Source organism: Dermacentor andersoni, chromosome 4, assembly GCF_023375885.2.
Source record: "Dermacentor andersoni chromosome 4, qqDerAnde1_hic_scaffold, whole genome shotgun sequence".
Lineage (NCBI taxonomy): Eukaryota > Metazoa > Arthropoda > Arachnida > Ixodida > Ixodidae > Dermacentor > Dermacentor andersoni.
The window spans coordinates 131,722,063-131,794,151 of NC_092817.1; the positions used below are offsets into that span (position 1 = coordinate 131,722,063).

At 46.6% G+C, this 72,089-nt stretch overlaps 1 long non-coding RNA gene across 1 annotated transcript; it reads right to left on the minus strand.

Moving 5' to 3' along the window:
- Window positions 1-18,466: 18,466 nt before the first annotated feature.
- On the minus strand, window positions 18,467-27,546 carry LOC129386531 (uncharacterized). Its single transcript, XR_008613888.1, has 4 exons — window positions 27,475-27,546; window positions 21,462-21,584; window positions 19,251-19,349; window positions 18,467-18,655 (listed from the first exon to the last, which is right to left on the minus strand). It is a non-coding gene; the product is annotated as an uncharacterized lncRNA (long non-coding RNA).
- Between the last annotated feature and the right edge of the window lie 44,543 nt (window positions 27,547-72,089).

Sequence of the window (72,089 nt, forward strand, 5' to 3'; positions counted from 1 at the left end):
GCAGGTACAAGCAGCAGATACTCTTCGTCGCTGACACTCCAGCTTCGAAGGCATAAGGTAGAGAGACTGCGAGAATTGTGTTGTGGTATTGTAACATTATTGCCTCAAGGTGATCGATGACAGGGCGTATTTTGTTGTCCTCGTGCTGCCGTCAGTACAGGTCAGATGCGGTGAGGGCCCCAAAGAATAAGCCGTCTTCATCCATGTAATTATTGCAAGGTTATACGGGAGCACGCGACAACGTGTCCGCTTCTTTGTGTTTGGGTCCCGATTTTTAGACGATGGTAACATTCAACTCCTGCAGACACAGGCTCTATCATGCCAGTGGCAAGGACGGGTTTTGCAAATTGGCCCACCAACAAAAAGAATGGTGGTCTGTCCCCACCTGGAATGAGTTATCATAGAGATAAGGCCAAAATTTTATGATGGCCCACACAACTGCTAGACACTCTTTCTCGGAGGAGGAGTTGATGTCGGCGCATGAAAGAGTGCGACGGCGTAAGTGATCACTGGCTCAACTCCTTCCTTGTAATGTACAAGTACAGCGCCAAGACCGATGTTGCTTGTGCCGTTACGCACCTCGGTGTCCGCATCATCGTCAAATTAAGCAAGGATGGGTGGTTCCTGCAGACGCTGCCATAACTCGGTGAAAACTGCATCTTGTTCATCAGTCCAAACGAAGGCTGTGTCACTTTGCAGTAGGCGAATGAGTCGATTGGCAATACGGAAGAATTTAGCGATGAAACGGCGATAGTACGCACACAGAACGAGAACGCGATCTACTGCTTTCTTGTCATGAGGAATCAGCAAAGCAGCCACAGCAGATGTTTTGTCGGGGTCAGGTCGGACGCCTGCGGCGCTCACGACATGCCCGAGAATGTTTAGCTTTTCGCAACCGAAGTGACACTTTTCTGGTTTTAGCGTGAGATTACTGCAGCAGAGTGCCTCATGTCCCGCCTCTAAACGCTTCAGACATTCTTCAAAGGTCGCTGCAAACTCGGCGACGTCCTCTAGGTTTACTAATAAGCTGTGCCATTTCAGACCGGTTAGAACAGTGCCCCCCATCCTTCTCTGGAATGTGGCCGGTGCCGAACACAGGCGGAATAGGAGCACTTTATATTCGTGCAGTTCGTCTTGCGTAACACAGGCAGTTTTTTCGCGATCTCATTCGTCAAGTTAGGTTTGCTAATATCCACTCTTCAGATCTACGGATTAAAATTAAATACCTGGAGTCGATCTAATAATCGGCGATCCGCGGAAGCGGCTAAACGTTTTTTTTGTCAGGTTACTAACTTTATGTAGTCAACGGAGAAACGAATCATCCGTCTTTATTTTTCACGATGACCACAGGCGACGACCAAGGGCCTTGGGATGGTTGTATGCAGCGTTGTCATGCATTTCATTGATTTGTGCACTAAATATGTTGCGCTCTTTCGCCTAAACGCAGTAATGCAGTTATCATATACGACGGGAAACGTCATGCGCGATTATTCGCCGTCACGTGATGGGCGTTAGAAGAAGACGCGAAGCACCCCTTGCACCAAAGTGGTAATTCGTGCAGTGCTTTCTAGTTTTTCTCCGAAAGGCCGGAATTGATGTCGATATTGCTGAGTGTCGGGGCTGGGCTGTGAATTTTATTAGACGCAAAACACTCAGCAATGTCTGCTATGGGCTCAGCGACAACGATAGCAGTGCGAGGAAATAGATGCCGATGCTCCTGGCTGCGATTCACCAAGAGGGGCGCAGAACAACCACCTCGAAGTAGGACGAGACTGTTGGTTGCACATACACTATGAGTTACTATAAGAGAGATGTTGCCCTGTTGAACAGCTTCGCCGTCACGTAGGTCGTCGCACACAACCACTACCAGGACATTTGTGCGTGGTGGTAACGTTACACTGCCAGCGTAAACCCGAAGCGCCTTACGACGACAGTTGTCGAGGCAGTTCGCTGTTCTTTTCTTTCTCTCGTGAACGTGAATGTGTGCTACCTGAGGTCTACAATGGTGCCATAATGTCGCAGGAAGCCAAAGCGCAAGATGAGGTCCCGAGAGCAATCACCGAGTATAAGACAGCTGGCCGGAAACATAGACCGACGAATTTGTACTCTGACCGCGCACATGCTCAACGGTGTTGTGATATGCCCGTAAGCAGCGCAAATTTGTGTTGCGCAAATGCGTGATAAGTTTTCTAAGTTCCGTTGCCAGCTTCCCGCACAAGATTGAGTAGTCGGCACCCGTATCCAATAACGCACTAACACTATGTCTAAGGAGAGTCCGTCACTATGTTCAGCTGCTTTCGTCGCTGAATCGTGTTGTATAGATGGTATTCGCGCCGACGAGAGGTCTTTAAAAGGTGAATTTCAGCGGCCTCGACCTCCGAAGGTCGCAGTTGTTAGTTTTCCCAGCGGCGGCTTGACGACCGTCCCTGTGCTGCCATTGGGGGGTTTTGAGGTGCTCGGGAACATAGCCTAGTAGGCGGTAAGCGCGACTGCCACCATGGGAACATTTGCATGCTCTGCTGGCACAAGTGTTCCTCAGTCGCCCTAAGTCTTTCACCATATCTGGGCCTTGCTGAAATAGCGGGAAAACCTTTCAGTACGAGACGGCGGTATGGCAGTCGCGGTACATGTCACCTGCTTCGCCACAGTGATATCACAAAGGCTGTCTGTCAGGGGGTACACTTACGTCAAATTTCCTCTGGAGCGTGCGCCGATCATCTAATCGTTGAAGCGGTTACACTTATGGGAGCTGGACGTATGACGTGGCGTACGACGTCACGGGGGTGAAAGGCGTCGTAGCGGTGACACAAGCGTGCCACAAAACTTCGCACACTACGCACGCTGCAGCTGTCTTCATACAGGCGGCGTATTGCTGCTTGGCAGTTGGCCTAAGAAGGGTTCCTGAACTTCATTTCTCACGAGAGAAGAAATAGAACCAAGTGGTCGCTGAAGTGGCAGCACAGTGGTTGACGCTCACCAGGCACCACAGAACGGATAGGCTCCCGAAGAAATTCAATGTTTACAAAGGTAATCGGGTCCGTCGGTGATGGAGCGTTCGCTTGTACCTCATACGGAGCCGAGCGCTGGTCTGTCGCTGAAGTAGCGTTCACTTGCCTATCGTACAATGCTTAGCGCTGCTGTGGCATCTTTTCCATCGGTCGACAAATAGCTGTTCTTTAAAAACAAGTATCAAATGGCACCACTCTTTTCCTCTCACGTGGTTAGGTCCGCCCGACGAAAGACGCGCGTCGTATCGTTGACGTACGACGTCGCACTGTCATTCGGCAGATCGAAGTGGGAGTGGAGCGCTCATTCGCCTAGTTCGCGGCGATGAGCATTGGTCTCTGTTTTAAGCAAGGAATGGCGGAAATCGAGCTACGATTTGACGAGCCCTTCTTGATTTTCGTATCAAGTGCGAGCGACGTCTTCCAAGCTGAACAATACGCTTTTCAAGTTCCATGTGTCGCTATACTCGTTGATTTCTGCAACGCGCTGGAGCTGAGCCACCATGTCTTCTACATCTTTGAACTCAACAATGTCTGTGGCGAGCATCTTGTTTACTTCCTGCTCAATAACTTGCCGCTCTGCCGAGAACACGTGATATTGTCGGCGCTGAATGGGAACAGCAACACCAGTGTTTATCCGATGCTCAACAAGGGACGTCTGATGAAATGATGGATTGTCAGTGTCAAATATGTTGCGGTAGGAAAGCAAAAGGCGATATAGGGCGGCTGCTTGGTCAGGTGCGAGGTCCGGAGCGACCATGGGACGTAATTGGCCGTCGAGGTTCTCGGCATCCGGCGGGTAATCAGGATGATCTGGAGACGCTCCGGCTGCAAAAGCAGTGACGTAGTTGTCTGTCACTGACCGGAGCGTGTCCTGTGCTATGCCTTCACGTAACACTTGCTTCGTCAAGACAAAATTGATAACGGGGAGACACATCCGATCAGCGGCAAGGGTAACGACGGAGTAAGGCAAGGGTAACGACATCACGAAAAGGTGCGATGACATAGTGCCATCAGGCATGGTTACCGTTGAAGCCGATCCGACGAACCTTAGTGCCTCGGAGGTAAGCGAACAAACGCTGTAGTGCAGAGGTTGTTCGGTTGTTCGGAGCGAACGTCTGAAAGAACAGGAAGCTCGGGGCACAGCGTACCGGTGGAACAATCGATTAGGGCAGAATACGTCGTCAGAACGTCGAGCCCGAATATTAGGTCATAAGGGTAACTGGTTAGCACGGTGAACAAGACTGGAACTTTGCGGCCAGCAATTCCTATGCGAGCAGTGCACATACCCCTGACGGCAACAGTGGCACCATTGGCAACGCGTACGCCTCGAGAGATGGCAGGCGTAAGAACTTTTTTAAGGCGACGACATAGGTTAGCGCTAATTATTGACACTTGGGCTCCAGTACCAATTAATGCCATCAACGGAACACCATCTACGCCTACATCAATAAGGTTCGTGTTGGTGAGCAGTGTGAACGGAGGATTTGGACAGGACGAACGTGATACAGCACTACCTCCGAGAGCTACGCGGGCTAGTTTTTTGTCCGTCGTTTTGGCGAGGGAAAGCGGCGAGGTTGGGGTGACCGGGAGCGACGGCGTTAAGGCGACGGCTATCGCACGGATTGAGCGGCTGTTAGGGACATCAGAAGTGAGGTACAGACGCCGAGGTGAATAACGGCGAGCGTCGGCGCATGGGCGAGGAGCAGGGAATGAGCTCCAGTATGGCGGTGTCCAGGTGGTGCGGCAGTGGCGGGATACATGACCAACGCCGTGGCAGCGGATTAAGATCGGTTTGTCCTCTGGGGTTCGCAATTCAGCAGGATTGCGCGTCTGGGAGTGAAATACTGGTCATTACAGGTTGTGGACATGGGAATGGGTGCCGAAGCAGGTCGGGAGAAAGAGCATGGTGTAGGGATGCCAAGGTTTGCAATTTCATCCCGCACAACTGCTCGAATAACGGAAATAGTGGGGGCCGCTTGGTCAAAGGTACCGCCAGGGAGTCGTGGATGAAGGGGCGCCCGACTCGCCGCTTCAATCTCACGGCGAACGATACGTGTGACGTTCTTTGAAATGGTCGTGTGGCGGTAGGAGCGGAGCAAGAAGACGTGACCGGGGTGTTTGGCAGCCGGGAAAACTGTAGGAAGACGCCGCGGCTTTTGGCTACCTCGAAGCGGCGGCATTCTTTGACGATGGCGTCGACGGTATAAACGTCCTTATAGACGAGCAAATTGAAAGCGTCGTCCGCGATGCCTTTTGGGGATATGGTTAACCTTGTCAACCTCGGTCATGTGCTCGTCGTCTTTCCGGCAAAGCGTGAGTTCTTCCTGTATGTGGGAGTTATACGATTCGATCGACGACTGGACACGGGTGGCAAACTATTTGGGCAACCTGTTGGCGACCTGATGGGTTGTGAAATAGGTCGCGAAGCCACTCTTTGATAATGTCCCAGCTGGAGAGCCGGATCCCATGTGCGACACCAGGCAGGCGGTGTCCCGTCCAGATAAAAGGTCACATTGGGAAACATGATGGTAGGGTCCCAGTGTTGGCTTTAGCTAACACGCTCATACATACAGAGCCAGTCGTCGACGTCAACGTCGTTTTTGGAGGATAATGTCCCAGGATCACGGAGACTAGGAACCGTGACGTAAGTTGTGGTTTGCGCCGCAGGTGTAGGGGGCGACGGTGTGTTTCCAGACGATGGTGCGGCCGCTTCGGAACTCCGTGTCGAGGACGGGGAACGTTCCACCTCCACCGCAATGTTACGCGAAGGACGAGTCAATAACGCTAGCAGCTATTTACAGGTTATATTTACAACAGCGGTTGCAGCGCTGACCATTTAGATCCACAGCGCGAGCCCAGTTCGTTCTTCCTCCTCTTTTCTCGAGAGATGGCGCCCACGTGCCTCGTTCAAACAATCAAATACCACATGCGTGTAGCAATATCTTCACGGAACACTTCCGGCACTCTTAGACTCAGAACCAGATACTGAGTTGCCGTTGTAGCCGTACCTTGCATAACGGTTGGTGGAGACGTCGAAGTTGCTTCTGAAAGAAATTCTTCCATACCGGCGTGAGGGGCCGCCGGCGTAGTTTCGGAGAGATAATCATGCTTAGGACGCAATCCTCAAATTCGCATGCTGGCAGGGTGGACAGGCGCGTTTACTAGTATAAGGGTGGTACTCGTGCTACCAGGAGGACATTGTAGCAATAGATGAACCGATGCTGTACCCTATAGGTAAATATGTTTTTCCATTTCTCGTGCTAATAATCCATGCCACATCGAATAATACAGTTCAAGGACAACAATTATGTTATCTGCCTTCAACAATTTTTTTTTTCGAAATTCCGTAAAACCTACAAATTATCATCCGATATTTAGCGCCGCATAACACACTAGTTTCTCAACAAAATCGAAGCAGACGAGCCCTTGCCAATCACCAAAAGTGGACAGGGCTCAATTTCTGTGTGACCCTATGTTATGCATTGTTTATTTTGTTGTTTGTGTTTCTTCAATTTAATTACGAAAGCATAATTGTTGTATATTACAGTAATACTTCTTTGTCGTATTTGTCTAGCCCTATGTGACATTATGTGTCGTAGTGGATATTCTGACGTGTGTATCTTGAACGTTAAAGCACAAGATATCCCGAAGGATCACAGAAAATACAGATACTGATAAAAAATACCGAAAGTGTCTTAAGATAGCATATGGGGTACATGTATCTTCGATAGCGCCCAGCTTTGTTTAGAACAGTACTCACTACGCACCACAAAGCATACTTTTCAAGCGCGCAGGTTTACGCTAGGATAATGGAGACAAATATTTAGTACACTGGCTTAGTAACTTGACATCGTGACTAGACTCAGTTGTATGGAAGAGATTTCGCGGCGTCTCAAATTTCGTTCACTGCTGTCAGGGAGAACGTTGAAATGTTCCAAACACAGAAAGATCTGTGCGTTCTCCATATCACTCGAGACGTTTTTAAGATGCGTGGCGCTCTGAAATTCGAATCGAACGATTGATTGTGCCATTGAGATACCATGTGTATACGAATTATTTAGGTAATACGTGAGAGCTTATCATAAGCTTGTCTGTGTTTAACTTTCATCGGTGAATGACCGTTTCAGTGAATGAGTGGCCTAATTACATTATGCGGCAGTTATGGGATTCAAATTGCGGTACCGACTGAAACCAACTGCTATTTCTAATTTGTAAAGCTCAAACTCGAGCTGGTGCACGGCAATCTGTGGGGATTTTAACCATGAAAAGTAGCGCCATCAAAATTTCGAGGTGTCTTCTCACTCTATGTCTTACCTCAGACGGCCTTCTAGTAGGATAGGAGAGTGAGCACAAAAGCTTGCTGTAACTAAAGCATTTCACGTACTGTGTTTAGCAAAGGAAATGCGATATTCGGAGCCCGTGGCAGCCGGCGCTTATTGTGCCGCTGGTGAGCGTTCGTGACGGCGAGCTGGTGCATTGTGGTATACGCTGAGGGCGAGAGGGCTGGTGACGTATGAAGGCTGCACTCGACCGAAAGTCCTTCGGTCCGAGTTTCGCGGTGGCGCCGCCTGGGCGCTGTAAGCCGTGGCTTCTACACCAAGCTCGCCTGCAGCGCCACTCGAAGCGGACGTGCTGCAGTCGTACTTTGGTGGGGGGCGGGTTGTGCGCGCGTGGCAAAGGATTCTAATTCGCGCTTTCGTGACGTGCTAGCGTGGCGTTATATTTTGGAGCGGAGATAGCTAGCGCAATTGTTGGCTAATATTTTAACGAGAATTGAGTTGATCCTGCATTTCATTGAAAAGGGCGTATTTGCTTCTTTTTATACAGGTTGTCCCACATAACTTTAGCCAACGTTTTAAATATGAGAGGCACTCCGGCCGCGAGTTGAACCGAATGCATATTGTTGGCACTGGCCTGGAGTTACCGATACTATTTATTCTCCCCTTAACTAACGGATTAGTTCTGTTAATTAATCAACTTTTCAAGTGTTGCCTTCAGACCACAACTGTTATACGCAAAGTGGTAGAGCACCTTGAGAAACGTCTCAATAAATTCTTTCCAACAAGATATATCTCACGTGGTCATTTTTTCTGCGTTCCAAAGAAAGCCCGCGAAATATGAAAAAATACCACGTGACGGGGCGCTTGCGCACTGCTATTGTGCTGCACTCAAGCGTGCGATGGATGAACAAGGTACGTCATCTCGTAGACTTATGGATATGACTTTTGTAAAAAGAAGTCTGTAGCCATACATGTTGTGCGAGCGAAGTTCGTGTCCTTCGATATAGTTAGTAAGCTTGATGTGAAGAAGTTTTTAGAAAAGTTTGCCTAAGCAGGAGGATTGAGATACTGGCCTGAGATTCTGCAATGTACTTGCTTTTGCAGGTTTAGGTATGAGATGATAGTCGCTTCTATCCATTGCCTAGGAAGTTCTCCAGTTTCCCAGATTTTCTCATTGAAGTATCGGGTTAGTCGGTCTAGTTGCTGATCACTTATATTTCTTAACATTGCATTCGTGATGCCGTCCTCGCCTGGGTCTGAGCTACGGTTTAATGCTAGAGCGGCGGCATGTACTTCTTGTCCCGTTATGGGTGCATGAAGTTCGGGATTGTCCGCACCTTTCTGCTATCTCCTCCTCTTCCGATGTATCTGTCTGCCAGGGTTGGGATCAATGATGCGTCATCCCCCTTAAATTCTCCTACCAATGTGCGTAATGCTCTAGTAGTTACGGTTTTTGTATTGTATGGGTCAAGCACGCTCTCCAAAATTGCCCATGTCTTTGTTGCTGAGCGCGCCTTTCGTAACGAGTCAGAAAATTGTATCCAATTGTTCCGTTGTAGTTCACTAGCAAATTCATTTGCTTGTTCTGTTCGTCGTTCTCCTCCAGCTCTGACCTTTCTGTTTATGCGCTGTCTCTACAATAAGTTAGTTAGATTTCTCCTGCCATCCCACAGATGGACGAGGTGGGGATTCACCACCTGTGTTTTCTCGCTTAGCGCGACGTGCGTTGTTATTTTGGTATGCCTGCATCATTTTGTCTCCTCATGTATTGGAAGCTGAGAGGGCGGGTAATGTCTACATGCTGTCCAGTCTGTAAGTTTCGCGTTTCCGAAAGGCTCTTTTTTTTTTAAATATGGGAGTCCCAGATTTTCATCGAGGTTCTTTCACTGTACCTATTTTATATTAATTGTAAAGGTGAGGTCCCCGCATACGCGTTTTCCGAGTCTCGTGGGGGCGAGAGGTAATGTCCCTAGTTGCACGTTATATTTCTCTACTGCTTCTACTACGTTTCTATATTTGTTTGTATTTGTCCTATAACCACAATTGTCGTTGGAGCATTAAAACCACGACTAAAATAAACCTATCTTTTGTATCTTCAGGTGTCCGAGTGCCCATTCAAGCATCTCGGCAAACGCAGTCTGCCGTTCTTTCAGTGGGCTGTACACGTTGCCAACAAACGTTTTTGTATTGTATGATTCGATCAGTTCGTTCTCCATTGAGCATTGGGGATAGTAGTTGTCGGTGGCCGCGATGTTCTTGTGCTCTAGCGTCGTCATTATAGGATACAAGGAATATTGAAAGGTGTAGTAGTCGATAAGCTTAAGTACCCCCTTCCCAACTTCCTGTAGGGAAATGACGTCTGGTTGAGTAATGGCGGCGTCTAAATATGCTTGTAGCGCTGCCACTTTTTTCTGAAAAGAGCAGCAGTTGCATTGCCATATCTCGGCGTTGTCCGTGGTTCGGGTTCCTTTAGTGGCCATGGTTAGCTTCCATTTCGCTATCCATCGAAATGGGAACAGCCCCGTTTTCGACCTGCGTTACCGTCGGTGTACCCGGGTTATTTCTGGCTCTTTTACGTGACGTTTGCTGCAGCTTAGACATTTCTTCATCGACATAATCTTTGTGGTTCTGCACATCGGCAAATAATTGCTGTTGAAAAGTTTACAAACCCTGAATTTGTGCTACTACTTGATTCGTCATTATTTCTGTGTTGCTATAGCTGTTTGTTGGGTGGCAGGTTCAACCCCTTGTGCTGCTCTAGCTTAAACAGTTTTGATATTCTGAAACTAGGCCTTCAGCGTTGCCATCTTCATTTTAAGAGGAAGCTTTAGCTCGAGTGTTTCTATCTAAACACATGTAACAGGAGAATTCGTTTTTCTCAGCAACCACTATTTGAATAGGCCGCGTCGGAGTTCGGCCCGAGCTTTAGCTCGGGCCCCACTCCGATGCGGCCTATTCAAACACATGTAAAAACGCAAAAACGTTTTTCTGAGATAACCCCTGGACCGATTTTAATGAAAATTGTTGCATTTGAGAGAGAAAGTTGAATTCTAGTGACTGTTGGGAGCGGAATTTTGATTTAGGGCTTGAATTTTGTTAAAAAGATTTTCATAAATTCAGAAGTTTGAAAAAAATAGAAGCACGAAGTTTACGAACTAATAGCTCTGTATCAAAAACAGATATTGCAATTCTGTAAACGTCATCCATTAGACCACTCAAGGCGGACAAATTTGATATGTCATTTTACATCTTACGTGAATTTGTTACGTTATTTACGAGGGTATTGCAAAAGTTGTAATAACACATTGACACATTTTTTGAGGTTCATGTGTAACATATCAATTTTGTCCGCTTTAGATGTACTATCAGATACAATTCACAGAATTGCTCTATCATTTTTTCTTGCTGGGTTACGCAGTTGTGAACTTGATAGTTTCGTTTCCTGAAAATTTGCGATTTTTGCCAATTGTTTATACAAAAATGACAACCTAAATCGAAAATTCGAAACCAACAGTCACTAGATTTTAAGTTTTTCTTTTAAATGCAGAAAACCCCGTCAAATTTGGTGCATTGGTTGCCGCGAAAGACGAATTCTCCTTTTACATGTATTTAGATAGGAGCACCCGAGCTAAAGCTTCCTCTTAAGTTCTTCTACTGTTTGTTGAAGTGGGCGAATTTCAAAATGGATTCTTTAGTACTAAGGGTTGGCGGTTATTGGAGCCCCTTTTAGTGCCATCGCCGCCCAGTTCCCCTTGTGTTGGGTCGTGTCTCCTGCTACCACTGAAGTCTTGGGTGGGGTAAGGGATTGGGAGGACTTTCGGTGGTATCTGTAGGAGGAGTGGTCAGATATTCCTCGCTCTCGATTCTTCTTTCTTTCTTTTGATCTTGATTTTCTAATTTGGGTTGCTGACGTATAAATGCCCTCTCGAGTCCGCAGTGGAGGCCAGTCGTCATCTTCCGTATCGTCCGTGTCAGACCACCTCGATTTTGGTGGCAAATAACTTGATCGCCTTTCCCGACGCTTTGCCTGCCATCCGGTTCAGTGATTATGGCTGCTTTCGCTGCGGTGGCAGTTTGAAATGGCGTTTACATTCCTTGGATCTCCTAAGATGCTTTTCTCCGCAGTTAGCACAAACTGGGTTCCCGTGGTCTGGTTGGGGTTCCCTAGTTGTGACATACTGGCAGGTGGGGTTCGGGCAGACGTCAGTTTTGCAATCCGTTTGCTTACAAGTCTTAAAAAATTGTATATTATTCTTGTATGGGAAGCAGGGAAGCTCCCCTCCTATGAAATAGACGTATCTGGGTATGATGGGGCCACAGAAGGTAATTAGCACTGTTTTCGTTTAACCCAACATCCTAGCTTTTAGAATATCGTCGCTTTGCGTGCAAATACTTAGGTTGGTTAGCAGAGTTTCACGGCCTTTGTGAGGAGTGAGGCCATGTATCACTCATTTCTTTGTGTCGTCGCCTACTGCCTCGTACGCACTCACTGCGTGCAGGCGACCCTTTAAGGTGAGGCCTGTGATTCTACTTGCAATATCCGGCACCGCTTTGGTAGAGGTTCAGGTAATAAAAATATTTGATCCTAGTTTCAATCTCAGTGGGAAATGGTTTCCATTCACCTTTCATTTGCAGGCGTTTATCACTGCTTCGGCGGTCTGGGGCGCCGTGATTTCCCTGATTGGGATACCTTGCTGAGGGCGCACGATCACATTAAAGTCGTCCTTAGGCAGTAGTAGAAGCCGCATTGTCCTCGGATTTCTTTTTCTTCCCTGGTTGTACCGGGGGTGTGGATGATGGTCCCGAGGGTTTGTAGCCATAATCACTGAAAATAGCCTTTTTGCCCACTCGTGAGAGCGCCTTCTTTGGTTGAACGGTCAAAACCGTTTGCCAATCTGCGTCGTCGTTTTGGCATGCATGGGTTCCGCACTTTCTTCAGTACTCTGGAGGGTAATGCAAACCCCATCATCGGTTTCTTGGTATTTCATCTCATCTCGGTCCAAGTCCGAGGAGGGGGGTTGTGCGTTGGGTGTTTTCTCGGGGCCTGCTGCCTTGTTAATCGTCGTAGTCCGTGTCCTCGGCGCTTCCGTAGCTAGAGTCAGCGTAAGCATCACCAGCTGTCGTGGCCGCGTCGCCGACGCATTCCACGTACCAGCTGCCGCTGCCTCACCGCCGTCGTTAGCGTTCACACTTCACACACGTTTGAACGCGTACAAAGGTTTGGCGAGGTGCTCACCAGCGAGTTTGGTATCCACAGGGTCCCTGCAAGTTGGCGAACCTCGTGATGTCCTCGAAATTCAGCTGACAGCAGAATATCACTTTCTAATGTGGAAGTAAGATGGAAGCCAATCCTGAGCAGATTGCTCTCCTCAACGCCACCTAGCGGCTTAGACCATGTGAACTAGGGCCGGCCGGCACGCGGTAGGCATGGCTTTCGTTGCAGAATGGAAATGGATACCTTCATTTCATAGTCGCGTCCTGTTTTCATAATACATTCTCGGTCAACTTCTGCCAGAACGATGGTTGCCAAGCATGAAAATCTTATAACACGTTCGAATATAAGTTTAATGTGCGTGTACGAAGAAGTTGTTAACTTCTTCCATTCGCAGTAGCTGACCGACTCGAATACGCGTATTTCTTTAATATCACGATTTGATCACGGGTACAGAGTTCTGAGCTTGTCGTCGTGCTTTCATCGGGAACAAAACCTTCCGAACAGACCCGCGATGGCATCAAGTCATTTGTGTTTATGATGGCAACAAAAAGAGCACACTTGTCGGCTATCGCAGCGGTGGTGTTCACGAAGTTGCCGCGGCTGAAGATGCACTTCACGCTTGCTTCCGAAAATGATTTTTGCTGCGGAATACAGCAGAGTGGTGGCCCGTCGACTTTGAGTCATCTGACATCGCAGAAATCCCAGACACAACACGTTAGAATCGCACTAATTGGCAACTAAACTGCTCCCTTTCCAAACGGCGGCAGGAAGAAAACGGAATCCACACATTCCAGTGCGAGGAGTGGAGCGGCGCGGCGCCCTTGTTCGAGGCTGCATTCCTCGCCGATGGAACGGTCTTATAAGACGACAACATTCGTGGCTTTGAAGGTAAAGCTACGGAGGCAAAGCGTGGACAAGTGCTTGTGAATAGAGTCCCGTGTTTAAATCTATGCTAGTTCAGGCTGGGAAAGACAAAGCACAAACGCCTTGTTAGCAACAGTTAAATAAGACGGAACACACCACTGAGTGTAAAGGTTTACGTATTTAGCGGCGCTGCTCTTCCGCTACTGCAGCTTCCGCTACACGTGGAAGCTGCATGCATTCCGAGTCTGTTCTAAGCAACCAAAAGCATTCTCAAACGCTGCCGAAATACTTGGCACGGTAACACATGTGCAGCAGCAACGCGCTCGTAGATTTTCCTTCATAGCCACGGAAAGCTGTCGGCAAGTACAGGAGGGTGGAAGCGCAAACAGCTTCGTGTGCGCTGTGTCATCGGCGCTTTGTTTGCGTTGAAGTGAGAGGCAGCTCGACATAGGTCGGCGCTCCCACTCATGAGTGCACTCACTCACACTCACTCGCACTCATTTCAAAGGCGTGAGTGCGAGTGCGATTGGGTGCCAGTGATTATAAGCGGTGCTGAGTGCCAGTGAGTGTGAATGGAGGTGAGTGTGGGTTCGAGTCAGTGCCACTGAGTGGGAGTGCAGGTGAGTGTGAGTGAGTGCCAGTGAGTGTGAGTGCAGGTGAGTGCTAGTGTGAGTGAGTGCCAGTGAGTGTGAGCGGAGGTGAGTGCGAGTGCGAGTGAGTGCAGGTGAGTGCTAGTGTGAGTGAGTGCCAGTGAGTGTGAGCGGAGGTGAGTGCGAGTGCGAGTGAGTGCCAGTGAGTGGGAATGGACGTGAATGCGAGTGCAGGTGAGTGCCAGCGGGTGTGAGTGGAGGTGAGAGTGAACGTTAGTGGGGGCTTGTGAGTATGAGTGGAGGTGAGCGTGAACGTGAGTGAGTGCGAGACCTGGAAAAATTAAGGTGAGTGAGTGTGAGTGAGTATTATCCCACACTGCCGACGTATGGCTAACATATGTAATCATAAACGATTACAGCTACCAGTCCAGTGTAACACAAATAAAACTTATGCTTTCATTGCAGTCCTTGAGCACTCGCCGAGACATTGCCTTTTTATCACTGTTCCACAAATTCCTTTATTCCACTCGAACACCCGCATGCTTGAAACTACCCTACTCCACGCCACATAGGCTCCATAATCATTTCAGCTATGCCCGCTTTAACGGTTTTACAAATGCATTCTATTACTCTGCTCTTCCTCGTGCTATCAGATTATTGAATTCGCTCCCGGACAGCACTGCATGCCGGTCCAACTACGATTCATTCCGTGACGCCTTCACTGTCTACATGACTAAGGTAATGTGAAGTTTTACGGTCGTCGTACAAGGCTTTCTTGTATTTGCACTATCTTTTACACCTTATTGTCGTGTTTTTACCGTTATGTCACTATGTTTACCCTTGCGTTGGAATGTCGCGTTGGTAACCTTTCTACCTTTGTTTTTAAATCTTTAATATTGTTTAGCACTCTGGTCTTGTTAATTACACGACTTCATTGAAAACAATCTGTGTGATTTATTCGTTGTCATTATAGTGTCTTTTCTTTCTTTTTTCCTAGTGAATCGTGAACTAAATAATTCTTTTTCATCTCGGTTGCACTTACGGTTGTAGTTTGTAAACTGACGCGGTTTTATAGAAGCCACGCATTTATTTTCTATGTACTGCCCCCTTTACTCAATGCCTCACTTTGAGGCCTGTAAGGTACTTTTAAATAAATAAATAGACCAACACACTACGGTGCTCTGTTGCTCGATGTTATATCGCCCGTAGCGACGTATTAAACCAGTTTGTTTTACATCGTCTCGTCTACGTGCCGTTCGCCCATCGATGATCAACGAGGGGCAAGCTCCGAGCGAACGCTGTTGAAGTTAGCGGCCGATCGATGTCATGAAGTTATTTAAATATAAAGCGTTAGTAATGGAACGACTAAGTTCATTCCGTTCCCAAATTGTTTTAAACAAATATGAATATTTAAAGGAATTTGAGTTAAAGGTGTATTCATTAGGTGTTCTAGAGTGCTTGTGGCCTGTTGACCTAGAACGATTCAAAGAATTTCGTACGGATGTGTCAATCGTTTTGTCGCCATGAATAAATTGAAACAAAAACTTTACTAGGGCTAGTTTTGCCCTACTTTGCACTATTAATAAACCGGCTCTTTTTAATAATTCAGTCGATTAATTCGTTAGCTTATATTTATGATAAATGAACCTTGTGACCTTCCTCTGCACCCCCTGTTATGAGTTCTTTCGTGCACGTAAATCAAACAATACATGCGCACTCCAGCACTGGTCGAACAAGCATTTTGTAGGCCAGCATATTTGTATCTGCTCGCGCAAAATGAAGGCGTTTTCACAGAAAGATGAGTCGCTTTGGTGCTCAGCATATACATTGATTTCAACTTGAGGTTATGTTGTCAACATGGATTTAGCATCGGGGAGCGCATGTTAAAGTGACACCTAAATATTTACCCTGACATACACACGTGAGAGGTGTGTCATTGATAATGTAGGTAAAATCAGATATCTGTTTCTTTCTACTTACTGTTAGCATTACTTAGGGCATTTAGAGCCATCTGCCTCTCCTGACACCAAGAAAAGGTAGCATTTTGTACATGGTGATCATCATTGCAATTAGTTTCGCGGTACGAAAAGCAATCGTCAGTGAATAGACGGATGTTACCATGTAATCGGGAAGACAAATCGTTTATCTATAATAAAAATAAAAGTGGGTCCGCAACGCTGCCTTCTCGCACTACAGATGTTATAAGTGCTAAACTGGAAGCTTCGGTCTGAATATACACGAATTGTGAGTGGCAGAGGTTAGCACACTCACTCATGAGTGCACTTGCTCAAATTCACTCGCACTCATTTAAAAGGCGTGAGTGCGAGTGTGTGCCAGTGATTGTGAGTGGACGTGAAGGCGAGTGAGTGCCATTGAGTGTGAGCGGAGGTTAGTGTGAGCGCGAGTGAGGGCCAGTGAGTGCGAGTGGAGGTAAGTGCGAGGGCGAGTGAGTTCCAGTGAGTGTGAGCGGAGGTGAGTGCAAGTGCCACTGAGTGCCAGGGAGTGTGAGTGGAGGTGAGTGCGAGTGAGTGCCAGTAATTTTGAGTGCAAGTGAGTGCAAGTGCGAGTGAGGGCCAGTGAGTGTGAATGGGCGTGAGTAGGAGTGCGAGTGAGTGCCAGTGAGAGTGAGTGGAGGTGAGTGCGAGCGTGAGTGAGCGCTTTTGAGTGTGAGTGGAGGTGAGCGTGAACGTGAGTGAGTTCGGGGCCTGGAAAAACTATGGTGAGTGAGTGTGAGTGAGTATTGTCCCACACGGCCGATTTATGCAACATGAAGGCCAGTTCAGTCGCTGCTGCTGCCGCTGTTCCTATGAGCGACTATCCGCGGAGTGAGATGTGTTCATGTTTTCCTGTGCACGTGTTTTCCTGTGCTTGTGTCTTCAATTGCCGGGCTTCCAAAGACAGTTCCGAACTGGAATAAGATGCTCCTAACTTCGGCGAAGCCGCTTGGCAATAGTATGGCACACGCGAAGGGTAGCCGGTAGCCGCTGGCCCACAAGTATTGTGTCTTCCATGGTAGCAGACGGCAAGTTGGCGAAGCGATATTCGGAAAATTCATTCGGTTTCGAATGTACAGTTTTCGAACGCCTGTGGTTTCTGGCGCACTTGCGCAGTGCGCCGGTGTGTGCATGCGTGCAATTCAGTGCCTCAGGGCAACGTTTCAGTTTCGAGCTATGACCGATTCGTATGAAACAGGGATCAACCAATTTTTACTGCGAAGCTGTCAAGGGCTACTTCCCCAGGATCGTGTCCGTGTGTTAAGAGAAAACTATCTTCATTACAATGGCCCCATCATCTTCGTCTTCGACGGTTGCCTCGTTGGCGCCCCTCAGCGTTACTGCGCGAACGGTCTATTGCCAGCGCACTTGCAATCATCATCATTAATTAATTATTTAAGACACACAAAGACGTAACCACTTCTATATAAAAGCTATTAAGGGCTAGTTCCCCCGGGTCGTGTCCATGCGTAAACGCAAAACGGGCCATGCGTGTTCCCCTCCCGAAGATAGTTCAATACCGGGCCGACCCTCGGCAGAGGTGAAGCAGGCGTTAAGGCCTTGCCATAGCTGCGCCGATCCCGAGGATAGTGCTATGACGGGGATACACAGCTCCGCTGGCCATCCTTCTTCACAGAGTGTAAGGGCACTTGGTGTTTTTTTTTCCTTCGTTTTTTTCACAGTGAGCAACTCGAGCGCTACGGGTGATCTCGCTAACGCTTTCTGTATTTCACCCTAGGGGCGAAAGTGCGATTTTTTTCTTAACACTTTTCAACGTGTAATTCACCCCCCAGGCACTGCATTCGCGTTAGCAATATTGTCCCTATAATATGCTTATGTTTGCCTAAATGAAGTGCTGCGATAGTAAAGAGATGATAACCGCGTTTGTTCTGTTCGGAATTATAACGTAATTATTTTATGTTTTCCAGTTTCGGTGAGAAAAATTACAGAATGTTAGAAAGAAAAAAAAAATCTTAGAATATGCAAAACAGCAAAATCTAAGCCTTCGGTAATGCTACGTTGTTGTTTGCTTATTGTTTTAGTGTGTTGGGTTGCTGAGCACGACGTCGCGGGATCGAATCCCGGCCACGGCGGCCGCATTTCGATGGGGGCGAAATGCGAAAACACCCGTGTACTTAGATTTAGGTGCACAGTTAAGAACCCCAGGTGGTCGAAATTCCTCCACGATGGCGTGCCTCAAAATCAGAAAGTGGTTTTGACACGTAAAACCCCATCATTTTTATCGTTTTAGTGAATATGAAGAGGCATTAACCGAATGTCGTGCACCGTATCTGAAACTATCAGCATTATTGGTTCAACCTCCAGTAATTTCATTTCAGCTGGCGTTCACATTCACTTAGCTTAACACTTCACAAAATGAATTAAGTTATAATAGCTGTTTAATGTCTAGGTTTGTTTTCTTCTTTCTAACATTCTGTAATTTTTCTCACCGAATTGTGCCATGTACTCGTGTATGTACTTGCATACAGGAATTGTCATTGTTTCGCGGTACTCAGGTCCGACGAATTTTATTTTCTGAACGTTTTCCCATTGTTGGTAAGAAAGATGGCTTGCTTTCCAATATCCAGCGATTGAGTGAAAGCAGTTGTTAGCAGGTGAGTGCAGGTGTCACTGGCTTGCAAATGAGTTTGCCTGTTTCATTCACACATGTGCCACTCGTATAATTTCCGGGTCCAACTGCATGCTGAAACACAGAAAATTCACATTGCGTCAAAGTGCAAGATTTTTATATCCCGAGGCCTTCGCCATATTACTGTCGCTACGAACGCGAAGCTGCGCTTTCTTCGATGTGGAGTAAGACATTGCTCATCTTTTGCAAATTACCGCTCGTAGCCAATGAAGACTCTATGACAACTTATGAGGCACAAAAAAAAGGAAACAAAGGAAAGCTTCAGCAACGATTACGATAGTCACTAATGCGAAATCTGGGTGCAACCGTATACGCGTTTTCATTTCGCAATATATTGGCTGGCACGGACGATGTCCCGTGTGGCACTTTGCAAACGGAGCGAAGTGTGACGCGGCTGCCTCGCTAATCGCCTCGACTGCATCGACGGCGTGGTCGCACCGTTCTATCGCACCACCGCTATATTCGACCCTGTTTTTTTACGCTAATCCTTATATAGGCTACTTTACTGCCAAAATACCAGCTAACGAACAGATGGGCAAGCAAAATGGTGAATTGTGTAAGCCTTCTTTGCAAGGAAGTCTTGCCTTCTAAATGCGCTTCTGTCGACTTGTAGCCTAATACTTGTACGAACATACAAATGGCATCTTACCAGACACGGCACACCCTCGCCGTAGTAACCATACTCTTGAACATTTGTTCCATTCTTTTGGCATGTGAAGGCACAGCCTGTTTGATTGCCGTAGGCCATCTGCAAGATGGATATGTATATGTCTGATACAAGCTAAATATGATCATCTTTGTAGTGTTACAGTACTGGTGGTTCAGCACACATTTTCCTGGAATTTCTTTAAAATATATTTACTTCTTTCTCGTGTACAAAGCTAAAGTGTTTAAGTCACACAATGCCATGCCAAATATTTATACCTCACCTAATAAAGAATACGATATTATTGGATACCCTGAAAGCAGAAATAAAGCTTTTGTTAAAACATTTATTATAAAAAACAGAAGAACAGTTCCTACAACATTCGCTACAGAGAGAATAATCTAATGCAGACTACTTAAAGAAGTGTCGCTAAGTTTTCTCATTTCCGAAGCTCCCATGAAAACTATGCACCAATGGTCACACTCTTTATTCTTATATGGCTGGTCTGAATGAATAGTAATGTTTCTATCTGATATCTGCATAGTTTCCTTAAGCCTATCTTTTGAAATTTTTTCGAAGCTTAGCATGTTTGCGGATTAAACAGGATAAATTCAGACGATACATTCTCTAGTTTAACTAGGGCTTTGGAATTACATACAAAGTTTAGTATACGCCAGTCAATTACCACAATATCTCGATAATGTGGAAGTTGTGTTGGCACGCCCTACAGGGGCGTCTGCGTAAGCAGGCATTTGGTGAGTTGCAACAACACCTTCCAGAGCACATGAGAGTCGGACCCTCCCAATGTAGCCCTGCATGGCTTAGTCGTGTCTGGGGAAAGGGGGATCCTGAGGATTGAGCCGATGCCGGCTATTCGGACCTTCAAGGCCTCCCGGCAGAGGCGCCACACCTCTTTGGCCTCTGCTTCATATAGACGGCGCCTTCAGGTCTTTAAGATTTCCTGTAGGAAATCGGTAGTCGTCTTTTTCTGTCCTGCTCTTCAATCTTCGTACTTCTCTCTCGCCTTTTCATCTCTCCTGCCTTTTATTGCCTTCTCACTCGAGATCTTTCAGGCAGCAAGGATTACCCTTGCCGCCTGGCTACCCTTGTGTTGGCTGCCCTTTCGTGGGTAGTCAACCTTAGGTATACTATACTTGGTCACAGTAGTGGTGTGCAGCTGGCGTTTGCAGGGCATGTCCTTTCCAGGTACTGCAGCGGCCTCTCGTTGAGCTACGTGGTGGATGGCTGATGTCTCAGCCAAACATTTACCTCTGGAAAAGCCATTCCCACCCCCGCCTCCGTGAACGCCTTCAGAAACGAGGCGCACAGAAGGAGTTTTTGGGTCCTATTGGAAAACAAAGTCACAATTTTCCGAGATTTCTTGTGGCACATTTTGAGGAAACAGGAACCTCAGCGAGGATGATTTCCTCTTTTCTGATTGCAAAAACTGAAATCGTGGGTGCCGGCTCTGTCCAGTACAGAGATGTTTAGCGAACCCTACCCCCTCATGGAACATTGATAAGGCTATTCCACTGTACAGGATCAGTATACTCTATTTCTGTAGCATCGGCAGAGGGGCTGAGGCCTACAGTCTCGACTGGCGACTATGCTAGTCATACATTCGAAACCTTTAGACAAATAAGAACTGTCTGGGCAGTTTTCTCGGCAAGGTTGTTGGGGTTCTAGGAACGGCACTGGCGGACACTGGCGGACGACCAGAGAATCGAGCCCATACCCGCTATCGTGGTAATATCTCATGGATTACTGAGTCTAATACTTAAGTAAACCAATATAAACTGACGCAAGTGTCTCTACAACACTAATGTAAGCCGTTATCCAGTAAGCAAGAGCCATCACGAGATATTTAGTAAAGTACCCATTACAAAAAACCAATCGTCTATTAGTTACTTAGTTGTAGAGTTGCATTTTCCATGCCATATTGAAAGACGAGATGGTGAACTGAAGCTGTAAAACTATTTTGCAATATTTAATGTCAAAATTAGCTGCTTACTTCCGTTAGCAACTATAGTCACCTTATTACTTAGGGCAAAATATGGGAGAAATAGCTCATAAATTTATGTAAAATATTTGTTGGCATCAAATAACCCAATATGCTGCGTGGGAAGAGCTTATACACTCGCGAACGACCGCGATTGTCGTTATTCCGCCACGTAATGACAATAAATAGGGTGTTCTGTTTTCGCACACCATTACCTTGCGTCTTTTCTCCTCTTCGACGTGTTCACAGCCCTTTACAATGACGGTATATACACACTTTCCATCCTTGCATGTCCCTCGCTTATAATCCTCTTCATCATTATATCCGCTGGTTAGTACCTTCAAAGAATAAATATTAGAAAAAAAAGTGTCACTGTAGCCCGAAAAGCGAAGTATAGATAGCGATAGCAAATTAGTAGGCAGCCATGCGAAGTAATCCTAGTAGTTTATCGGCTGTATATACTTGTAAACATTCCATTAGTAAATACATTAAAATACATGGTGCCACGCGCACAGGAACAAACATGAATACATCACGGTCGTTGACCTCGGAAACTCGCTGGTAAGACGCTGGAGCGAGCAAGCACGGCATCAACAGCGAGCAAATTGAGCTTCGTGCGGCATCTCTCTTCATCGCGAACTAAGCGGCGAAAAGACAGCCCACATGAAGCTATCAGCAGTCGGCGTACTCTGTCCCCAACGCAGATCGCTTTCAGGATAGGGCCGCCACGGCGGTGCCATACGCAGCAGCTGCCCGAGTAGAACCCTTTCCCTCCCCCAGGTAACTTTTGCACGAAGGAGGACGGCACGCTTCCTCCCCGCTTTCCTCCCTTGCGCTAGCGGGATTGAGCCACCATCGTCGGCTCACCCTCGCACGCCTTCTCTCGCACATAGAGCACGCGGCGCGCGGCGACGATTTTATCGGCCTTGGACTTTATGCAGAACATCACGGCGACGCCTATGTCGAGAACGACAGATATGCGTCTGGTGTGCCCATATAATTGCTATGGCAATTGTGTAATTCTGGTTCAAATAGAAGATAAAGGGAAGGCAAAAATTGTGCATGTGATGCCTTCCTAAATCAATCTTTATAACTACTACCACAAGTTACCCAGAGGAAGCCATTGCCTGTGCAACAAAATGCGCAGTTCCGCCCGAAAGGCGAAGCACCGAATGCTATAGCAAATTAGTAGATAGCTGTAGAAGGAAGTATAGTAGTTTTATCGGCCGTATAGATGTATAAACATTCGATTACTAAGTAAATTAGCTATGATAGAATGTGTAAGCGTGACTCAACGAGGACGTAGAATGAAGCAGACACAGGGAGAGCGCTGTCTTTCTGTGAGTGCTTCTTTCTTTTTAGAGTGTGTGGTGCAGCCTGAAGCAGGGACAAGTGACGCAATAAAAACGATGACAAGCACTTTTCCTGCGTCCTTTGTCCCTGCTTCGCGCTGTACCACACAATCTAAAATGGAAAACGAACTAGCCCAAACCATCACCCTTCTATGCTTCTTTCTACGTGCTTGTTTAGTCGCACTTCCGCATTCTATCATGAATTCAAACCAACTAGAGCGTCAACGTGTTTGAACTAAAATCAGCATGGCGTCACGCGCGCACAGGTAAACATGCACGCATCTCGCCCGACGAGCGCCGCCAAAACTCGCTGTGAAAACTATTGAGTCAGCAATCACGCCATCTGCAACCGAATTGACTTTCAAGTATGTCTCGCTTCAGCGCGAACGAAACATCGAATGCACAGCGCATATGACGCTACCCGCACTACTCGCACTCTGCAAACATCACAGATGGCTTTGAAGATGAAGCCCGAGCCGCGGGCGCGCACATTAGCCACGTCGCAGATCGCTTTCAAGAAACATGAGTGTTGGCCACGCGTTCCCACGGCGTCCGCCGAAGTGTTACTTCGGCGTCCGCGATTCGTCTGGCCAGCGCCGTAGTTTCCACTGTGTACGGAGCGGCGGTCGAGGAGGACGTCGAGGCATCGTAATAGCCGCCGGAGAAGAACTCCCCTCCTCCTTCCCCTCACCCCCCTGCCTCGCGTGCCACAGGAGACGACACGCACCCAGGCCGCGTTCCTCGCTCATGCGCGCAAGATTGAAGTGCGCGTTCGCCGGATCACCCTCACACCCTTTCACTCATACGGAACCTAACGGCGACAGCAGATATGCGCCTGGAGTGTCTATATAATTGCTGTCGCAATAAAACAACTACGACTTGCAGCTCCCCAATGAAATAGGGGTTATTCAATATATAATGTGCCATTATACTGTCAAGTCTCTTTTCTCCCCGTAACAATTTTTTGCAAGATATTCATTTATGCCTCCTGTACCCCTAGATTACGCAATAAGTTCATTAGGGCTTAGATCTTTACTCAAATACATACCTTTTATTAATCTCTGAAAGCCATACAGATAGGTTGATTCTACTCCGTAGATTGTTCACATGAACGGGATCAATTGTATTATAAATTTTCGTGAAGGCACCATGTTGTTTGATTGAAATTGCGTTGTCCTGATTCTATAGGGAAATTACGTTGCTAAATATTTTCTTACAATACTGAAAGCAAGCAAATGGGCCTCTATTTCTCCACAACTTCAACATCTCCTTTCTTAATGATTAGCATGTTGCTTTCATTTCATTTGTTTTACCTGAAAACCCCGAAGGCATTAGATTACATTCTTCCCGCTCTTTGGTACAGTTGAAGTCGTGAGGCATTGCGTATAAAGGGTCGCAACATTTTCAAACGTGATATCTCCTCCATCTTTGATTAAATCGACTGTTATTTCATCTTCTTCTCCCCCTTTTTCCACGAACATGCCTGGCAAGGCCTTTATAACTTCATCGCTGGCTATAGAGGGCGCTTCTGTACGCTGTTAATCGCTACTTCCCGTTACGTTTAACGGGTTACTCTACGTACTGTACAGGTGAGCACAGTATTATTATACTTCATTAGCTATATCATCATAATTGCTGATGAAGTTAGCCTGCTTATCTTTCACTCTTTTGTCATGTCCTATGCCAAGCTTTCTTCTCACTGATTTCATGATGCAACCATATTTTACTCCTTCCGCAATTGAAGAAGTATTGACAAAGATCCTCACAATAGTTGAAATCAATTATGGAAATAGCACGCCTCATAAGCATCAAGCGTTTTTTGAGCCATCGTTAAAACAACCTACACATCGGATCATAAAATTAAATGGCCCGACGGAAGCTTCTGTGTTCACTGCATCTGCCATTTAAAAATTTGGTTGCTGAATCGACCAAAGCGCACATCTCACGTCACTTTATAGAGGAAATGCTAGCTCAGCACACTGGAGGGTAGTTTTGACCATGGCGTCATTCCAAGCATTATTTTTCAAGATTCCCCGATCATCCAAAAAATTGTCAATTTGGCCAGAAGATAAACTTCCATCGACATTGCATACAGCGCATGACATTCGTAGGATAATAATTCTAACGGAAGGGTTTAAGAACGTGTAGAAAGACTCTCGGTCAAGACTTATTTTCATAGGCCTGGTAACGAAAGCAATAGAGATAGCGGCTTGTGTCACTGACTGTCGAGGCACTTGCACAGGTAATCTTAGCCAGTAATATTTCCGCTTGACTGGAACCATTGTTTGCCTGAAGCCGAGGTGATTCATCGTGGCATGCTTGTTGGACCTCGGGCCCTATAACGTAAAACTTTTCCAATATGTTTTTATTTCGAACTCCTGACCTCAAGTTTCCGAAGCGCCGATCGGGCAGTGACCCACAGCGTTGCCTGAACAGCGCAATCAAATGCTCTGCTCATTTATAGGAGGTCACTTTCGTTTGCATTCAAAACGAATAACTTCGCCTACATTGAGCGGCTTTTCTTAGCTAACTGACAAGAAGCGAGGAGCATATCCAAGTGGTGAGGGGTTTGATGCGGCCGAGCCAACGTAGTAAAAATAGGTAACCTGATGAAAAAAGATGTGTCGGCATCAGCGATTGGTCCCCTTTCCCTTGTTTAGCTTGCAGCTTGTCTAAAATCCGGGCGGCGTGCAACAGACAGTAAAAAATGCCGCTAATACGGGTTCTCAGCAACGGCTAGTCGGCAGGGTGATGTTTACGGGCTGAAAGGGCAATATAACGTTATGCAACCAGGCAGAAAGTTTTTTATAGACAAATAAATCCATACGCTCCGACAGATGCGGGTAGGCAGTGCCTATGCGATCGGCGGGCAGCCATCTTCTATTCCTTTCAGAACGGGGCAGTCTCCGGATATTAGAAAAAAAAAAATCCAGTCTTGTTCGGCATATTAGTGCGTTTCTAACGTGTACACGTCACTTTGACGCAATGAGTTTTCGCGGTTTTGTGACATCGAGTGACAGACAGGTGAAGTGGGTGCGGCCTGAAATTTTTTCAATACAAGAGGGTTAATAGCGAAAAGGCGGTGAATCAGCTATTACTCTTTTTCTTTTATTCCGTCAAATCATGCATATTCAGTGTGCATACATTATTTCCCATTGGGAGTTATCGCGGTTTTCTTGATGTCGCATGACAGAAAGACGAAGTGTGGGTGGGGGAGGGGTCCAAATATGACCAATCGCGGAGTGCTGATTGCAGGATTGAAATAGAGAAGTTTGGAATAGGTTTACGTTATAGCGCCCCTCATGCCGAATATGCGTCGGGAACACAAGATGGCGGCTGATTAAAGTTCTTGATGAAAATTTCTTCATGGAAAGAACATGGTTGCACAAGCAAGATGACAAGATTCATGCTAATGTTCTGGGCACGCTTGCATATCGATCCTTTAACGATAAATGAGTGGAATCAGCTCACTGTCTTTCTGTAGCTGACAGGCAATATTAATCATGTCCACAACTCCTATAAAAGCCAAGTCTTCCTCAGGTTCTGTGACTTGTACATGCTCAATCAGTGACCTTCGCAGGAAATCAGCGTGGCAGTTTCGTCTTTGGCAGTTATCGCCACCATCTTATCAAATTCTAGAGGTCTCGGCACCACAATGCAAGCCCACTGGACGGATCATTCAAGTTTCTCAGACAGGAAAGTTAATAATGTCGCTAACCATAATGAAGGAACGGCGATAAACATATGGGCGAGTCTTCATAACTGCCTGAACCTAAAATTTAAAAAGAAATGTGTTTTTTAGTATTTTTACGACATTTGTCCATTGCTATTGTCAGGCAAAAACGTATATCACAATGGCTGTATGCCCGGTCTCTCCTGGCGAGTGCCTTCAATGAAATTTGATTGCCCTGTAACACAAACCCGAGGAAGGATGTAATTCACAAAATTTAGGATACTCAACTAAATAGTTGACTAGCGTAATTGCGTTGAAATACTAACAAAAGCACCTTATATAAAGGCATGTAATCTGGGAACTTTTATTGCACTGAGGTTACGATATTATTAATTGCCGTAGTTCTGTATCTATTGAGCTGAAAAGAATACACCAATTGTTGACAAGTGCAGGGAAACGAATATCACGAATAAATGTCGGTGATCATATAATTATCATCAAGCAATAAAACGATGCATGGTATGGCCAAAGCCGAAGCCTGCATTCAGACCGGTTCCCCTCTCACGCTTCCCACTGCACACGCTGCGCCATCTAGTGGCGTTCCCATACAGTCCACACGTAGCACAGGTTGCACTCACTGAGCCTCATAAAAAAAATTAAAGGTTCATTTTTGTCACTGTAGGATGGAATATATCCAGTCTTACAAGCCCGGTTACCCATGTTAACCTCAAAGAGGTTTGTTGAAGAGTGGCACACACCTACTGGTGCGCGCCGAGTGACCAATATCGGTATGAAATAGCTTTATTCAAGGGAAACACACACCGAGTGGCACAAACCTAATGTTCCAAACAATAAACAAAGATGTTCACTAAAGAGCGGTAGATACCAACTGCCGCACGCTCCATTGCCGTACCCTACTAGCCGATCTCGGCATCATAAACGCTCGCTGAAGAGCGGCACATAAGTACACAGTGCCACATATCCAGCAACCCAAGGTTGTCCGACGGTCCATTCCCTCAAAAAAGCAGCCCAATGCGCTACCGTTAGGACCATGGAGGACCCAACGACTCTTGTTGGGAGCAAGGCTGTAGGAGGCATAGATAGGTAGCCAGATAGGCAGCTAGACTTACCGTCCGCTCCAGGACAGTGCGCGAAATGCGCTAAGAATTATAATCGCTTTAATAAATGATAAAGACTACTTACCCAACAAGGTTCTCCATTATTGTTTGACTTTTTCACACCTGATATTTCACATGTGCAATTATCACGGGGGTTCTGCAAAGACATACCGAATATGATATGTCTATATATGGCCAATATATATAGTGCAATACTGAAGCGCTAAACTAATCAAAAATTTTATAATATGGCGTCCAAATCAATCCTCTGATACCTTTCTAAAAACGCAGACTATTACGATACACAGTCACATATGAAAGCAATAAATATACCTATATATCTTTCGGGAAGTTTGCCAGGGCAATTAAATAGAGATGTGAACACCTCTTTACAGACCTTTAAGCAGCGGAAGGCCGCGCGTCGCTATCAAGCTCACTTCTCATAGTGCATCATGACGTTGAAACGTGCTGAATGTAAAATAAGCCCTGAAACACAAATATTATCGCAGCTCTTGCTGAAGCATATAACATTGTTTCACAGTAATAGCAGCTAACGTTATAGCAAACCGTTATTCTGATTTGATTTCGCGCTATATAGCTAACGGAAGGCTAACGGAACCCTAATGGAAGAGAAAATAGCCTAGAGGAATTTTAAATCCCACAAGTAACGCCGGAAGAAGTAAAGAAAGCCTTGGGAGCTATGCAAACGGGGAATTCAGCTGGGGAGGATCAGGTAACAACAGATTTGTTGAAGGATGGCGGGCAGATTCTTCTAGAAAAACTGGCCACCCTGTATACGCAATGCCTCATGACCTCGAGCGTACCGGAATCTTGGAAGAATGCTTAAATAATCCTAATCCGTAAGAAAAGGGACGCCAGACTTGAAAAAAAAGAGACCGATCAGCTTACTCTCCATTGCCTACAAAGTATTTAGTAAGGTAATTGCAAATAGAATCAGGAGCATCTTAGACTTCCGTCAACCAAAGGACCAGTCAGGATTCCGTAAAGACTACTCAACAATAGACCATATTCACACTTTCAATCAGGTTATATAGAAATGTGCGGAATATAACCAACCCTTATATATAGCTTTCTTTGATTACGAGAAAGCGTTTGATCCTGTCGAAGCCTCAGCAGTCACGGAGGCATTACGGAATCAGGGTGTAGATGAGCCGTATGTAAAAAATACTGAAAGATATCTATAGCGGCTCCACAGCCACCATAGTCCTGCATAAGGAAAGCCACAAAATCCCAATAAAGAAAGGCGTCAGGCAGGGAGCTACAATCACTCCAATGCTATTCACAGCGTGCTTACAGGAGGTATTCAGAGACCTGGATTGGGAAGAATTGGGGATAAATGTTAATGGAGAATACCTTAGCAACTTGCAATTCGCTGATGATATTGCCTTGCTTAGTAACTCAGGGGACAAATTGCAATGCATGCTCACTGACCTGGAGAGGCAAAGCAGAAGAGTGGATCTAAAAATTATTCTGCAGAAAACTAAAGTAACGTTTAACAGTCTCGGAAGAGAAAAGCAGTTTACGATAGGTAGCGAGGCACTGGAAGTGGTAAGAGAATATATCTACTTAGGACAGGTAGTGACTGCGGATCCGGATCATGAGAATGAAATAATCAGAATAATAAGAATGGGCTGGGGTGCGTTTGGCAGGCATTCTCAGATAATGAACAGCAGGTTGCCATTATCCCTCAAGAGAAAAGTATATAACAGCTGTGTCTTACCAGTATTGACGTACGGGGCAGAAACCTGGAGGCTTACGAAAAGGGTTCTACTTAAATTGAGGACGACGCAACGAGCTATGGAAAGAAGAATGATAGGTGTAACGTTAAGGGATAAGGAAAGAGTAGATTGAGTGAGGGAACAAGCGCGAGTTAATAACATCTAAGTTGAAATCAAGAAAAAGAAAGGGGCATGGGCAGGACATGTAATGACGAGGGAAGATAACCGATTGTCATTAAGGGTTACGGCCTGGATTCCAAGAGAAGGGAAGCGTAGCAGGGGGCGGCAGAAAGTTAGGTGGGCGGATGCGATTAAGAAGTTTGCAGGGACCACATGGCCACAATTAGTACATGGCCGGGGTAGTTGGAGAAGTATGGGAGAGGCCTTTGCGCTGCAGTTGGCGTAACCAGGCTGATGATGATGATGATAATGATGATGAGCTAACGGATTGCTTTTTTCTCGGTAAAACATTTAAGTGGCTAAACAACATGTATTATTTCAATGGAAGACTTTCATTCCCAGTGGAAAAATGGGTGCTTTGGAAGCATATTGTACGTTTCAGGAAAATTACACTCCGGTGCGCGGAAATAGATTTAGTTTTTTTTTTTCTTTACATCTTACCGCTCAAAGAGGAAAGCAAATGTTGTAGGAAATGCTGCTCTCTCATAACAATATCGTTTTCTATCATCAAATATGGCAATGTATTTCTTTTCACCCTCCCAAATTACCTATGATCGAGCCAGATTTTTAGGACTAAAAGCTTCTTTTCGCCGTAGTGAATATTCTTGTGAAACTGCTCAAATCCTGATATATGAGCAAATGATTACCGTTCTGGTAACATCCTTTAGGACACTGCAGTCAGCCATGACTTGTCATTTTGGTACTGATGCACGCCATTCGCTCTTTCTTAGCGCTAGGTGAGGAAAACAGCCAGCTTAACACAAAGAATGACGTGCGGTCAAAGCCTTTCTCGCCTCAATATGCCGTCAACAAGATAACTGGCTAAGCATTTTTCATAGACACAGGTGCTCCAGCCAGTATTTGAGCAGCTACATGAGCATGGGAACCGCGACTCTGTACACAAGTACCCACGTCCCTGTGTGCTATCTGTCACGCTAAAGTTGGGTTTCTTATTTTTTACAGTGGAGCTGTTATAACCACGCTGGGTTTCTCTTGACGTCCGCAGCTTCGCCGAGCAGGGGGAGAGAGAACTGAGAGAGAGCGAAAGCAGAGTATAAAAATAGCGTCGCGTAGCATAGCGACGCAGCAAGGGTGGGTGGAGCCTAGCGGGAGAGAAGGAGCGGCGCGCACGCAAGCGAAGAAGGCAGACCGGATGCGTGCCGTCTCCTGTAGCGCGCGAGGCTGTGGAGGGGGGGGGGGGGGGGTCAGACGATGGAGTAGGGGCGTTCTTCTCCCGCGGCTGCTAGGCTGTCTCGATGTCCTCCTTGCCCGCCGCTCCGTACAGAGTAGAGAGAAGCATGGCGTCTACTACGGCGTTGGCGCGCGAAGCGCGGACGCCATAGGGACGTGTTGCCGGCGCTCGCATGTCTTGTGTGTGGTTTGGTACTACTTTACTAGCCTTCCCCCAGCTCCGCCGGTCTCTGGTGTTTGCGATAGCAGAGCCACATAAAATATTTGTTCTATTTTCTCAGGAAACGCAAGAGAATCTTAGTTAAAGAGGGGGAATCTCAAGCATAAGCGACGTTAAAGATCTTGGATCAAGAACACAAGATGTTCCGGCTTTCACCTAGCTTGCTCTTATTTATTGCAATTTGCTAGTGTCTCCTGTCTTGTGTTTCGTTCAATCGCATAATCTTCCCCGTTCGTCCTGATCTGCAGAAGTGCTAATTGGAGACAAGGACCAGTTGGCTGCACTCAAATTCCATGCTCGATATGCTTTACAGACGCATATCTAATGCGTACGAGCACCTCTACATTACATCGCCTTTAGGTAACGGGACGCAGCATACGCCAGTCTTATTATTGTAACAATGTTGCCGTGTAAGTCTCTAAAACACATGTCCTAGTTTTCATCGGGTTCTTCACAACCTATCATATAGCACATTTAGCGCTTCGTTTGGGCTGTGTCCTAAATTTTTTACAGGTCATTTGTTTGCGTTTTTGACTAAGACTAAAAAATCTTGAGTGTTCTGCAGTGAATGCTTAGTGCTTTTGGATTAAATGGGGTATCATATGGGCCTGTCGCTCAATGTTTATAATTAATTATTGACATTATGGGGTTTTACGTACCAAAACCACTATTTGGTTATGAGGTACACTGTATTCGGGGACTCCGGAAATTTGGACCACCTGGGGTTCCTTAACGTGCCCCTAGATCTAAGTACCACGGGTGTTTTCGCATTTCGCCGCCATCGAACTGCGGCCGCCGTGGTCGGAATGCAATTCCCCGACCTCGTGCTTAGCAGTCCAACACGATAGCCACTAAGCAAACGCGGCGGGTTGTTTATGTATATAAAAATATTACGTGTATCTATCTACTATCTGCTATGTACGAGCACATGGTCAGTATCTATGTGCGCCTCTAGGAGTACGCTAACGCCCAAGACGCACTGTGGTCCTAAAGGGGAAGTTTTACTCATATCAATTGCGAGTATATACTAAGGATACACAATTCTCATAGGTTCAAAGAAGTGCTGCTGTATGCAATTTTGACTAGCAAATTAAATCCTAACAAAACAAAAATGCTGCGGACTTGGGCGACCTTGCAGAAACAGCGGCGAAGCTGTTTCTTTAGAGCACTTGCGACAAAAATAGTAGGCAGTAATTAAATTATATACTTTAATATGCTGCCTCTAAATACTTTATAGCTGGTCCGTTTGACATCTTCGTCGCATATGCCGCTATCTAACACTTTGTAAGAATTTTTACGAAGGAACAAATTCGTACATTTGGTCAGAACATTGAGTGCATGGTTCCCTCTCGCCTCTCCCATTTTCGCTAAATTTTAGGTCGGTTGCATTGATAGTTCTCGCTGGACAGCGGAATATATTCTGTGCCATTCTTAAAACAAACCTACAACGCTCCGGATCGCTTACACTCGGAATCTACTTTCCAGGCCGCATTTGTTAACGCACTTCGAACTTCGCCAGCGCATCACCCTAACCTCTTCTTACTATTAGTTTAACCAAAACAAGTTGCCTTGTTCAGTTGATCGAGGACACTGTAGAAACCTACTACGAACCTCGTATAATGCATAAGAAGCAGTGAAAACGAAGGTTCCTAATTACTTGCGACAGTTCTAATTAGTCCAAAAATGTTAATGTTTCGCTGTTAACAGAATTCCCATTTTTACAATATATAAACTTGGTATAACATTACAAGAGTTAACTGCTGGGCTAGTTGGTGATCTTGCGTACTGAAAAGATTTTGTGCCAAAAAACAACACACACAAGGAAGACGACGACACCACGGGCGCTTTATTAGACCTCGGTCGGTGTAACATATCTCGGTAAATCAGCAAACGTAGCTTGAGACGGCCGCATGGCACTTTTTGAGCGCCTGACTAAGAATCATTTGAATGCTGCAGTTTGATCCACACGCATTTAACATCACCCACATATCTGCCGTAGCTTTCCCCTCGTTTTCGCAAAGTTTGATCTAGGTGGCATTTGTAGTTTTACTAGGAAGACAGGCTAAATTCTGCACCGCTTGTAAGGCACGCTCATCACGCACTGCAAGTGCCGCAATTAAGTTACACGTACAGAAATTCGCGTGCACATCACCCATTATGTGGTCCTCACAGTGACAGAGCATAAACATTCCTCCTCGTGTAGGTCGCAGAGTAAAGTGGTAGGACGGTTATTACCACGTGTAAGAAAGCGAGGAGTAATTAAAGATTTCTAAGGCTGCAAATAAATCAGACAAGTTGAACGCCCGCGACACATTGCATCTAAAGTGGCCCCCATTGCTACTCCATATAAGCTTTGTGTAACGCAGAGTATCTCGCAGACACCGGGAAACGTAGCTCAAAACTGCTGCCTCATGCATTGTGACACTTGCTTTGGGATTTTTTTAAGAAGAAGAAACTTCGCACAGGGATTCGGCATGGTATTCGGCAAAACTGTGCTAAATTTAACTTTGGTGGCTTTTTTAGTTATTTCGGGGCTGCGTACTGGATTTCGTACGGCTCGTAAAATACGCTCACAATGCTCGAGTGCTCTTGCGTGCGTAACCCTTTATGATGCGTGAAATTAGGGGAGAAACACGGGTTCGATAATTATTTGCAGCACTTCTCTTAGGGCCAGGAAAGATAAAAATTTACCATTGAATAAACTTAACACTTCTTTTATGAATAATGAATGCGGAGCTTGTATCTGGTACAGTTGTTATAGGATTCTAAGGAATATTGCGAATAACAGCAGTATGACACATTCACGCACTTGTTTAGGAATTTTTTTTCAAAGGCAGTATTTGATTCACACGCGCTTTACTTGAGAATGACATTTACCATCATTCTTCTCCGATTTTTTCAAAGTTTTGTCTTGGTTACATTTGTAGTTTGCCAAAGCAACGTGCTACATTTTGTCTTGCTCGTGGAGCTCCATTATAGTGGTTTAGGAGCGCTTAAATTCCTCATTTACTCCACAGGTCGTCATTGCAATAAAACTTTGAATTTTGCCTAATCACAAGTCACAACATATCGCTGATGTTTGCGAAATATGAATTTTGTGTAACACATAGTTCTTACAGGACACAATATAAATCTGAAATGTCAATGTAACGCTTGCGAGCACTTTTAATATACATGTTTACAAAGGCTGTAGCTTGCCCAGATGCCGTTAATTGTACATTAGTTCCATCTACCATATCCTCTCGTGTTCGATCAATGCTACCTCTGTGGCATCTGTAGTTAGGCCAGAGCAGCGGGCTAAATTTTGCACCGCTCGTAAAACGCGTTCATAAGGCTTCGTAGCACCTGCATAAGTTGTATACTATTAAAGTCGCCATTAGCCCACACACTTCGAACTTTGCGCACAAATGTCGCTTAAAGTGACCGCTATTTCCGCCAAATAGAAACAAAGTGCCTTGTGTAGTTAGGACACCCTTATGACGCATGGAAACGGGAAAAAAAATGCAAGGTACTGTAATTATTTACAACACTTCTATTTAGGTGGCGAACATGCCAGGCTCACCGTATACATTAAATTACCACAACCCCTATTTTCACCGAAGTCGATGTTGACGTTTTGTACAGTTGTTTAGGACTACGGGAAATATTGCGGTATGGCACTCTATAACGCTAACATTAGTAAATTCCTACAAAGGCTGTAATTACCCGGCTTAGAGTAATCATTTATCTTTTGTCACAATATACTTCAGTGAAATATAGACAGCATGCCTCACAAAGTTCTCTGAGAATACCGGGGAAAAGAACTGCATGTTTCCTCTTTGGCATATAATTTTCCAGACGACTACTCAGTACTAGTCATAAAGCCACATTAGCAACCTGTCCACTTCAAACATTTAGTCAGCATCGATCTCAAAGTACGGCTGCCTCAGTGCCCTTTAAATATGACACTTCTGCCGTTTATGGGCGTCCAAGGAAAGAGGCCTAACGTTTAAGCGCTTAATATATTAGTCTTTTAAGCGGGCCAAGAAGAAGGGTTTGCCAATTTTCATTTAAGCTCAAACTGACACACAGGCTTAAACTATACCTGCATATCTCCCCTGTATTTCCCCACTTTCCCTTACAATATAAGCTTTGTGAGTAATATAGCTTTGTCTGGAAACTGTCAAAACTGGCATATATAGTTTTTGAGCGCTTCTAGTCGCAATAACCACTATGCTCTAAAACAACATTGTTACATGGAAAAGATCACCTGTTTCTAAAATCATAGGATTGGTGCGCACAAGTAAAGCGTGACCGGTAAATGGAGGTTTCCGTGACGAATTTTAAAGAATCTTATGGGCCAGCACCTTAGAAACGTGTCGACAGCGGCAACCTCTATTTCATACTCATACAGTCCCACTTATTGTATGCAAGGCAAGGAAGTCGCTTGTTTGAGGCTGGCGTTGCCAAATTACATACGCGAATAACTAAAATGACAAATTATGCAATAGGTCGGTATTATTGCGTATCTGTCGAAATTTTTGAGCCCCGAGTTTGCGCTCAGTCACGAGAGCTATAACCTAAAACTATTGCATTCTGATTTTTTGTTGCAATACCCTTACGTCACACTTACGTAACTTCCCGTGCAAGGATTGGTTAGTTACCCGCAGCGTTGTTCGAAGCACCCAATCCAATGATCTCCTCATTTATAGGAAGTTACTTTTGTTTTTATAGGACATTTGCTTGCTTTCAGAGAGAATAGCATCGTCCAGCATGATAGGTATTTCTTATCTAACTGACTGAAGAGAGGTGAGCAGCACGAAGAAGTGCACAGAGTTTGGGTGGAACTGAGCTAGCGCAGTTAGAGTATATAACCGTATGAGCAGTGTGGTGCTGGCATATACAATTGGTCAGCTTGCGCTTGCTTAGCTTGCGCCGGTTCGGCGAAAATTGCAGCAGCGTCCAACGAAGGGATAAAACACCGCTAAAAGGAATCTTTCTCGAAGTAGAGGTCGCATACGTGCCGAAATGGCTCGAAGAAAGTTTTATTGCCACCCACCTATTTTTATCATGCGCAAATACATGCATTCTCCTTGACAGCTCTGACTGGCAGTGCCAGATAAATTAGTAGGTAGACATACTAAATACCTTTCGGAAAGGGATGGTCTGCGGTCGGTTATTCCAAAATAAGTTCACTTCTGTGTGGGGCAATAATGCATCTTTACTGCCTATACGTCGCTTTGACGTGGTGAGTTTTCGTAGTTTTCGAACGTCGCATTACAGGCAGAGGATGCTGACCCAGCCCAAGTAGATCTTGACCACTCGCGGTAAAGTAATGGTGAGAAAAGCGCAGAACCTGAAAGATTTTTTTTTCTTTTGTTGCGTCTAATCATGCCTAATGAGTGTGTACAGGTCATATCATATGGAGAGTTCTCGCACTTTTCGCAACGTCGCGTGGCGAACAGGAGAAGTGTGGGTGGTCCGAAAAATGTTTGACGAATCGTTCAGGACTGATTGCATAAATTAAACAAAAACAGTTTGGGAAAGATTTACGTCATAGCGCCCCAGGCGCCAAACACCATTAGTTGCTACGCACTCGTACCGTGCACAACGAGTCGCTTCACTTCGCCCACAGTTGGGGCACTGATCATTTGGCACTATGTGTCGTTTCACTAGGCGCTGGTGCGTCGGTAGCATGCCCCACCTTCTTAATGAGTCAAATGCGCGACCTGGGTTCGGGACTAAATTTTTACGTGCAAGCATAACTGGCCAACTCTTCGAATAGGTTGTGTTTGAGGCTGCCAAGAAAGCGAGCGAGGAACGGGCCGTGAGGTGAAGAAACTCGCGCGTCAAGGATAGTACGGAAAATCGTGCTGAGCGCGCGGGAAAGTTACGCCACCCAGAGGAATGTGTATGTAACGCTGAGCGAAATGGAGATAAGAGAAATCAGGCGAAGCGTAGCGGAGGAGCAAGGCAGATGGAGGATGCATGCTAGGTTGAGCTTCTCTGGCACTTGCTACTGGTGTTCTTTGGGTTGGATACGTGGTGAGTTTGTATTGTGGTGACGTCGCCGTCGCGTGCCGCACGCTGTTTGTGCGAGTGAAAGCGTGTGACGGTGAGCCGAAGATGGCGGCTGAATCTAACGTGCGCAAGGGGAGGAAGTGCGTCGTATTTCGTCCTGCGCATTGCGCCGAGGCACCGGGGGAGGGGATCGAGCGGGTGCGTTGTACTTCGGACGCGCGCTGTCGGACGCGCTTTATGCTGGAAGCGTTCTGGTTTGAGAGCGAAGTCTGGATGGGACGCGGCTCGTAGCTTTGCGTGCACTGTGTTCCCACCACTCAGTTGTCACTGAGGTGATGGGCAGCAGACACGTCACTTCGCTCGCTGCTTCTACAGCGATTCCTCACGCCAGTGTTTTGACAGTGACGGTCCGCCGTCATGCATAGCGAACACTTGCTGTTTGCCTGAGCGAGCTGACGCCATGCTAGGTAATATAAATATTAAGTGAATGTTTACAACGGTACGTTCTACTCCGGCGGCTGCTGCGTATGGCATGGCAGCGCGAACCCTGTCTTGAATCCGATCTGTGATGTGGACAGCGTAGGCGTCAAGGCGCACCGAGAGCCCAAGGCCTCTCCCATATTTCTCCAACTACCCCGGTCATGTACTAATTGTGGCCATGTCGTCCCTGCAAACTTCTTAATCTCATCCGACAACCTAACCTTCTGCCGCCCCCTGCTACGCTTCCCGTACCTTGGAATCCAGGCCGTAACCCTTAATGACCATCGGTTATCTTCCCTCCTCATTACATGTCCTGCCCATGCCCATTTCTTTTTCTTGATTTCAACTAAGATGTCATTAACTGGAGTTTGTTGCCTCACCCAATCTGCTCTTTTCTTATCTCTTAACGTTACACCTATCATTCTTCTTTCCATAGCTCTTTGTGTCGTCCTCAACTTAAGCAGAACTCTTTTCGTAAGCCTCCGGGTTTCTACCCCGTACATGAGTACTGGTAAGACACAGCTGTTAAACACTTGCTCTTCAGGGATAATGGCAACCTGCTGTTCATGATCTCAGAATACTTGCCAAACGCACCCCAGCCCATTCTTATTCTTCTGAATATTTCAGTCTCATGATCAGGATCCGCGGTCACTACCTGCCCTAAGTAGATGTATTCCCTTACCACTTCCAGTGCCTCGGTACCTATCGTAAAGTGCTGTTCTCTTCCGAGACTGTTAAACATTACTTTAGTTTACTGCAGATTAATTCTGTTCTGTTTTAATCTGCAGAACCGTAAGTAACCGTACGCAACTGTTGATCTCTCAGTAGCGCCATGTTACGCCTAGGCAGCCAGGCGCACTTTCGCTTGAAATTCGCGAATTGATGGGCGTCTCCCTCGGCGAGCGTTCTCTCGGTTGCGCTCGTCATTAGAGCGGTAGCAAGAATGCCAATGCGCACCTTGTTCCCACCTGCTCCGGCGTGCGATAAGACATGTTATATTTACGCGCCAGCGACACTAGTGTGTGGAGCGTCCGATTTGCTCCGATGTAACATAACTACGCCACACGTAAATCTCGTCTGCGTCAAGCTGGACTACCTTGGTCACCACAATGCGCTCTTCGAGCGGAGGCAGAACGCATCGAGGCCATGCTGTTGAATGTAGACGACCAGATAGAGAAAACCGGCTTGACTAGGAGAATACTTCGTATTCTTTGTGGCTAGCAGACGTGCGGGACTTGTTCGCTGATACACCGGAACGGAATACAAGCAATGAAAGAAGACAGCATGGGTGCTGGTTCCCCACATTCTTCGCTGTACGTCACTTCCGCCGGGCGATAATGACGGCGTGTTTTTTTTTTTTAGTTGCGGTATAAAAAAAATTTATTTTTGCGCGCTCTTTGTGCCGCACTGACTTGTATTTCAATTGTAAATCTTTGCACTGAGGCTATTGCATGTCTAAATTATCTGAAACTGAGCTTTTCACGCAGTCGAAAATTTTGTTGTAGTGAGCCTTCAAGTGAGCTACACCAATATTGCACAACATAAGTTTTTCTACTGTGGACACCGTTATCGCTCTAATGAATGATGACATTTCGGGAAGGCCCAGTGCGGCCTTCATGTTGGTCAGTTGCAGACATTAGGTTTTCCAATTTGCTTCTTTGCCTATCTATACGATATTCTCTATAATCGTTGTCATTATTCTGGCGATTCGGCGTGGCACTGAATTAACCTGAGTGACATAAAAAATGTAGGTTCACGCGTATCTTTTCAGACTTGATGCTCTTGTAGCGATGGACATTATAAATTAAGAAGCTCTGCTTACTACCCCCGTGTTTGTTGCAAGCGTTCGGCGTCTAGTCCTTGCCAGAAAATTCCAGCTTCTAAAAAAAACCTCTAATGTTTTAAAATCATTTTAACGTACACCAATTGGACATTCTTGTTTTTCTTGTCGATACACATGTCTTTCACATGTGTACGGGCGCGCGCGCACGATTCCGCGTCAGCCCTAACGACAAATTTTAGCCACACAAGCGCTCTCAGTCGCGTCCCATAAGCCTATACCGCCCGTTGGCTTTCGGGCTGCTGTTTACGCTGCGTAGGAGCACAATCTTCACGTGCGAGCAGTCGATGCAATTGTTTCACACTGCGAGCGAATCTGTAACTATAAGGCTGTGCACATTCAAGGAATCGTGTTTTCGGATATGCAATAAACTTTCCACACTACACAGAATACACATTATACACTCGTGTTATGACCAATCCCTCTAAATAGGCGTCAGCAATGTTGCCTTACTATATTTGCATGGGAACGAGTGCCATTCCCTCAAATAAAACCTTAGTTGGGAGTTCAGCACCTTTCCTGGTGCACTTCGTTTCATTTTGCTTCTTTCGGACTGCTTCCTTCAAAACTTCAAGATGAACAGACAAAAACTCGTCGCAATAACCAGTCTGAGCATAGGGAGCAAAGAATATGCAGCCTGTGCCTATCGTGCAGCACCGGAGAACACCTCGAAAGCAGTCACCCGAAGTATCTCTGCCGATGAAAGCCCTGGAGACGTCGTTAGGAAGTTGGTCAGTCCACGCGACCTTAGCGTCCTCTACGCCCAGCGTGTAGGTAATACAAACAACGTAATCGTCATTTTTGATGGATATTACGTCCCTAGCTATGTGAACTACGGAGCTGCGCTTGTTCTATGCGCTCTTTGCAGGAAAGAATTTAATATCTTTTACGAAACGGAAGACTTAGACACCGAGCGGGCGTATGCCACAATCCTACTAACCTAATTTGCCGGTGTTGCGGCACCAAGAATCCAAAGCAAGACCACGAATGCAAAGAAGAATACCAACTATGTGGAAAACACCACCCGACCGGGGATAAACGATGCCAAGCAAGGTACCGAATCCCATAGCCCGCCAAAAATACGAAGATGGGAACGTGCCCGGAGAGACGAACATGTAGAATACGACAACTACATCGACAAATCCCAAGTACAGCCAGCAGTAACAGAAGAGCCAGAAGCAGACCACGCGTTGCCAACCGATCAAGGTCAAGTTCCAGACCTCGCAGTGGCAATCCCACCAAGCTATCGCAGGCCATTGGCAATAGCAAGGGCACTACCGGCAACCACACCACCGGACCCCCGTCACAGGTAAGCTTAACTGACGTGGCTTCCCGGGCGCGCGGAGGCTGAGGCTGTACGTTATACTAGAAATAGTGTTAGAAAAAGAACTGGAAGAAATGAAACAAATGATGCTAGAACATCATAAGTGGATTGTCGCTCTTGAAGAAGAAAACAGTAGGCTGCAGAAAGTAAACATTACTCTTTACAAGACGGGCGAGCTATCACACTAGATATTACTGAGGAAAAAGAGGCAGATATGCAGGAAGAGGCTAACACTCCAGCCAAACGCAAATCCCCAGACAATAACCAGACGACACAGTTAAACCATCCATTAAACCTTTTGAGAAAAGGCAGGATGAACTCGAAAGCAAAAGTGACATTCTAGAAAACAAATTGGACATCATGGATACACACTTTAAAGACGGACAGAAAAATTGCAGAGCAAGTTACGCGGACTATTATGACGCAAATGCAACAACAATTGAACATGATCGCTACGAAATTTACCGACATTGAATCTCCTATGAAGACGGTGGAGGCGGCCCCATCGAAGCACTCAGTAAATCATATACCAAACCCTTGAAACCTACGGTGGAGGGAACCGGAAAACCATAACTGTCCTCATGGATCGACACGGCCATTGTACTATCTAGCAATTGAATTGTCGCAGATACAGTGGAAAAAGGTCCAACTTACATCAACACCTAATTAGTAAGGAACTTCCTGATGTCATAATGCTACATGGTCCACACTGTAAAGGAAAATTATCTGGGTACAGATCATTCTGTAGTGCAAACGGGGAGACCAGAGCTGTCACCACTCTAGTCAAACGTAGCTACACGGTCGTTCAGTATGAAAAAGGATAGACAGTTGGGCGAGTTGGTACGGTAACATGATTTTGGCTTCTAGCGCGAAGTGAAACACGGACACAGAAAGGATCAGACAGGACGAGCGCTAACTCTCAACTAAATTTTTATTAAAACGAAGAACATATATATAGGTGATTGCAAAAACCGTAGGAAAAGAACATGACAAGGTAAAAAGCATCAGTTTAACATATCAGGGGGTATCGAAGTCAAAGAACAAAAATTACTTCAGATTAGTACACGTATTGCGAAGGTACTGAAATTCGCAATCTAACAGAGACAACGAAGCATGACTGACGCAAGTGTCTCCTAATCTTTTTATGTGGAATGCCTCGATAATTTCCCGCGTGGTTTGGCATCTGTGTCTAGAAAGAATTTTCGTGTCTTCAAAGAAAGGTTTGCAACCACAATCGAAACAATGTGCCGCTAAATGTGATGCATTGGGGTTGTTTAGTGAATGTTTGTGTTCTTTTAGTCTAATGTTAATGCACCTGCCACTCTGTCCAATGTAAGCTTTCCCACACTCGAGTGGAATCTGATAAACTATACCCGTGTTGCAAGGCACTAAAGGGGACACATGTTTAACTCCGCAATCATCTTTTCTTTTTTTGCCTTCCAGTTCAAGTCTCCTATTTATCAAAGGGCACATATTAGACAACTTGCGTGGGGCCGAGAAAACAGTACTGACGTCATACCTATTGGCCACATTCCTTAAACCATGGGATAATCTATGCATGTAGGGGACTACAGCAAACTTTGTTTCATTTTTCTGTTTTTCTTGTTTCTTACCGGGGCTTTTCACCCATTTTACAAGTTTTTCGCAGGTTAGTGATAATAGATGCACTGGATAGCTAGCTTTTCCAAGCCTTTCTATCTGTTGTGAAAACCTTTGTTGCATGTTGTGCGGACATGACTTAGTAATGGCAGACCTAAGAGTTGAATAAGCTATCCCTGCCATTACTAAGTCATGTCCGCACAACATGCAACAAAGTTTTTCACAACAGATAGAAAGGCTTGGAAAAGCTAGCTATCCAGTGCATCTATTATCACTAACCTGCGAAAAACTTGTAAAATGGGTGAAAAGCCCCGGTAAGAAACAAGAAAAACAGAAAAAAGAAACAAAGTTTGCTGTAGTCCCCTACATGCATAGATTATCCCATGGTTTAAGGAATGTGGCCAATAGGTATGACGTCAGTACTGTTTTCTCGGCCCCACGCAAGTTGTCTAATATGTGCCCTTTGATAAATAGGAGACTTGAACTGGAAGGCAAAAAAAGAAAAGATGATTGCGGAGTTAAACATGTGTCCCCTTTAGTGCCTTGCAACACGGGTATAGTTTATCAGATTCCACTCGAGTGTGGGAAAGCTTACATTGGACAGAGTGGCAGGTGCATTAACATTAGACTAAAAGAACACAAACATTCACTAAACAACCCCAATGCATCACATTTAGCGGCACATTGTTTCGATTGTGGTTGCAAACCTTTCTTTGAAGACACGAAAATTCTTTCTAGACACAGATGCCAAACCACGCGGGAAATTATCGAGGCATTCCACATAAAATGATTAGGAGACACTTGCGTCAGTCATGCTTCGTTGTCTCTGTTAGATTGCGAATTTCAGTACCTTCGCAATGCGTGTACTAATCTGAAGTAATTTTTGTTCTTTGACTTCGATACCCCCTGATATGTTAAACTGATGCTTTTTACCTTGTCATGTTCTTTTGCTACGGTTTTTGCAATCACCTATATATATGTTCTTCGTTTTAATAAAAATTTAGTTGAGAGTTAGCGCTCGTCCTGTCTGATCCTTTCTGTGTCCGTGTTTCACTTCGTGCTAGAAGCCAAAATCACGATCAGTATGAGACAGGCATTGCAGATGTACACACTACATTAATCGGGTTAATACCTACTAGAAAAAAATCAACGCCTATTTGTCCCTAATGTTTATAGTAACCCCAGGAACAAGCTTCCCAATTTACGATCACTTCTCCGCAAGACACTCAAAACCGCAGAAGGTAGAGCCTTAGTAATAGGGGGGGGAGAAAGGGGGGGAGGGCAGCGGTTTCAATGCTCAACATACGGCATGCGGATAGAAATTTGAAAACCCCACAGGTAGACACCTATGGCTAGACGCCCAACAAGAGGGCTTTATCCTCATCACAGACCCGTTGACACATACGAGGCGCAGTCTAGTGTTAGTGGGGGCACTACGCCAGCTCTCACCTTTACGAAGAACATTAGGGATGCGAACTGGCTTAACACCCAATAGGATCTAGGGAGTGATCACAACATCCTCGAAATCACTGTTAAAGCAGGCTCACACAAATCTAATGGCTAACAACTCAGAATTGTAGACTGCAACAAGCTCAGACGAATTCACAAGAAAAAGGATAACACTATCACAGATATCGTGGAATAGAATACGCAGATTAACCGGAATGTTAAGTCAGCCACACAAGTAATCGCCGAGGTCACGCAAATGAAACATGTAGAGAGTAAATTACTACATATGTGGGCAGCCAAAGAAGGTCTCCTGGGGAAATGGAAAAACTCAGAGACACAACAGTACACTCCGACGCAGACTATCGATCCGGCTATAGCCTTTACCCTCGCCCGAGTAAAGGACTATCTAACACAGAGGAGCCGCTTCTACTCCGTCTCTATACCAACACTCTCCTGTGCCCAGAGTTACAAAAATATTTTGATACTTCCTTCACGACCCGCACTGTGCGGAGAAGTCTTCGAACATCTGCCACATGCTGTGGGCCTGTGCAACTAGCCCAGCTATTTCCCCTCACCCCAACCCCACTCGGGAGGACTGAGAGGCGACCCTGCTCGCCCGCTATGACCTGCAGGCCCAAAGGCCTTTGTCGAGCGCGCCCGAACAGTGGCCGACGGCGCTGGGGTCCCGTACTAGCAATCCCACCTAGTATTTGTAAGGGCCGGGCCTTTAAGGACCGGCTCATGCATATATCCATGTGCTTCGCTTTTGAGAGCAATAAAGGTTTTTCACCAGAACCACCACCGACGCAGGTTAGCCCGGCTTAACAGAGATATAGAAGCATACGCAAACAGCTCTGTAACCACCAATGGGAAGCGACATCTACCAATATGGATAATCAGTTAGGATTATCAAGAACGTGGACGTTCCTGAGGCACCTTTTGAATTCTAAGAAAAGTATAGCGTCGTACAGAAAAAATATAAATAAAATCTTACATGCAAACGACAAAACTGAAGAAGCTTCTATCCATGAGATGGCCACAAGGTATTTATCTCGGGCTAAGCCAAGTCACCTAAATTATACAGGCGGCAAAAACAGACAATTAAACTATGAGATTAGCGGAGTAGAATTGAGAGCAGCTCTACAAAAGCTTAACACTACATCCGCGTCGGTACTAGACGGAATAACAAACAAAACGACCGGAAATCTGGATGATGGCTCGCTAGAACAACTTAGTAAGCATATAAATGAATGCCGGGAATCCGGTACAATACCAAAACAACGTAAAATGGCCCAAAGTATTCTAATATATTAAACAGGCAAGCGGCTACAGTTGGAGAACCTGAGACCCATTTCACTCATGTCCTGAGTGGGCAAACTGATGGGGCACGTTGTCCTACCAAGACTGACCAACTAACTCGAGGACAATGACGTTCTCCCGCCTAGGATGTTGGGCTTTGGGGAAAATTTGTCTACACAGGATGCAATGCTCCAACTTAAGCATAAAATTAGAAATAACGCAAGTCGGAACCCCAAATTATCCTAGGATTGGAACTAAAGAAAGGTTTTGACAGTGTTACCCACCAAACAATATTCAACAGAGTAAATGAGTTAGACCTTGGCCAGCGAGTACACAGTTATATACGAGACTTGCTTACTAACAGAAAGGCACACATTAAGATAGGAGACCTTAGCTCCGAAGAATTACATATCGGAAGCGCAGGTAGGCCCCAACGTTTCCTAATATTACCGATGCGATTTATTCTGGCTCGGATCGGATTACCAACAATACTACAGGAAATCAATGGCCTCAATCATACCATCTTTGCCGACGATATCACACTCTTAGTGAGCACTGGGAACGATCGGCAGGTTGAAAACACATCACTATGTGCAATAGAAGCAGTTTAACAATACCTAGCAGGAACCGGACTAACGTGTTCGGCAGAGCAATCTGAGCTCCTCATACAATTAAAGAGACCATCGCGACGTTGCCGATAACCACGCAACAACGAGGAATGACACAATCCGGAAATTCACCTAACTACGGCGCATGGTACGTTTATACCCAAGGTTGACAAGATCAAAGTATTGGGCCTCATCATTGAAAGTAATGACTACAATGGAGACGCTATGCGCAAAATAGACAATATAATATCTCAAATCATGCAGCTACTTAAACGACGAGCCAACAAACATAGTGGAATGAAAGAAGGCAATCTGTCCCGAGTAGTCCAAGCGTTCGTAATAAGCAGAATTGTATAGGTGGAATCGTACCTACGATTCTACTCACCAGAAAGATACAAACTAGACTCCTTAATCAGAAAAATCTACATGCGAGATATCTGACTCTCCATCACCGCCTGCAACGATAGACTACTGCAGCCGGTTGTGCTAATCTATGCACAAAACATAGCACAATGCGAACGCATAACCAAAACTAAAACAGGTAAGCAAATATTGGATTGCCTAGGTATCTGGTATCATACCCAACATGGTGCAAAGTTGATATACCCACACACATCAGAGACGTGATAACCGTCCCCGCAATACCCAAGAATATTGTCATGTGGTCGTGACGTCAAAGAACACAGTAAGAATACTGTGAAAGGCAAAACTAGCTTTTATTGGGCGAACCTGTGCCCACAAAACAGGCTACACTTAAAGCACAACGCGAGCGGCGAACACAGTCGGCGATCGTCGAAAATCTGATCAGCGGGTCAAGCGCGTCGGCTTTTATAGAGCAGTCGTCGAATGTTCCAGACTAATCGTTTGGACCCGCGTGCCTTCCACAAAGTTCTACACCATTCGCGTTACGCGATGACATCAGATAACACAAGGTTCGGCGACAACAGACAGCCGGGTAGAAGCATCGATAACTTTCCAGAAACGTCGGATACATGCAGGCGCGTCCGTCGCTGTGCGATTACAGTTGTTAAGCGGCGAAACGTGGTCGCCCGATAAAGATAAGTACACGTGTCAATACCCCCCTCTTAAAAAGCATCGACCCGATGCTGCAAACAAACGAAGTTAATAAACAAAAGCACTCGTAGCAAAGAAAAGAACAAAAATGACGAAGTTCGTCAGCGTCCGTAAAAGGGTTTAAGGCGCACCACGTGGACCACTTCAGATCGTGCGCGGCGCCGCTGTGAATGCGAAATGCCGTCTGGCACGACCTCATAGTCCAGAGCGCCAATACGTCGGATGACCTTGTAGGGTCCGAAATAGCGTCGGAGTAGTTTCTCACTGAGTCCTCGTCGGCGTATCGGGGTCCAGACCCAAACACGGTCGCCAGGCTGGTACTCGACGAAGCGTCGTCGGAGGTTGTAGTGTCGGCTGTCGGTCCTCTGCTGGCTCTTGATTCGCAGGCGGGCGAGCTGTCGGGCTTCTTCGGCGCGCTGGAGATAGCTAGCGACGTCAACATTCTCTTCGTCAGTTACGTGCGGCAGCATGGCGTCAAGCGTCGTCATCGGGTTCCTGCCGTAGACCAGCTTGAACGGCGTGATCTGTGTTGTTTCTTGCACCGCCGTGTTGTACGCAAAGGTTACGTACGGCAGGACCGCGTCCCACGTATTGTGTTCGACGTCGACGTACATTGCTAGCATGTCGGCGAGGGTCTTGTTCAGGCGCTCCGTGAGACCATTCGTCTGCGGATGGTAGGCAGTTGTCCTCCTGTGGCTTGTCTGGCTGTACTGCAGAATGGCTTGGGTGAGCTCTGCTGTAAAAGCCGTTCCTCTGTCGGTGATGAGGACTTCTGGGGCACCATGTCGCAGCAGGATGTTTTCGACGAAAAATTTCGCCACTTCGGCTGCGCTGCCTTTTGGTAGAGCTTTAGTTTCAGCAAAGCGGGTGAGATAGTCCGTCGCCACGACGATCCACTTATTCCCGGATGTTGACATCGGAAACGGCCCCAACAAATCCATCCCATTCTGCTGGAATGGTCGGCGAGGAGGTTCGATCGGCTGTAGTAATCCTGCTGGCCTTGTTGGTGGTGTCTTGCGTCGTTGACAATCTCGGCATGTCTTGACGTAACGGGCGACGTCGGCGGTCAGACGCGGCCAGTAATACCTTTCCTGTATTCTCGACAGCGTCCGGGAGAATCCGGGGTGCCCAGCGGTTGGATCGTCGTGTAGGGCGTGCAGTATCTCTGGACGCAGCGCTGACGGTACAACAAGAAGGTAGCCGGCGCGGACTGGTGAGAAGTTCTTCACGAGTAGGTTGTTTTGAAGCGTGAACGAAGATAATCCACGCTTAAATGCCCTAGGGACAACGTCGGTGTGCCCTTCTAAATACTCGACTAGGGCTTTTAGCTCCGGGTCCCCTCGTTGTTGTTCGGCGAAGTCTTCCACGCTTATTATGCCAAGGAAGGCATCGTCATCGTCGTCATCTTGCGGCGGTGGGTCAATGGGGGCGCGTGATAGGCAATCGGCATCTGAGTGTTTTCTTCCGGACTTGTATGTTACAGTGATGTCGTATTCTTGTAGTCCGAGGCTCCACCGCGCCAGCCGTCCTGAAGGGTCCTTTAAGTTAGCTAGCCAACACAACGCGTGATGGTCGCTGACCACTTTGAATTGCCTGCCATAGAGGTAAGGGCGAAATTTCGCTGTAGCCCAAATGATGGCGAGGCATTGCTTTTCGGTTGTAGAATAATTGCCTTCCGCTTTTGACAACGACTGGCTAGCGTAAGCTATCACGTGTTCATGTCCATCTTTTCTCTGGACTAGGACGGCACCGAGGCCTAGGCTACTGGCGTCAGTGTGTATTTCGGTATCGGCGTGCTCGTCGAAGTGCGCAAGTACGGGCGGCGACTGCATGAGTCGTTTGAGTTCTTGAAATGCGTCGGCCTTCGGCGTTTCCCACTTGAACTCGACGTCACATTTAGTTAGCTTTGTCAGCGGCTCAGCGATGCGTGAAAAGGCCTTGACAAAGCGCCTATAGTAGGCACACATGCCAAGGAATCTGCGCACTGCCTTCTTGTCGGTTGGCTGCGGGAACTTTGCGATGGCAGCTGTCTTCTGTGGGTCTGGGCGTACTCCTGATTTGCTGATCACGTGGCCTAGGAACAAAAGCTCATCGTAAGCGAAACGGCACTTTTCCGGCTTCAGAGTGAGCCCTGATGACCTGATGGCTTCTAACACTGTCGCAAGCCGCCTAAGGTGATCGTCGAAATTTCTGGCGAAGACAACGACGTCATCCAGGTAAACAAGGCACGTCTGCCACTTCAGTCCGGCTAACACCGTGTCCATGATGCGCTGAAACGTTGCAGGCGCCGAGCACAGTCCGAATGGCATGACCTTGAACTCGTAGATGCCGTCTGGCGTGATGAAGGCAGTCTTTTCGCGATCTCTCTCGTCAACTTCTATTTGCCAGTAGCCAGACTAGAGGTCCATCGACGAGAAGTATTTAGCGTTGCAGAGCCGATCCAATGCGTCGTCTATCCGTGGAAGGGGGTACACATCCTTCTTCGTGATCTTGTTCAGTCGACGATAATCGACGCAGAAGCGTAGGGTTCCGTCCTTTTTCTTTACCAGGACTACAGGAGAGGCCCACGGGCTTTTCGACGGCTGGATGATGTCGTCGCGCAGCATTTCGTCGACTTGTTGCCTAATAGCTTCACGTTCTCGCGTCGATACTCGGTAAGGGCTCTGGCGGAGTGGTCGAGCGCTCTCTTCGGTTATTATGCGATGCTTTGCAACTGGTGTTTGTCGAATCCTCGATGACGTCGAAAAGCAGTCTTTGTATCGTCGGAGAAGACTTCTGATCTGTTGCTGCTTATTCAAAGGAAGACTTGGATTCACGTCGAAGTCTGGTTCGGGGACAATGCTCATCGGGGTAGATGCGGCTGAATCCGAGGGGACAAAGGCATTGCTGGTTTCCACAATTTCCTCGATGTATGCGATTGTCGTGCCCTTGTTGATGTGCTTGAACTCTTGGCTGAAGTTGGTTAGCATAACTTCCACTTGCCCTCCGTGGATTCGAGCGATCCCTCTTGCGACGCAAATTTCACGGTCGAGCAGTAGATGTTGGTCGCCCTCGATGACGCCTTCTACGTCAGCGGGTGTTTCAGTGCCGACGGAAATAATAATGCTGGAGCGCGGCGGGATGCTCACTTGATCTTCGAGCACACTCAATGCGTGGTGACTACGAGGGCTCTCCGGCGGCATCGCTTTATCTTCCGACAGCGTTATTGACTTCGACTTCAGGTCGATGATTGCGCCGTGTTGGTCCAGGAAGTCCACACCGAGAATGACGTCTCGTGAACACTGTTGGAGGATAACGAAGGTGGCAGGATAAGTCCGGTCATGAATGGTTATTCTTGCCGTGCAGATTCCAGTCGGCGTGATGAGGTGTCCTCCAGCGGTCCGAATTTGAGGGCCTTCCCATGCGGTCTTAACTTTCTTCAACTGGGCGGTGATGTGTCCACTCATTACGGAGTAATCAGCCCCTGTGTCCACTAAGGCGGTAACTGCGTGGCGTCCAGAAGCACCTCGAGGTCGGTGGTTCTTTGTCTGGCGTTGCAGTTAGGTCTTGGCGTCGGATCACGGCTGCGTCGCGTTGACCTGTGGCTGGTATGTGACGTCGTCAGGTCGTCTTTCGTCGTCGCATTCTTTCTTTCCAGACTTCGTCGGGACGGCGGCGTGTCGTTATGTTGTCGAGGTAGTTTCTTCGGCGTCTTCGTCGGCGGCGGAGGGTCTTCGTCAGTTCGACGGACAGCAACCGCACCTCCATCGGTTGCTGCTTTTAGTTTTCCGGTTATGGGCTCGCTGACCGGCCCCGGGCTGGGCCAGTGAATGGTCGGCGCTGCGGCGACAGGTAGCGGCCTGGTGACGGCGAACGGGACGGTCGTCGAGGGCTCCACTTAGTAGCGGCGAGGTAGTCGGCGATGTCACGAGGGCCTTCACCTTCCCTCGGGCGCTGCGCGTTGACGGCGAAGCCTCGCAGTCCCATCTGCCGGTATGGGCATCGGCGATACACATGGCCGGCTTCTCCGCAGTGATAGCAGAGCGGGCGGTGGTCGGGGGCTCAATAAATGTCCGTCTTCCTCGCGTAGGTAGGCTGGGCGACGGGTGGGCGTGCTGGTGGCGGCGGCGGCGGACGACGGAATTGCGTCGTTGCAGGGCCCTGGCGTGGTCGCGGAGGGGGACCTTGACGGCGTGCGACGGCGGCGTATGTCATCGCTTCTGGCTGGGGCTGCGGTAATTGTGGTTGCAGCTCGGGAACTCCAAGCGATCGGTGCACCTCTTCTTTGACGACGTCGGCGATCGAAGCCACTTGGGGCTGCGACGAAGGCAGGACCTTGCGCAGTTCTTCGCGCACAATGGCCCTGATGGTCTCCTGAAGGTCGCCGGAATCTAGTCCTTGGATGGCGTACTGCGGCGTGAGCCTCTGGCGGTTATATTGCCGGGTGCGCATCTCCAGAGTTTTCTCGATGCTTGTCGCCTCACGAAGAAACTCGTCGACGGTCTTCGGTGGGCTTCTTACCATTCCGGCGAAAAGTTCCTCCTTTACACCACGCATCAGTAGGCGTACTTTCTTCTCCTCGGACATTTCTGGGTCGGCGTGGCGGAACAGACGGCTCATTTCCTCAGTGAAGATCGCGGTCGTCTCATTCGGCAGCTGCGTTCTGGTCTCCAGTAGAGCTTGGGTTCGCTCTTTTCGCACGACGCTTGTAAATGTTTGCAGGAAGCCGCTTCGGAACACGTCCCACGTCGTCAAGGTGGCTTCTCGATTCTGGAACCACGTTCTGGCGGCGTCCTCCAATGCGAAATAGACATGTCGCAGCTTGTCGTCACTTGCCCAGCTGTTAAAGGTAGCGACTCTCTCGTACGTCTCAAGCCAGCTTTCCGGGTCCTCGAAAGTTGAACCGCGGAACGTCGGAGGCTCCCTGGGCTGCTGCAGCACGACGGGTGACGCTGGGGCTGCCATTGGGGTGGACTTAGTGGCCATCTTCCTAGTCTTCTCAGGCAAAAGCCCGTGCTCCGGGGGCAGTCCTTGCAGCCTGCGGCTACCTCGCTGGTTCTTGGCGACGACGGTGTCTTCCGAGTGAGGGCTTGGGTCACGCCTTTGTGGGGGCGTCCGGTACATGAACGCAAAGCACCTCCACCAGATGTCACGTGGTCATGACGTCAAAGAACACAGTAGGAATACTGTGAAAGGCAAAACTAGCTTTTATTGGGAGAACCTGTGCCCACAAAACAGGCTACACTTAAAGCACAACGCGAGCGGCGAACACAGTCGGCGATCGTCGAAAATCTGATCAGCGGGTCAAGCGCGTCGGCTTTTATAGAGCAGTCGTCGAATGTTCCAGACTAATCGTTTGGACCCGCGTGCCTTCCACAAAGTTCTACACCATTCGCGTTACGCGATGACATCAGATAACACAAGGTTCGGCGACAACAGACAGCCGGGTAGAAGCATCGATAACTTTCCAGAAACGTCGGATACATGCAGGCGCGTCCGTCGCTGTGCGATTACAGTTGTTAAGCGGCGAAACGTGGTCGCCCGATACAGATAAGTACACGTGTCAATATGCATCCCACCCACCATCAGGGTAGGCGGAAAAGCAGAGCATGGAATATACAGAAGAAATTCGGTAGCAGCAAGGGCACCACATTTGGAGGCGCAGCTAAATACAGACACAAGCGCTCCTATATAGAAGTGGTGGTAAATCCCGATAGAAAATGCACGACGAGGGCTAAAGTCAACATGCCACACGTAGAAAACACAGAGGAAATAGCTATCGCGTTAGCAATAGCACAAACACAAGCGGACATTATCATCAGTGATTTTAAGACGGCGATCCGAAACTTCGCCAATGGCCGAATCTCCCCAGAGGGATTACGACTCCTAAGATTAGGTAATAACCATGACAAAAGTGTCGATATCAATAAACACCCGCTCACACACTACCAGGCCATAGCAATGATGGGGCACAGCGCATGGCTCTAGCACTCGCGGACCGAGCCTCGGTTAGCCCCGCCTCGCCGACTACCGACGAGTGGGAGTGAGAAGATAGAATGACCAGATTTCACGAAATTACACAACACCATAGACTGCAGAGATGCACATTCCCGGGGCCGCTCCCAAAATTAAGCAAAATTCAGCCTGTCGAATGGCGACCATTACAAACCCTCCATACATTTCATCCGATTCCAGCTATCGTGCACCTAATAACACTCAGATTTATGCACGACTGACAAGTGCAGACATTGTGACTTTGGGGCCACTCTAAGAGATATCGGATAGAAATGTACGGGTATAACACACAATAACGCTGGTGATGTCTCAAGCAGCGAAAGCCTCTGCGCGTGCCGTGAGTCTGCGTTGCTCAGCTCGGACCTGCAGCACCCGCTTTGGGCGGTCCGGTGAGCCGAGGAAGCCGCCAAGGGTTAACAACTCCTGGCCGAAACCTAGGCGTTGCCCAGGCCTACCCCACGGAATTGCAGAGCACTCAATAAAGTTATTTGAAGGAATGAATGAAAAAACTTTTGTGGCTTTGCATTTGGGACCTACGAGACCACACACAGAAGCCTAGCGTCTTACCAACTCTGTTATCACCCACAGTTCCAGAGGGTGAATATATCAGAATCATATGATTGTGTTTCACCAGCGATAAGTAACAAATGTCGAAGTAGAACAGTTTTTATGAAGCCCACGTTGAAATATATGGTGATGGTAGAATAAAATCGATCTCCAGGACAGCATTTACAGCCGACCTGGAGCATAGTAAACATCAGCAAAATCCTCATTTGGCGGAAATGTATCGCAAAACACGCCAAAACCCCGATGCGATTCGGTGGTCGCATTACGCGCCTTCCATTACGCTGTTCCTTCCCCGACCGAAATGCCACTGATCTCTGAGGGCTCATGCGCTTCACGTCGTGCAAGACAGAGACATAACCAGTCGAAGAGTTGATAAGGATGATAAAAAGTGTTGAGGGGTTGTATGAGTCGCATCACAGTTGATTATTGTTCGACGCGAAGAGTTCAGGTGCTAAAAAGCGATAACGCCCTAAATCGGTCGTATCAATTCCGATAAGTTTTATAAGCACCGACTAGAATTGATAAGGGTCGGATTGATTGCAAAAATTTTGCTACTATTTCCATACCGTCAACTAATGCACAAGAGACGAACCGCCGCGTAAATCATGTCTGGGCTCTTGGCGGGACCGTGTGTCTGGCTTGTGGTCTGGCTCCAGTTGAAATATAGTGGTAATAGTCTCTTTTGCCAGTTTCATTCCCCAGGTAGCATTTTGGTAGGGGTTTGCGATCGCCGTCTTCGCCACGGATCTCCGCAGCGGTCGGTACATCGAGCCTCTCACCTTGGTTTCTGGTGAATAGACCACATCAGCAACGGCTGTGGCTCGTGAGTCTGCTCTAGTCGTCACGGTTGCGCACCATCGCGAGCCTGGCACGTTCGCTGGCCTGGAGTGACTGGAGGTTGATGAATGGATCAAGCAATATAAACGCACCAGTGCGAATAAGAGGTGGAATCCAACGATTATGGCCACCAATGTCACCTTTTATCTCACAGCACCCCACGCGTATGGTTGCATACGCATCAAGGGCGAGGTGACCAGCTGCGACGTTATCAAACAAAACATACGCGAACCGTTTGGCGACGCCTTTGGGTGGAATGTTGCCTCATGAAAGGCTCTTGCGACTCGTGTTCAGTTTTCTACAGAGCCGCACATTTCATGCCTCGAAGACGTTTTGGCTCTTTGCCGCATAGCTGACGACACTGTCAGAAAAACTGGCTTATTAGCCAGTTTTTCTAAAAGGAATACTAAGAGGAATTCGAGACGATGCTTTAAATTTGCTTGTTTGTGGCAACGTCTCGACTATCGACGCCGTCATAAAACAATGCCGTCCGTCGCCTTGAACATGCTAGGAGCCGCAGTATCACACTGCACATCACACCGCTACCTTATACGGCTGCTACGGTGACATGTGAGGATCGTCCACGTCAGCCCAGCATCTATGACGATGTAACATGCATTGTTCGCCGTGAACTCGAAGCCGTTTGTTCGCCAACCTTCTCGGCCAGCAACCGCGATTGAGATTATTCAGACCGTTAGACAAGAATCCGAGAACATGGGCTTCCACTCCGTGTGTTTGTCTACACAACCTAGCCTTCCCCAGTTCCCTAGCGGCCTTTCTCGTCTCCGGCAGTCCTTTTCCGCCACATATCGGAACTCGTCCGAATGGCATACCCCGGATGACAACCCTATCTGCTTGCACTGCTGTCGCATCAGCCACGTCGCTCGTCACTGCAGCATCCGATGGCCACCACCGACTCGGACACATACCTGCGATTATTCCCCCACCTTTGGACCTACTGCTCAATATGCAACCCGCCATGAACCCATTGCCGCTGATGCCTAGTTTCGAACTTTCGCTAAGGCCGTTCACCTTAACTACGATACCATCAGTCTTGTTCGCGCCAACTCCGTCGCTTCTATTTGCCGCCTATCGCCAACAAACACCCAACTGGAAAACTAGGCACTGCAGCTTCTGGAAGTGAAGGTGCGTTGTCGACCCTACCCGCAAATTCTGTGCGCATGTTACCTACGAACGAAAACCTTCTTGACATTGACGTTGACGGCTATCCTGCCACTGCACTGATCGATACAGGAGCCCATCTTTCTTTGAGGAGTGTTGTCTTGCGATGACGACTCAGAAAGGTCCTCACCCCACCGCCGGCAGAAATCGTCCGAGAGGGTCGGTGCTTACCCTATCGTCGGCATGTGCACATACATGTCAGCATCGCCGTCTGTCACACTCCTGTCCTCTTTACTATGATTGTCCATTGCCCCACGATGTAATTCTCGGTCTCAATTTCCTCTCCGTGCATTCGACTCTTATTGACTGCTCTGCCAGTACCTTTCCCCTTGAGCTGTCGATTCTTGCAGAACTTTCTACCGTACCCACGTGCCGCTTACGCACCACCGACTTTATTCGCCTGGCATGAAAGTCACTAGCTTACTCTAAACTGTTGTTTTACTCACCTGTTCCATATGGCGAGTATATCGTCAATCCTTTGCCCGACATTCCACTGCAGTATGACGTCACTGTGCCTCACAGTGTTCTTACCAGTACTGCAAACCGGACTCGCATGCCTACATGTAACTTTGGATTTGCAAAGCAAATTCTACCGTTAGATATTTGCGTTACCAACGTTGATTCTCTCTACAACCATCAAGTGGCACCTTTATCAACAGTTGATCCTTTTGAGCTTAGGAAGCCCCTCAGGCAGCCTCGTGTGTCGTTCTTAACATTAAGAAATGGTTGCCGCAGATCTTTCCTCTAAGCAAGCTGAAGACCTTTGCGAAATTGTAGCCTCCTACCAAGTCATTTTCGACTTCGATGATCACCCTTGAATCCAGGTGCTCGTTGTCGAGCGTCGCATTCATACTGGCGATGCTACGCCTATTCAGCCCTATCGACCTTATCAAGCACCTGCGTCGGAACGCCAGGTAATTCAAAGTGAACGAAATGCATGATACAAAACATCAATGAGGCTTCTTCGAGTCCCTGAGTGTCATCTGGCGTATCGGTTAAGAAGAAGGACGGCGCGCGGCACATCTGAGTAGATTGCCGTCATCTCTACAAAATTACTAAGAAAGACGTGTACCCGCTTCCACACAGCCCCTTGATTGCCTCCATAGTTACAGCTATTTCTCGTCCATTAATATTTGTTGCAAATACTGGCACATTGCTGTTGACGGTATGGACGGAGAAAATACGGCGTTTACAACGCCCAATTGCCTATTGCAATGTAAAGTGATGCAAATTGGATTGTGCAACCTTCTGGCCACCTTTGAGCGTATGATGGTCTCCTTGCTCCAAGGCTTTAAATTGTCCACATGTGTCTGCTTCCTCGACGACGTGATTGTCGTGTCGCCAACGTTGCTGCCACATCATGAGCGTCTAACAAGTATACTAGATATTTTTCTAAAGGCAAACTGCAACTCGCCAAAATGTTGTATTGGCTGCCACCAAATTACTGTCCTAGGCCATCCTGTCAATACTTTTTTTAATGCGAAGATAAATGCCTCAGGGCATACTAGGGTATGTGATGGGGGTGAATAAGGATGATTAAATGAATGAAAAAAGATTTGCTGACTTAATGAAGTCCAAGAGGGATCGATAATGGGTCCCTGCGTCCAAGCAGTGTAATGGCTCAGATTATGCGGCGAGAGTCCCGCTGCTGCGAGGTGCCGGAGCCTCGTCGGTTTCAGAGCAGGGCAAACCCACAGAAGGTGGTGGATGTCGGCTTCAACATTTCGCGACTTGCAGAGTGGACACTCAGGACGAGGATATAGCGGGCAAAAGTGCGGCCACTTCATAGTCACGGCAGGAGTGAGGGCTACCCCGACCCGGATCCTCCGAAGCGCAACCTCCTCTGCACGGGTAAGACCGCGGGGGAGGTTTACCGCACACGGAGGTATGAGAGCACGTGTGCGGCGCCGGAGGTGCTCCTTTCTTGTTAAGAGGAGGGTGGCATCATCTAGGTGAAAGAGTTGAGGCAGTGGCGATGGAGAGGTCGCTAGACGGGTCGCAGAATCCGCACGGCTTTGGAAGCTTAGAAGGTCGCGTGGGATCCACTCGACAGATATTGGCTGCGGGATGCGTGCCGCCAGAAGATGGATCTGTTGGCATATGTCAGGGCTTCGACTGACGCGTCGCAGAAGCCGCGTCGCCTGGAGGGCATCAGTGCGGATGACGATGCGGGCCGTGGGGACCATGGGAAAGGCGGCTACAGAGCACAACGCTTCTCGGATAGCAAGGAGCTCAGCACAAAAGGAGGAAGGAGGTTCTTGGACTTGAAACAGGGTCGTCTTATAAGGGCAGGTGCGCATGGGCAATAAATTGCAGTGGTTGTTTCACAGCCCTTAATGCTTGCATCAACGTAAAGGACGATGGAGCCAAGCGGCAGGTGGGCATCTTGAGCTACAATTCGGTCACGAAGCGACGCCGCCGCGTGAGTTGATGTCGGGCGATGTATATCAGTTGGCTTGTTATCACTCAGCTGTACAAAACTCCAGGGAGGAAGAACTGGCGATGGTGGTGGTAGAAGCGAGTTCGAGAAAGCGTAAGCCCTGAGAGCACACGGTGCGTGTGGAAGGCTGGTCTTAAGCTTGCGAGCATCACGTCGCTGCTGCACCAGCTCATCTAGTGTGTTGAGCTGTGCATTTTCTTGGAGAGCCACGATCGGGGTGATGCGCGGAAGGCAAGTGATGACCGTCATTGCCTCGCGATTAACCGCCTCAAGGCGATCCCATTGTGCCCTCGTCAAATGCTGGAATTGGGCTTGATAAATAAGGCGTGGTTGCACTACCGCCTTCACCAATTGTCGCGCAACATATGAGCGGGCGCCGCCCATTTTAGGAGCAATGCGCCTAATCAGACCCAGCGTCTGAATTGCCTGCTTTTTAGCGCTGGAGAGCCAAGCAGTTCCGGTTCCTGACTCGTGTACCATCAGACCCAGAATTTTTATAGTTGAACATTGTTGAAGAGGGGTTCCGGACAGATGAAGACGAATGGGTGTTCCAGAGAGTTTACGCCGGCCCCAGCGATTGGCGACTGACATGTAAGCAGATTTGCTGACGGAAAGCCTAAGGCCGACCGAAGAGGCGTAAGTTGCCGTGATATCTAAAGCTAATTGAAGGGCAGCGGCTTGAGTCTGCAGGTCGTGATGAGTGCTCCATACCGTGATGTCATCAGCGTACAACAAGAACTTTATGTCGGGTACATCGTGCAAGCGCCATGCAAGCGGGATGAAAGCAGTATTGAATAATGTGGGTGATAATACAGATCCCTGGGGTACGCCACGAAGAGGGACAAATGAGCCGACGGCGTTACCACTGAGGCGAATTGCAAAATGTCGGTCTTCAAGGAAAGAATTGACAAAATTCCGTACTCTAGCCGGAAAATGCAGCATGCCAATTGAAGCCAAGATGGCAGCATGACTGATGTTATCATACGCCTTTTCGACGTCCATAGCGAGGACAGTACGGACACTGTGGCTACGAGTTGACGATAAAACCGAGGATGCCAAGACAGCCAGCCCATCTTCAGTACCTATGGATGGACGGAAGCCAATTCTTGAGTGCAGCCTGCAAAACTCGTGCTGTCCGAGACTTTCCGGTTCCGAAGTCAGCAGCAGACGCTGGACATTTGATAAGGCTATGCTCTTACTTTCGTTGTTTTTTTGTCAAGATTTGGCGGATATTGCTAGGCCCCTCACTAATCTTTTGAAGAAAAACGTACGATCCTCGTCACCCATCCTTGGCCATTTCGACCCTGATGCCCCTAACGAATTACGTACTGATGCGGGTGGTCATGGCGTGGGTGCTGTCCTAGCCTAGCATCAGGGGGGCCAGGATCGTGCTTATGCAAGCCACCTCCTATCACCGTCGCAGCGCAACTATTCTACTACGGAAAGAAAATGCCGTTGCGAAGTTCCGCCCCTACCTCTACGGTCGTCCTTTCTCCATAATTACTGACCATCATGCTCTCTGCTGGCTTTCATCCCTGAAGGATCCTGCAGGCCGGCTTGGTCGACGGGCTTTGTGGCTTCAAGAGTTTTCATATTCCTGGTTTACAAGTCTGGCCGCGTGCACCAAGACGCTGACAGCTTGTCGCGCTACCTTTTTCAAGGCCTGCACCACTAAAATACTGGCAGTGCAACTTGACTTTTCTCATTATCACAGCTCCTTCATATCGTCGACGAGCAACGTCGTGGCCCCTACGTCAAAGCACTCATCGACCGTTTTAGACATGCTCCAGCAGATGCAGCTCTTCGCGATGGAAACCTGTACCACTGTAATATTCATCAGTACGGCTATAATGTTCTTCTTGGGACACCCAAACACCTCTGGCGTTCTAGAAGAACTTCACCACGCACGAGCGGCGGGACAATTCAGCGTATCTCTGACCTACGACCGAGTACGCCGCCGTTTTTTCTGGCCGGGCCTTGCCCGTTCCGCACAACGTTACGTCGCCGCTTGCTACGTATGCCAACGAGGCAAGAAACCGTTGGAGCTCTCCACGGGTTACCTGCAGCCATTCGCTCTGCCGGCCTACCCCTTCAGTCATGACAGCTTAGACTTTCTCGGCCCCTTTCCAGAATCAACATCAGGGAACAAAGTGAGTTGCCGCCGCGGTGAACTAGGCGACCGGCTACACCGTAACACGCGCTCTTTCGACCAGTTACGCGACTGATGCTGTGGACTTCCTCCGACAAGATATCACTTTGATGCACGGTGCTTCGCGTCAAATGCTGACAGACGGTGGCCGTACGTTTTTGTCCAAAGTCATTGACTACAACATGCGTGTCTGCACTATACAGCATAAACTCACCACCTCATACCATCCGCAAACGAATGGCCTCATTAACGTTCGAACCAAACCCTTACAGACATGATATAGAACTAGGCTTCAGTCGACCACAATGACTAGGACCTTCCTCCCCGTACATTACTTTTTCTTGCAACTCTTCCGTCTCGGAACTGCTGCAAATTCCCCATTCTACCTTTTGTATAGACGAGAACCGACACTGCCAAAGACAGTGCTTCCGTCAACCACAGCTTCAGCTAGCGATTATACCCATGATGCTGCTTCCCGTGATGACCATGCTCGCCAACTTGTACGAGCTCGTTTGCAAGTGTCTCTAAACAAACAGAAGCACCGCTACGACCTTTGTCACCGTAATGCTCATTCATCGCCCGGAAACTTCGTGTTGTTTTGCCCACCATCTCGTTAATTTTCTCTGTGTGAAAACCTGTTCTCCTGTTACACAGGCCCATATCGCATGCTCTACCAAGTCACCCGTCTCCCCTACGAAGTAATTCTAGCCTCTCCAACTACGTCATCCAAAGAAACAACCAGTGATATGGCTGATGTTTTATTTCAATTTTTTTAGTCCTACAGCTCTCCACGCGCCCTAGGTTTTTAACAGGACCGGGATGGCGCTTTTTCCACCGGGTGGGATTATTACGATACCATCAAGAGCTGCTCAAGAGGCGACCCGACGCAGAAAAGACGATGAGGTGTCTGGGCTCTTGGCGTGAGCGTGTCTGTCTAGAGGTCCGCCTCCACTGTAATTACACTACACACTTTTTTGTTCGGTCTTTCCACGCGTAATGATACCAACCGATAAGGATGATGAAGCCCGGGTCGAGCCTGATTAGGTTGATAACAACACATAATGGTTGGTAAGGGTTTACACTGGTCGGATCGAGTTTCATAACGTTGATATTGACGCGAGGCTGCGTGGAGGTGAGGACGGGGCACAATGCTTGCGCATACTTAGGACACCTCCCAAAGAAGTTTCTGAGTGAACGTTTTAACTACTATGTTAAGACTATAGCTGCAGACTATGCAGCATTATCTCACTGTTCTTATGCATAATCTAGTCCTGAGACCTCGCAGCAAAATCATCAGATATACATTATCTAACACTTTATTCTACAGTACACTTACTTCAGGGCACTCGCTTTGCATGCTGGCCCCCTCTTGCTTTGGGCGTGTGGAACCTGCAAACACGGAAAATATACTAAAATTGCCGTCATGCATGCTACGAATAATGTGGAAAGGTTTCTCGATATATATCTCTATCGATGTATTCAGCTCTGTAGTTGTAATCTGTACATTTACGGGTATCATGTCTGCCTTATATCTATTCTTCTGGCAGGATAGTTATTCCACTAAGTTTCACCAAAACAAAGCATTTAGCATATACAATAGCGAGCATATGTATATGTTTACGGCAAGATGTTCATGAATTTGAAACACATTTGTGATCACAACGGCTTATCTGGTCAACCGAAATACGCAAATTACGTATATATCACCACATGGTATTTAGGAATCCTCTTCGCAAACGTCTATTTCCGAAGCACGATTCTTCATTTTTACTAGATATTAAAGAAGCGATTTTATCACACGGCACTCCACTCCGCTGTGGTAGGAGAAAGCGTGAAAGTGGGGGAAGTAAAAAGAAGGGCTTGGTGCCCCCACCCTACTTGCCCAGCTTGAGCGGTAGCCGTGGTTATAGTTTATGTATGTTATTCAGTCCTTCCTCTTGTACCCTCCCGTCAGGTAGCGCTGTTCTTAGTTTTTTGCGATAATTAATTAACCCATTAGTCAATGTTTGCGTATGAGGAATTTGAAAATCTTCAGAATAAAGAAAATTGATAGGCAGAGGGGGGCTGTATAATCGAGGGGGAACCAGCTTCTGTCGTTTGCCACCGAAATTGGTGTTTTGTCATTGCACAAAAAAAAAAAGAAAGGAAGCGAAAGTGACGCTTTAACAAACACAAAATTCGGGTTAAGGAACAGCATACCGGAGTGTTAAAACCTGGCTAATAAACGTGATTTTAAAGGTAGTATCACACGTGCGTGGGTCATAGGTGGTTTGGCGCTTTTGATGACCACATCACCATGCCACCGACGCACGCTGTGGTAGGGGGTCTAGACTGTGAAGAGCAATGGAAAGGCAAACCAAAAAAATATATTTTATTTTTGTTACAGTAGAGGAAACCGATGTGAAACAGAAGTGAAGTGATGGCGGTCGTAGGCCACCAGCAGAAATTACCAAGGTAAATTCTTACAGAAATTTCTAATATTTTAAAATAAGAGCTACAGATCCAATAGCAAAGCTGGCAGATCCCATAGATATTTCTGCCGGTCTTATAGGTCTTCTACTGGGCAATACAGTGTTCTATAAGACAAATAATATGCTTTATGGATCTCAATTGAATCAGTGCAAGTAGGGATGTAAACTCGAAAAAATAAAATGCAATACAGTACCTAACAGATGCAATAGAAGTTGGGATCATGATATAAACTAGCAGACGTGCCCAACATTGAGACGTAAAGCGCAGCAGGCCATAATATAATAAAATATTTATGATTTTGATTTCTAAGGTGTATATTTTTTTGCACTGAGGATATTTAGGTACCGATTGCGTTGTCACTGCATAATTTCGTACCCATACAAACAGGTTTCCAAGCTTGCAAAGTGGCAGCTACGCCAATCATCAGGCAGTTGCGGTCCACGGATATCCTATTTTTTTGGAGGTGATGGTAAGGTTACAAAGACGGCGCCGAATACAACAACACACGAAGAAGGGGACACGAGACAAGCACGTAGGCTTGTCTCGTGCTTGTCTCGTGCTTGTCTCGTGTCCCTGTCCGTGTCACGTGCTTGTCTCGTGTCCCCTTCTTCGTGTGTTGTTGTATTCGGTGCCGTCTTTGTAATCATGCTTAACCAACTAGCCCACCAACACATGCTCGGTGATGGTAATGTTATTCCCACTTATGTTAGAACCGTACCTTAGCTTATAAGCAGGCGCACTTACCTAATGGTAGTATCAGGCAGAGAAGCGCAATGTTTAAAGAAAGTTTTAAACTTGCCATCAGGATACTACCTGAAAAAAAGTTTTCAGGTTAAACCAAGCAAATTTTAGCACAAATATGTTCTTGTGATTATGGGATTGTTTGTGCGCAGTAACGTGCAATTGGTTTGAAAGGAATAAATAATTTTTCACAAATAGTGCTGTGCTTCCGCATCTCCTGCCCCTCCCACAAAAAAAACCGCTCCTCTCGATACGCATATCAGTAGCATATTACTCGAAAGCCGCGCAATGTTCTTGCCTACTAGGCTTGTGTACAGCATTGTGAATCTGTAGGCCTCGCAGAGTCAGAAACAGAAACATATCCCTTATCAGGCTATTCCTGCCATAAAGCGCGCACAAAAATTTTCTGTTGCTTTGATCATGTCTTTCCCGCGATGCGCTCATGTTCATATGTTAATAACTGATATTCAACCCTACGTCGCAGCTACTCCTCTTTTTTGATGGCAGCAGCTGATCTCGAAGGCCACGTTTTTAGTAATTTCTTGCACTGGAAGAAATTGCAGAGCCGGGAAAACGTCATAGACATCTTGTTCTGCACAGCACCTATTGCACTCATTGCACTTGCTGCTTACGCTTCGAAAGCCGTAAATGTAACCTCAATTGATCTAAGTGGTGGAGGCTACAAAATCACGATATAACAGTGGCGGACATATAGAAAAACGCATCAATGCCTGGATGTATAATGTCGACTGCGTGTCCGCTCTCTCTGCTGTCATTATTCGAAGAACGATTTCTCCTTTCCGCTTGTAACTTAGTAAAAAAAAAGCTTTGGCATTCCTTTTTATTGTAATCCGTCATTTCTGTCTGCGTTTTGAAACATGAACTTCGCAGAAAATGCATTCCTAAAACAGCAAAATGCTTAAGTCTGAATATATTTGTCATGGAAACACACGTAATGCTACTAATGAAAATGCCCGAGATTTAGGTCAACAGCAAGGTGTTTGTGACCGTCTTGCCGTACTCCACAAAAGGGCTAACATGTTTTTTTTTTTTGCTGTACGCTTAGTCGAAGAGGCTCTACATATTAGGTGGTCATGACTTTGAGATTGAGTGGCGCGTGCGGCAATAAAGGGCGCTGCACTATTATCTCGTAGGCAATATACATAGAAGTTTGCTTGTACTACGAATGTTGTATAGACACTGCTACCATCAGCGAAAATTCTCAGCCGTGTTCTTTTCTACTCGGGACAAAACAAATGATTATCTCAGGGCAAACGGGTGTGTCGAATCAGCTAGGTAGGGCGGGAGATGAGCAAGATTGTACTGAGTGATGTAAAAAAGAGAGGGAAAAGTTTTTCTTTTTTATTTTGGTTTGACACCTCTGATGACCTTTGCCTAGACCAAGGAAATATTTTTGAGTGGTCCTACGCACTAGCAGTCCCCCACTCCCTCCCCCTGTGTACAAAAAGCCCTGTTTTCCATGAATAAAATTCAGTTGAAATCCGGCGTTCGTGTTGTTTTTCTCTCCTCGTCCGTGTTCAATTGTGCGCTGGAACGATGTTTCATAATGCTAATCATAACCAACTAGTCCAGCTATCCATACTTAGTAATTTTTCTTGTCTGTCAGTTGGCTAGAAAGTAATAGCGAGTGTGCATACGCGCCATCACATCGGTAAACATTGCCAAGAAGCCCTCGTTCAGCAAAAAGAGTGAGTAAAGGCTTTCCCAAGAAGATTTGGTTAAGTGAAAAAAAATGAGGAAAGGGATTCTGGAGGTAGCATTGTGGCTGCCTTACGGTAACGCAGCACAAAGGAAATGTTCAATAAAAGTGCTTCAGTAAAGAAGATTTCCAAAATAACGCAATCAGGGCCTAGCCGCAATGAAGGCTCTTTTGATTCAGAATCTGGGCGGCTGTCTATCCCGTAGACCGGGCACGACACCACTTCAAGCATGCCTTTCTCACGAAAGCTGTTATCGCAGATTGTCATGACATGTGCTTTCTACGTGGGAAGTCTCGGGCCCTACCAGCACGGTGAAATTGGCCCACTTCCTGCATGTCCCGCAGCGACGAACGCAACACCAACTATAGTCCCCGTCTGATCGCTCGTCTGGCAACCAGGAACGACTACGACTACATTCGACACTGGCGAGGGCATTTAAAGGCCAGCAAGCCACTTTTCACTGCGGGCACGACACCAATTAAAGCATGCCTTTCTCACAAAAGCTGTTATTCCAGATTGTCATGACATGTGCTTTCCACTTCCGAAGTCTCGGGCCTTACAATCGCGGTGCAATTGGCCCACTTCCTGCTTGTCCCGCGACGACGAACGCAACACCAAGTATGGGCACCGCTCGAACGCTTGTCTGGTAACCAGGAACCACTACGACTAGATTCGACACTGGCGGGGGGATTTAAAGGCCAGCCAGCCATCGTTCACTTCGGGCACGACACCATTTCAATCATGCCTTTCTCAGGAATTCTTTTATTGGAGGTTATCCAAAATCATGAAAGGGGTTGACAGTTGGAATAGCACACTGTGATATAAAGGTTAAAACAGGGATAAGGTGCTTCACAAAGGCTGGCCAACGTTTCGATAAGAAGACCTATCTTCGTCAAAGGTGGCCTCGACACCCTCGGCATGTCAATTTTAAAGGGTTATTACAGTGACATCACGTGCGGTTGTTGTTAGTGGCAGCTGATTTTAAAGGGAGAGGCTTGAAAGAGAATGAGCGCTGTCGCTTGACGTCTGTGGGCGTGGTTCCAAAGACGAGGGGGAAGAGTGAGAGAGTGGGAAGGCGGGGCGAAAATAAAACAAAACAGGACCAAAAGGAAACCAAGAGGGAAAAAAGAGCAAGAAAAGAAAAATATAGGCATTGGAGGGTGTTGGGGAAGCGAGAAGTTAGGGAGCATTCAGGGTTGTCGTTGGCGGCATGTTTTCGTGGCTTTAGAAGAGCCGGTGCGCGAGCAACAAAAAAAGACCAAAAAGACCTCAGTTGAAAGAATGAATTTTGTAGCGTAGCAGCAATTCGTAGAGTAATATTGAAGGAGTTAAGATTGTGACAAGAAGTCTGGAGTGCAATGCATGGCGTAACTCTAAGGCAGCGACATGGTCTTTCAAGGGACGTTAGCCAGTAGCTCAACGTAGGTGTCATTAGGGCGGCATACAAAAGTGGTGGTACTCTGTGTGGCTGAGGCACCGAAGCAGATATGCTGGCGCCTGGGACTTTATAATGTGTTGGTGAGGGCGTTTAAAAATATTTAATAAATACCGACAAAAAAGGAAGGGGGAACCGAAACCGGAATAACAAATGGGAGGTTGACGTGTGCAGAAGAGGGCGCGGCAGGTGTACTTTGGGAAAGGGGGTCGTACAGTTGATATAAACGTAAAAAACTTGCTAGAATACAATAAATTGAGTAGCAGGCAGACAAAAAATTTTTGAATGCAGGAATCGGTGAGGTTAAGGAATTAATGTGAGCTGGTGGCATAATATGTTTTGTGCCTTGGTTGATGTCAGAATTTCAGATTTAGGTTAGTTACCGTGAAGGATGGTCCTTCCGCTAACACTACTGATTACTACATTATAGGGCTGTCGTGCCCAACAGATCGGCCTAACGCGCTTAAACGGTTGGTCGCATTGTTATCGAAAATGTATTTTGCCTTGTTTGACCTCTTACTTGTCCTCGCGGGCGAGGTTGAGCATTATCCTGGTCCCATGTCCAAGGCAGAAGCAGATGCCTTTGCTACCGCCTTGGAAAGAACCAATAAGCTGGTGGACACCGTCAAAGCTATGCTGGCCGACTTTAGAAACTCCCAAGAGTGGAAGGCAGCTGCCTTGGAAACGGTACGCAAGAATTAAGGTAATGGGAAGGCTTTGTGCGCTGGCTTGAAACACGCGAAAGAAGGAGGCGCAGCCGCTGGGAAAGCAACTAAATTACTAAAAACAAAGATAGCGATGTTCGAGACAGCTATCCCGTCTCAAGCAGCTACCAAGTATGAATCGTTTATTGAAACATAGCGGGATGTATCTAATCGGCGGAATAAAATAACTTCTACTTGCGAAGATGCGAAGATGCAGGAAACCGAATGAGAAGATCTAACCTGCTTTTCTTTGTTTTAGAGGACAAAGCTAAACCTGGTCTGCTTTAAGGGGGTATGCTAGGCTGAAGGGTCAACTTTTGAAGCGCTCAACCAATCTTTAAGAAATTTTCAGGGGTAGTTGAACTTGTTGTCATTAGAACATCTTCCAAATATCAGCACCCTAGCGCAACAAGAAAGTTAGAACTGTGAAATTGAGCAATCTTGTGTGTCAACTTAGGAAAACTATCGTTTACAAAATAATGAAGATATATAAATTATTTGTGATTAGATCCGTTCTAGATGGTTTATAGTGCAGGATAAGGTCAGTTGCACATTTTTATGTTATTTTGTAAAAATGCCATCACTGAAAATGAAGTTAATTTTTTTCGCTGTCATTACATGTCAAAGATGTGCTAAATATTATGTGTTGAAAAAAATTTAGGCATCTGAAAAGTGCTTTATCTTGTTCCTCACAAAATTTCAGTCTAGAAAAAACGTTGGAAGCAGCATTTGTGAAGCAGTTTGAAAATGATACTTTTCCTAAAGCTTTCTTTTTTTTTGCAAAAAGTGCAAGCTGAGAAAAATGAATTCGAAGATTTCAGAGCATGGCATTTATTCTTATGATAAAAGAAAACAATCAAAGTGCCCCGCTGCATATGTCGGGCCCTCCTCTTCTACACGACGCTGCTCTGCGGCGATCGCTTCAAGGCATCGGCTCTTTTTTTCAACTTTAGAGATATCCATCGCTCTTGCCTGTGCTCGTGAAATGGCTTCCTTCGTTGCTTCCTGAACGTGCTTATTCGTCTGGACTCCATGTTTGAGTTCCAGCTTGTCGACAACTCTCTTGATGCCACGTGCTCCTTCATTGAATTCTAGCACAGCCAGGGCTGTTGCAGTCACCACTGTTCTCGGTCACGCAAGTTCTGTCTTTCGGCTCCTTTTCCATAGAAGAGCATTGCAGGACTCGTTTGAATTCTGTGTCTGCATTCTTGAACATCGCGCAAGAAGCTCTGATTTGCTAAGCCAGTTGTAGTGAGGCACCAGCTCTTTGGCAACGTCTCTGCTGAAAGCTGGACGATGGGACGTTGGCACTGATGGCTTGTCCGCTGCAACTAGGGCTCTGTACCGATTGTAGTAACACCAAGAGTCCTCACCAACTGGGCAAGCGTCATGTCGTGGGACTTCATCTGTTGAGTTGGAGTGAAAAAGCGTCGCAAATACTCCTCGTCGCATTTTTTTTTAACATCTGGCGCATTGTCTTTCAGGGCAGATGCTTGGTAAGCAGCGAGTTTTTTTACAACACTTTGTGTCAGCTTCTCCTTGCCTCCTAGACCTTTTGTCATTTTCTTTAGTTTCTAAATTTCGCGAAAAAGCGCGAAAAACAAACTTCCTAACGTGGGCATTCACTTTGCGTTTCGTTTCTTGCCCACTATGCAGCCGCGTCTGGAAAAACAGCATTCAGAGTCGCGTTCGACTGGAAATGCGCGCCACCAATATCTGATACAAATTCATTTTTTTGCTTTCTACTGCTCAGATAAATACCAGACTTGGTGAAAAGATTCTTTATTAAACAAGCAATGGAGAACAACTCAGAATAAAGAACACATTTTTTTCACCGAAATCGGTATTTGAGTCCCGCATCCCCCCTTAAAAGAACAGGTTATTAAATTCGGCTCCGAAAAATTGGGCATCGAAATGTGGAATGCTCAGTTTTTAAAACTGAGCATTCCAAAAGATAGAGAAGTATTCGGAAAACTAGAAAAGGCCTGTTATAGCTAAAATGACCTTTTTTAAAGACAAAGGGAGGATTCTGTCTTCTGCACGAAAACTTAGAGGATGTAGCTTCTCTATCCGCACAGATTTCTCACCAACTACTCGTGAAGCAAGGAGGCACTTGATTGCAGTTGCTAAGGAAAAAAGCCAAGCCTTTTAGCCTTTCTATGGATCGACTGCGTCTTCAGGATGCAAATTATGTTTTTGAAAACACTAGTAAAGATATAGTCCTTCGTAGCAGATAGCTATAAACCGTACCGCGCAACCCAATCTGTCGAAGGTCTGAGTCACCTACAACCACGCCATCATTGTCACTATCATTCACAAATATTAGAAGCCTGCTACCCTAGCGTGATCATTTTGCCTCGTTTCTTGACGACTGCAATTATGATATCATCGTACTCACAGAAAAGAGGCTATATCCCGGAATGTACGCTAATAAAATCTTCCCTCGCGATGATTCTGGCAACATATACAGGTGTCACTGCGTTGGAAAAAGAGGTGCTGGCGTATTCTTGGTCGTCAAAAGGACTATTAGATCAGATGTCATTACAACCAATTCATGTATTGAGATCGTATGGGCACAATGCCGAACCCTAACTACAAAGTGTTTGATGAAGACTGTTATCGCCCTCCCGATTAGAATCAGCGCTCTCTCGTTGAAATGAGCAGTAGCATTGAAAAAGCAATTATCATCTGTCAAGCTGATATCAGTTGTCTACTTGGAGATCAATTTTCCACCGGTAGATGGGAATACACTGTCATCTTCCTATTGATCGTCAACTGAATTCATTTCTTTAAAGTTAGATTATAATTTATTCCAAATGGTCACCCAACCCATCCACGGCACTAACATGTTAGACTTAGTTCTTACTAGCACCCCCGGAACATTTGGCAAAGTGATTTCATTAGAAGGCTTTAGTGACCATAAGTGGCTTAAACTTACTCTTAGTGTCGCCTTGCAATCTACAAGCGTCACTGTGAAAAGTACCCGTGACTAAAACAAAAGCGACTGCTACAAAATAAACTAAGTACTTGAGACGTTTCCATCTGACACTTTATTACCTTTGTTTTCTCCTCTATTAGTTATCGAAAACCAGCTTCTTTCCAAGGCGAAGCTCTGCTCATTAGTAAAAAGTCTACCCCACTAATCAAAATATCAGGTGACGAAACTCGCCTATGGTTCACCCAATACCTTCGAAGGCTAGGGAATAAGAAGAAACGGTTATACACGAATGCGAAGCACACTGGCTCACCCATAGCTTGGGGCAGATATAAATTATGCTTGAAATCTTACTGCTCAGCTGTAAGTGAGGCTAAAGATAAATATTGTTCTCACGATCTACCCCCCCCCCCCTCCCCCTTCTTAGGTCCAAACCCCGAACATTTTGGCAGGCAATATCGCCTGATCAAGATTCGCACCATATTTTGCAAGATGGGGAAAATGAAGTTCCACTTCCTGATAGTGTATGCCCCGCAGTCTTTAGCATGTTTTTCTTTGTTTCATCTATATTCGCAAATGAAGGCCTTTCACGCATTCCTGAAGTCACTGATTTCGATTGAGTAGTATCGATGGACTCCATCGATACTCCTTAAAATATCTAGCTCTTCAGGCGTCGCTACTAGTAACTAAAGTTTAAAAAAATACAACTTTGATATCTATAGCAAAACTTTGTACCATATTTTCAGCCAGTCGTTATCATCCGGCCAGCTCGCCTCTGATTGGAAAATTGCTAAAGGGGTACCTGTGCACAAAAGAGGCCGCAAAACTTCCCCTGAAAACTACCATCCAATTTCATTGACGTGGATGGGCTGCAAAATGCTCGACATTAGTATAGCGTCTCATATATATGAACATTTCCAATCGAATAATTTTTTTTTAGTAGCCAGCACAGCTTCTGGAAATGTTTGTCATGCGAGACACGGTTACCAGAGTTCACTAGTGACTTACATTCTCACATGAACCATAACTTTCAAACTGATTGTATCTTTCTAGACTTTTCTAAGGCTTTCGACCCTGTGGCTCATTGTATTTTAATTTCCAAATTAACTGCTCTCAAATTAAACTCTTTAACGTTATCTTGGATCCGTAACATTCTAAGTAATCGTCAGCAATTTACAATTGTGAACAATTTTACATCACCCCTCAGCTACGCAACTTCCGGTGTACCGCAAAGCAGTGCATTATTATGATTGCTTTTTCTAATCCACATCAACGATCTGCCCAATCACAGCTCTTGCTGGACACGAAATTTTGCCGATGACTATATTATATACCAGCCAATTACAAGCTTTGAGGACCACCTCATTCTTCAATGTGACGTTGAACGCATTAGCTGCTGTTGGAACTCCTGGCAAAAGAAACTTAATTAATCTAAATGCAAGATGATGACTTCTACACGCAAATACTATATATCAAGTTTTTTCTATTATATCAATGCGGATCCAGTAATTTAAGCCTCACTGTACAAATATCTAGGCGTTAATCTCGCACTAGATCTTATCCTGGGCCTCTCATATAGCAATAATATGCGCTAATACTTCAAAAATACTAGGATACATTCGTCGCAACCTACGTAAATTGCCGTCTAACATTCCGCAAATTAACGTTCCAGACGTTCATCTGTCTGCAGCTCAAGTTCGCATCCCCGATATGGTCTCCTCATATCCTCCTCCTCATGAATATTTATTCTGCATGTTAGAAGCCATCCAAAACTGGGCTAGTCGATTCATTTCGCGCAATTACGATAGCCAGTGAAGGCTAACTTGAATCAAACTTCATCTTTCACTTCATTGACTAAGTAGTCGTCGTGACGTGGCATGTGGTTGCACCAGAGCGAACCTAAAGCTCAGCTAGAAAAAATACGGAGCAGAATGTACGTAAAGTGCAGAAAAAATAGGCCATCAATACGACGCATTGAAGAAAAATAGTGCGTGAGACGTCCGAACAGTTTTGAGGCAGTCGCTAATATGACAACTGAAGGGGCAGTTGCTCAAGCTTCACTGGTGGAATCGATGCCACATTTGAAAACAACACTGAACAATAATTAAGGCATTTCTCAACGGTGTCATACGTCTATTCTTAGCTACACTTCCTAATAACTCGAAATAAAAATATTTTACACAAAGTATGTCTGTGCTGAAGAAGAGGTCATGGGAGGTGCAATGTATGACAAAAATTTAGGTTTACATACTGATCTAATTAGAGGCGTTGCAAATAATTATTAAGCCCTCGGTTCTTTCTCTTTGTCGTTTTTTTCTTTCTTTCTTCCTTCCTTCCTTTATTTATTTATTTAAGGCGATCGAGGTTTCAAGTAGGTTTCCCCGGTGTCCTCAATGAAATAAAAAAAAGTGGTGTTATTTATATTTGCATACAATCGACGTTGAGCTTCCCTGCTTTGAGCATACTGTGGAAATATCGGCGACAATGAACATTTCATTTGAATATGCCCGCATGTGGACA